The 72089-nt window shown below is 43.0% G+C and overlaps 1 protein-coding gene across 1 annotated transcript; it reads left to right on the forward strand.

Moving 5' to 3' along the window:
• The first annotated feature begins 17146 nt into the window (after positions 1-17146).
• Positions 17147-43832, forward strand: LOC132394821 (uncharacterized). Its single transcript, XM_059971226.1, has 5 exons — positions 17147-17228; positions 23104-23157; positions 27195-27536; positions 37744-37900; positions 43667-43832. Exons 1-5 carry the CDS (start codon positions 17147-17149, stop codon positions 43830-43832), a joined length of 801 nt encoding a protein of 266 aa, XP_059827209.1.
• The last annotated feature ends 28257 nt before the right edge of the window (positions 43833-72089 follow it).

The following is a 72089-nucleotide window of genomic DNA, read 5'->3' on the forward strand; positions in this document are numbered from 1 at the left end:
AGAGAGAAAGAAAAAGTAGCAAACGAGAGACAATGAAAGAATGTCTAAATCGTGTAAGGTATTTCCACAAACTACCCTGAAACTAGAGTGGTACTGGAAGTGTGAACCCTGCAGAATTTTCTCTATTTCTGCATAAATATGACCTAAATATGCTGACCATCCTTCTGCATAAATATGGCCTCATCACGGCAGTATAGGAGGTAATTACTCGACATGAGTGAATGGGAAAGGGAAATGGAATTAAAATGGTGGTCAGATCTTCACAGAAGTCCTAAAGCTAGACGCCTCTGCCACCGCATCTTAGAGTTCGATCCACGCACTTATCACTCTGTAAAAAACGTACCCCTGACATTTCCCCAATGTTTTCCTCCAATCACCTTAAAGTTATGCCTCAAGTTGCAGCAATATAGAACCCTGGTCAGACTCCACTTGCAGTTCTGTGCTCAGTTCTGGTTTCCTCACTACAGGAAGGATGTGGAAACCATAGAAAGGGTGCAAAGGAGTTTTACAAGATGTTGCCTGGATTCGGCAGCGTGCCTTATGAATACAGGTTGAGTAAACTTGTTCTTTTCTTCTTGGAACGACGGAAGATGAGAGGTGACCTGATAGAGGTATATAAGATGATGACAGGCGTTGGTTGTATGGATAGTCAGAGGCTTTTTGCCAGGGCTGAAATGGTTGCCACAAGAGGACACAGGCTTAAAGTGCTGGGGAGTAGGTACAGAAGAGATGTCAGGGGTACTCAGAGAGTGGGGTCTGACCAGGGTCCTATAGAACTGCAACATTACCTCTCGCCTCCTAAATTCAATTTCACAATTGATGAAGACCAATACGCCATTCGACTTCTTAACCACCGAGTCAACCTGCGCAGCTGCTTTGAGCGTCCTATGGACTCGAACCCCAAGATCCTTCTAATTCTCCACACTGCCAAGAGTCTTACCATTAATACTGTATTCTGCCATCACATTTGACCTACCAAAATATGTGGCACTAGCCAGGAGGGCTGAAGGGCTAAGGGGAATCTTGCCATTAGTACTATATTCTGACATCATATTTGACCTATCAGAATGAACCATCTCACACTTATGCCAATGTTTTTTTTGAAATATCATTATTAATGCCTACACAATCTCTACTAGTACCTCTTTCAGAAAGTTACGGTGCAATTCATCTGGTCTGGGTGACTTACGTACGTTTAGGTCTTTCAGCATTTTGAGCACCTTCTCCCTTGTAATAGTGACTGCAGTCAATTCTCTTCCCCCAGACCTTTCAACATCTGGCACACTGCTTTTACCTTCCACAATGAAGACTGATGGAAAATAAACAGTTAGTTCATCAGCCATCTCCTGTTCCACCGTTATAATTTCTCCGGCCTCATTTTCTATAAGTCCCATATCCATTCTCATTTCTCTTCTGTTCTTATATACTTGAGAAAACATTTTCTATCTACCTTGAAACTATTTGTTGCTTGCTTTCGTGTTTCGTCGTTTCTCTCCTAATGATTCTTTTAGTTGCTTTATGTAAACGCTTCCCAAAATTATATCTTCCCGTTAATTTTGAATTGTTGATTTTTTGTATGTTCTCTCTTTTGCTTTTACATTAGCTTTGACTTCCCTCGTGAGCCACGGTTGTACTATTTTGCTATTTCAATATTTCTTTGTTTTTGGTATACATATAGTTCACAACTTCCTCATTCCTCCCAGAAACTCAAGCCATCGATGTTCTGCGTCTTCTCTGCCAGCATCTCCATCCTATTTACTTTGGCCAAATCCCCCCTCATATCACTGTAATTTACTTTACTTCACTGAAATACTGTACTGCTATGTCAGACTTTACTTTCTCCCTATGAAACTTTAAGTGGCAGTCAATCATAATGTGATCCCAGCCTTCTCAGGGTTGCTCCTAAGCCTGTGGAAAGAGGCCAGTGAGTGAGTTGGCCAGTGAAGGAGTGGAAATTTGAGGCTTTGACTCGAGAGGCTTCGAAGGGAAGAGGCTGAGGACGAGCTTCACTCCAAGTGAGGTAAGGCCGTGTAAGTTCCTTTCAAAGGAGAAAGTTTCAAAAGTGAGGCAAGTATTAGGTAGGTCATGGCAGCTGAGATCGGCTCCGTGGTTTGTTCATCCTGCAGCATATGGGAAATCAGGGATAATTCCAGTGTCCCTGACGACGATGTGTGCAGGAAGAGTGTCGAACTGCAGCTTCTGGCAGACCGTATTCAGCGTCTGGAGCTGTGACTGGATTCATACTGAAGCATCCGCGATGCTGAGAAAGTCGTGACTAGCACGTTCAGTGAGTTGGCCACAACGCAGGTAAAGGCTACACAGGCAGAAAGGGAAGGGGTGGCCACCAGACAGCATCGCAGTAGGCAGGTAGTGCAGGAGTCCCCTGAGGTCATCTCTCTCCTAAACAGATATACTGTTTTGGATACCGTTGGGGGGAGATGTCTCATCAGGGGAAGGCAGCAGCAGCCGAGTTCATTACACCATGGGTGGCTCTGCGGCACAGGAGGGAAGGAAAAGGAGTGGGAGAGCTATAGTGATAGGGGATTCGATTGTAAGGGGAATAGATAGGCGTTTCTGCGGCCACAAACGATACTCCAGGATGGTATGTTGCCTCCCTGGTGCAAGGGTCAAGGATGTCTTTGATCGGCTGCAGGACATTCTGGAATGGGAGAGTGAACAGCCAGTGGTCGTGGTGCACATAGGTGCCAACGATATAGGTAAAAAACGGGATGAGGTCCTGCAAGGTGAATTTAAGGAGTTAGGAGATAAACTAAAAAGTAAGACCACAAAGGTAATAATCTCTGGATTACTACCAGTGACACGTGCTAGTCAGAGTAGAAATAGGAGGATATTTCAAATGAATACGTGGCTTGAAAATGGTGCAAGGGGGAGGGATTCAAATTTCTGTGGCATTGGAACCAGTTTTGGGGGAGGTGGGACCGGTATAAATAGGACGGAAGCGTTTGCTGCTGCTGTTCAGGAAGCTTTAAACTAATGTGGCAGGGGGATGGGAACAAGTGCAGAGAGACAGAGGGGTGTAAAATGAGGGTAGAAGCAAAAAGTAGTAAGGTGAAAAGTAAAAGTGGCAGGCAGGCAAATCCAGGGCAAAAAGTAAAAAGAGCCACTTTTCAACATAATTGTATAAGGGCTAAGAGTGATGTAAAAACAAGCCTGAAGGCTTTGTGTGTCAATGCGAGGAGCATTCGTAACAAGGTGGATGAATTGAATGTGCAGATAGTTATTAATGAATATGGTATAGTTGGGATCACAGAGACATGGCTCCAGGGTGAAGAAGGATGGGAGCTCAACATACAGGGATATTCAATATTCAGGAGGGATAAACAGGAAAGAAAAGGAGGTGGGGTAGCTTTGCTGGTTGGAGAGGAGATTAATGCAATAGAAAGGAAGGACATTAGCCTGGAGGATGTGGAATCGATATGGGTAGAGCTGCATAACACAAAGGGGCAGAAAACGCTGGTGGGTGTTGTGTACAGGCCACCTAACAGTAGTAGTGAGGTTGGGGATGGCATTAAACAGGAAATTAGAAATGTGTGCAATTAAGGAACAGTAGTTTTAATGGGTGACTTCAATCTACATATAGATTGGGTGAACCAAATTGGTAAGGGTGCTGAAGAAGAGGATTTCTTGGAATGGATGCGGGATGGTTTTCTGAACCAACATGTCGAGGAACCAACTAGAGAGCAGGCCATTCTAGATTGGGTATTGAGCAATCAGGAAGGGTTAGTTAGCAATCTTGTCGTGCGAGGTCCCTTGGGTAAGAGTGACCATAATACGGTGGAATTCTTCATTAAAATGGAGAGTGACATAGTTAGTTCAGAAACAAAGGTTCTGACCTTAAAGAAGGGTAACTTTGAAGGTATGAGACGTGAATTAGGTAAGATAGACTGGCAAATGACACTTAAAGGGTTGACGATGGATATGCAATGGCAAGCATGTAAAGATCCCATGGATGAACTACAACAATTGTTCATCCCAGTTTGGCAAAAGAATAAACCAGGGAAGGTAGTACACCCGTGGCCGACAAGGGAAATCAGGGATAGTATCAATTCCAAAGAAGAAACGTATAAATTAGCAAAAAAAAAAAAAGCGGCGCACCTGAGGACTGGGAGAAATTAAGAGACCAGCAGAGGAGGACAAAGGGCTTAATTAGGAAAGGGAAAAAAGATTATGAGAGAAAGCTGGCAGGGAACATAAAAACTGACTGTAAAAGATTTTATAGATACGTGAAAAGAAAAAAGATTGGTCAAGACAAATGTAGGTCCTTTACAGTCAGAAACAGGTGAATTGATCATAGGGGACAAAGAAATGGCAGACCAATTGAATAACTACTTTGGTTCTGTCTTCACTAAGGAGGACATGAATAATCTTTCGGAAATAGTAAGGGACCGAAGATCCAGTGAGATGGAGGAACTGAGGGAAATACATGTTAGTAGGGAAGTGGTGTTAGATAAATTGAAGGGATTAAAGGCAGATAAATCCCCAGGGCCAGATGGTCTGCATCCCAGAGTGCTTAAGGAAGTAGCCCAAGAAATAGTGGATGCATTAGTGATAATTTTTCAAAACTCCTTAGATTCTGGATTAGTTCCTGAGGAATGGAGGGTGGCAAATGTAACCCCACTTTTTAAAAAAGGGGGTAGAGAGAAAGCAGGGAATTATAGACCGGTTAGTCTGACATCGGTGGTGGGGAAAATGCTAGAGTCAGTTATCAAAGATGTGGTAACAACACATTTGAAAAGAGGTGAAATCATAGGACAAAGTCAGCATGGATTTGTGAAAGGAAAATCATGTCTGACAAACCTGATAGAATTTTTTGAAGATGTAACTAGTAGGGTGGATAGGGGAGAACCAGTGGATGTGATATATTTAGATTTTCAAAAGGCTTTTGACAAGGTCCCACACTGGTGATTAGTGTGCAAACGTAAAGTACCCGGTGTTGGGGGTATGGTATTGATGTGGGTAGAGAATTGGTTTGGAGACAGAAAGCAAAGAATGGGAGTAAACGGGACCTTTTCAGAATGGCAGGCAGTGACTAGTGGGGAACCGTAAGGCTCAGTGCTGGGACCCCGGTTGTTTACAATATATATTAATGACGAGGGAATTAAATGCAGCATCTCCAAGTTTGTGGATGACACGAAGCTGGGCAGTGGTAATAGCTGTGATGAGGATGTGCAGAGGATGCAGGGTGACTATCTGAACGGTGTCCGATTAGGAAAAGGGGAGGTGCAACGAGACCAGGGTGTCATTGTACACCAGTCATTGAAGGTGGGCGTGCAGGTACAGCAGGCGGTGAAAAAGGCAATTGGTATGTTGGCATTCGTAACAAAAGGATTTGAGTACAGGAGCAGGAAAGTTCTACTGCAGTTGTACAAGGCCTTAGTGAGAACGCACCTAGAATATTGTGTGCAGTTTTGGTCCCCTAATCTGAGGAAAGACATCCTTGCCATAGAGGGAGTACAAAGAAGGTTCACCAATTTGATTCCCGGGATGGCAGGACTTTCATATGGAGAAAGACTGAATCGACTAGGCTTATTCTCGCTGGAATTTAGAAGATTGAGGGGGGATCTTATTGAAACGTATAAAATTCTAAGGGATTGGACAGGCCGCTAGATGCAGGAAGATTGTTTCCGATGTCGGGAAAGTCCAGAACGAGGAGTCACAGTTTAAGGATAAAGGGGAAGCCGTTTAGGACCGAGATGAGGAAAAACTTCTTCACACAGAGAGTGCTGAATCTGTGGAATTCTCTGCCACAGGAAACAGTTGAGGCCGGTTCATTGGCTATATTTAAGAGGAAGTTAGATATGGCCCTTGTGGCTAAAGGGATCAGGGGGTATGGAGAGAAAGCAGGTACAGAGTTCTGAGTTGGATGATCAGCCATGATCATACTGAATGACGGTGCAGGCTCGAAGGGCCGAATAGCCTAATCCTGCACCTATTTTCTATGTTTCTATGCTTTATATTAAACTCCTTAATGGCATCCTGTTCATTATATAACACCCAATCCATTATACCTGATCCCCTAGTAGACTCCAGGACAATTTGCTCTAAACATTCAACAAGTCGACTCCCTTGAGATCTATTACCAACCTAATTTTCCCAATCTACTTGCATGTTAAAATCTCCCATGACTATTATAACATTTCCCTTTTGGCACGCCTTTTGTATTTCCCTTTTCAAATCTGCAGTCCACATCCAGCTACTGTTTGCAGGTCTGTATATGATTGGCATCCTGGTCCTTGCATTTTCTTAACTCTGCCCACAAGGATGCAATATCTTCCAATCCTATGTCACATCTTTCTACTAATTGGATGCAATTTCTTACGAGCAGAGCTATGCCACCCCTCCATCTACCTTCCTATCTGTCTGATAAACGTGTCACCAATTATACCCATCAGCTCCCAACATTCAGCTCCCAATTATACCCATCCTTCAGCCCGATTCTGTGATGGCCACAACATCATACCTGACAATCTGTAATAGTGCAACAAGATTATCCACCTTGTGTCTTATAATCAATGCATCCAGTTATAACACTTTGAATACTGTACTTGCTACCCTTTTTGATTCTGCATCCCTAATGCACCGATACTCACCCTGGTGGCTGCAATTGTGTCCTATCATCTGCCTGCACTTCCTGACAATCTGACTGCATGATGTCTTTGCTGTTTTACCATCCCGAGTCCTTTCTCTCGTGCTGCCACCACCCCACCCCCGACAAATTAGATTAAACTTCTTTCCTACACCTTGCAAGATGCTCCCAAAAATTCCAGCCATTGCTGCCCTGCCGTCATCCCTGCTGGTGTTTCCTTCCAATCAATTTCGGCCAGCTTCTCTGCCGTGCCTCGGTAAATGCTTTCAACAACCGTAATAGTGAAACAGCTGACGTTCGCTTCTCCTTTTCGAACTTCAGGGAGAAAACTATCTTTTATTGACCACTGGCACCAAAGGTTTCCTTTATGTTCAGCTCTCTGATCATTTCGGATTCACTGCATAAACCCCAATCCAGGATAACGAATCCTCTAGTGGAATTAACCACAAGATGTCCTAAATAGACAACTCATAGGCATTATACAAGCTACACCGCTTAGGATGCGGCACCAAACATTTTCCCATGTAACTGCATATTGAAGTCTCCCAGGACTATCGTAACATTGCCATATTGACATGCATTTTGTATCTCCCATTGCAATTTGTAGACCACACGTTTACTGCTGTCTGGCTGACTCTATATAACTTCTATCTTAATCTTTTAACCCTTGCATTTTATTAGCTCTACCGAATGCGATTCTAAACATTTCGATCCTCTGTCAGATCTTGTGTTAAGTATCCCGATCACGTGTGTTCTATGTAAAACACACACGCACGCACACCGTGCTGGAGGAACTGGGCAGGTCAGTCAGCATTCATGGAAATGAATAAAGCGCAGATGGGTCGGGACGAAGCCCTTCATTTGGACTGGAAATGATTGGTGAGGAGGTAAAAACTACCACAAGAAGGTAGGGTGGTGAAGGTAAACAAGCTAATGAAGAGTAGGGGAGCAGCAGTGATCACGGAGTGGGTGTACTGAGAGAATGGATCACTCCTGTCGTTCTAATGGCCTTCTACGCGTCTGGTTTCAGTGAAGCGTGTGGACTTTTTCCCCAGCTCCACTGAAGGAGATGCAAGACCAAGTAAGACCATCAGGCATATGAGCAGAAACAGGCCATTTGGCCCATCGAGTCTTCTCCGCCACTCAATCATGGCTGATCCATCCCCACCCCCCACCTTCATAACCCCACTCCCCGGCCTTCTGCCCGAAATCTTTATGCCGTATCCAATGAACAAACTATCAATCTCTGCCTTATATAAACAGCAGCTTGTGGTAATAAATTCCACAAATTCCCCACCCTTTTTCTAAAGAAGTGTCTACGCATCCCTTTTTTAAAAGGACGCCCCTCTATCCTGAGGCTCTGGCCTCTTGTCTTAGACTCCCCCACCATGTGAAACATAATTTCCACATCTACGCTGTCCAGGCTTTTCAGCATTCGCAAGGTTTCAATGGAATCAGCCCTCATCCAATAATTAGTTTTTCTGTCACAGGAGTCGGTATTGGGACTCTAGCTATTGGTGGTTTATATAAATCATTTGGATGCGAATGCACAATACTTCAAAGTCCAAAGTAAAATTTATTACCATAGTATATACTGTATATGTCATCATTTAAACCCTGACATTCTTTTATTTTGCAGACTTAGCATATTTGTTTTATAAGCTTGGGGATGATACTAAATTAAGCGGTGTTGTTGATAATAAACAACATTATCATAGATTAAATGGGAATCGTAATCAGTGGGAGAAATGGACCGAAAGTGGATCCCATTGAAGCGTCGCTCCAAGTGGAAACAGGGACGATTACCAGCACGACGTGGGAAGCAGTATGCGAGCGAGAACGGAAAGTTGCAGTCGGCAAATGGAATCAGGTGGAAGAGAGTGTGGAAGATAGCTAGGCAGATGATAGGTATGACAAGTTGGGATGGAATCATGGGCCGAGAGATTCAAAGGGGTAGAGATGTGGGCGCCGGGGCGATAAACCATAGAACCATAGAACGCTAGAGCACTGTACAGACCCTTCGGCTCTCCATGTTGTGCTGACCCATATAATCCTTTAAAAAAGTATTAAATCCTCACTACCCCATAACCCTTAATTTTCCTTTCATCCATGTGCCTGTCCAAGAGGCTCTTAAATACCGCTAATGTTTTAGCCTCCACCACCATCCCTGGCAAGACATTCCAGGCACTCACAACCCTCTGTGTAAAAAACCTCCCTCCCTTAATTTTGTACATATGCCCTCTGGTGTTTGCTGTTGGTGCCCTGGAAAACAGGTACTGATTATCCACCCTATCTATGCCTCTCATAATTTGTAGACCGCTATCAAGTCCCCTCTCATTCTTCTACGCTCCAAAGAGAAAAGTCCCAGCTCTGCTAACCTTGCTTCATATGACTTGTTCTCTCTTGGCAACATCCTGGTAAAACTCCTCTGCACCCTCTCCACAGCTTCCACATCCTTCCTATAATGAGGTGACCAGAACTGAACACAATACTCTAAGTGCGGTCTCACCAGAAATTTGTAGAGTTCAACATGACCACTCTACTCTTGAACTCAATCCCCCTGTTAATAAAGCCTAGCATCCCCTAGGCCTTCTTAACTACGCTATCAACCTGTGCATAAATAATAAATCATAAATTTATAAAAGGAACATCTGTGTACACATCAACCTCCCTAAAAGTAGGGAGAAAAGAAGTAGACGGGGAGGAGAGCAACAGGGTATGGGTCAAATAAAATTATAGATGTCAGTGTTCATATAGTGCAAACTATCAACCAGTTGGCAGATAAAATAGTTTACTTCCAATTCCTCTTTGGAATGTACAAGCAATTGATAAGGAGGGGGTAGAAAGGTCGGTGTGTGAGTGAAAAGGAGAGTTAAGGTGACATTAACAGTCTGCCACTATTTAGGAAATTTTATGAAAATATGCGGTTTTAATAATTTTGTTCCTCGTCTAGAATTATTCTTTGAAATGATCGGTGCCGCACTGAAATAGTTGAACCAATGTCATCCACTTTTCGGGCAAGCTAGAGGTGTGCGGAAAGTCGCAGGCTTTTTCCCAGGGGCTGAAATGGCTGACACATGTATTGAGCCTCTTCTCTACGAAAGGACGTGCTGGTCTTGGCCAGGAACGTTTGATTGTTCTGGGACTTTACTCGCTTGTGTTTAGAAATATGAAGGAGAATCTCAGAGAAACCTATCGAACATTGAATGGCTCAGATAAAATGGCAGTGGTGAGGATGTTTCTTATAATAGATGAGTCCAGGACTAGACGATACTGTCTCAGTATAGAAGGACTTCCTTTCTAAACCGATATGGGAGAATTTATTTAGCCAGTAGATGGCGAATCTGTAAAATTCATTCGCAAAGATGTCTGTGGAGGCCATGTCATATCGTATACTTAAAGCGGACGTTGCTGGTGTCTTGATTAGTAAGGACTGGAAAGGGTTTGAGAAAAAAACAGGAGAAGGAGGTTGTCAGGCACAATATATTTGTGGAGAAGGAGAGGACTGAACCCACGGTTGAGATTTTTGATTGGAGAAAGGCTAACTTTGAGGAGATGCGAAAGGATTTAGAGGGAGCGGATTGGGACAATTTGTTTTATGAGAAGGATGTAATAGAGAAATGGAGGTCATTTAAAGGTGTAATTTTGAGCATACAGAATCTTTATGTTCCTGTTAGGTTGAAAGGAAGGGTTAAACGTTTGAGAGAGCCATGGTTTTCAAGGGATATTGGAAACTTGGTTAGGAAAAAGAGAGATATCTATAATAAATATAGGCAGCATGGAGTAAATGAGATGCTCGAGGAATATAAAGAATGTAAGAAGAATCTTAAGAAAGAAATTAGAAAAGCTAAAAGAAGATACGAGGTTGCTTTGGCAAGTAAGTTGAAAATAAATCCGAAGAGTTTCTACAGTTATATTAATAGCAAAAGGATAGTGAGGGATAAAATTGGAGCCTTAGAGAATCAGAAGTGGACAGCTATGTGTGGAGCCGAAAGAGAAGGTGTTAGATTTTGAACAATTTCTTTTCTTCAGTATTCTCTAAGAAGAAGGGTATTGAATCGTGTAAGGTAAGGGAAACAAGTAGGGAAGTTATGGAAACTATGACTATTAAAGAGGAGGAAGTACTGACGCTTTTAAGGAATATAAAAGTGGATAAATCTCCGGGTCCTGACAGGATATTCCCTAAGATCTTGAGCGAAGTTAGTGTAGAAATAGCAGGGGCTCTGACAGAAATATTTCAAATGTCATTAGAAACAGGGATGGTGCCAGAGGCTTGGCGTATTTCTCATGTGGTTCCATTGTTTAAAAAGGGTTCTAAGAGTAAACCTAGCAATTATAGGCCTGTAAGTTTGACGTCAGTGGTGGGTAAATTAATGGAAAGTATTCTTAGAGATGGTATATATAATTATCTGGATAGACAGTGTCTGATTAGGAACAATCAGCATGGATTTAGTGTGGAAGGTCATGTTTGACAAATCATATTGAACTTTTTGAAGTGCTTACGAGGAAAGTTGACGAGGATAAAGCAGTGAATGTTGTCTATGTTCATTTCAGTAAGGCCTTTGACATGGTTCCGCACGTTAGTTAGGAAGGTTCAATCGTTAGGTATTAATATTGAAGTAGTAAAATGGATTCAACAGTGTCTGGATGGGAGATGCCAGAGAGTAGTGGTGGATAAGTGTTTGTCAGGTTGGAGGCCGGTGACTAGTGGTGTGCCTCAGGGGTATGTACTGGGTCCAATGTTGTTTGTCATATACATTAAATATCTGAATGATGGGGTGGTAAATTGGATTAGTAGGTATGCAGATGATACTAAGATAGGTGGCGGTATGGATAATGAAGTAGGTTTTCAAAGCTTGCAGACATTTAGGCCAGTTAGAAGAGTGGGCTGAACGATGGCAGATGGAGAATAATGCTGATAAGTATGAGGTGCTACATTTTAGTAGGAATAATCCAAATAGGACATACATGGTAAATGGTAGGGCATTGGAGAATGCAGTAGAACAAAGTGATCTAGGAATAATGGTGCATAGTTCCCTGAAGGTGGTATCTTATGTGGATAGGGTGGTGAAGAAAGCTTTTGGGTTGCTGCCCTTTATAAATCAGAGCATTGAGTATAGGAGTTGGGATGTAATGTAAAACTTGTACAAGGCATTGGTAAGGCCGAATTTAGGGTATTGTGTACAGTTCTGGTCACCGAATTATAGGAAAGATGTCAACAAAATAGAGAGAGTACAGAGATGGTTTAGTATAATGTCACCTGGGCTTCAGCACCTTAGTTACAGGGAAAGGTTAAACAAGTTAGGAATTTATTCTTAGGAGCGCAGCAGGTTGAGGGGGGACCTGATAGAGGTATTTAAAATTATGAGGGGGATGGATAGAGTTGACGTGGACAGGATTTTTCCATTGAGAGTAGGGGAGATTCGAACAAGAGGACATGAGTTGAGAGTTAAGGGGCAGAAGTTTAAGGGTAACACGAGCGGGAACTTTGCTCAGAGAGTGGTAGCTGTGTGGAACGAGCTTCCAGTAGATGTGGTAGAGGCAGGTTCGGTATTGTCATTTAAAGTAAAATTGGATAGGTATATGGACAGGAAAGGAATGGAGGTTTATAGACTGAGTGCGGGTCAGTGGGACTAGGTGAGAGTAAGCGTCGGCACGGACTAGAAGGGCCGAGATGGCCTGTTTCCTTGCTGTAATTGTTATATGGTTATATATATATATAATAAGCTAGAATTGCGCAATACTGATGATTTACAGGAGTATGTTTGCGAAATCAGCAGGCAGCGTTGCAGATGCTGAACTCTCATTTCCCTTCTAGTGAGTTTATATTTAAGGAACCCAAACAGAGCGAGAGATAGAAATTAATATATAAATGGTCTCACTTCTGAGCAAAATACTAATTTCGCAAATATACTTCTGTAAATCATCAGTATTGCACAATTCTAGCTTTTTTCTTAATATCAAACTGCAGCGTCAATAGGACTGACTCCTAAGATCGCACGAGTGCTTACAGGGAAGTAAAGCTGGACAAGAGGAACTTTTCATAGAATAAAATGAATCATGTTGAGCTGATTTTCCTTCACAAAATTGCTTTACTCTCCAGTTACTGAAAACTGGGACATGTACTGATTTCTTAGGGAGATGCTTGCTTACTAAGATTACTACTAAACAATTGGGATTATGATGGGAATAAGGAAACGAGAAAAGTGGAGACCTTAAGTTGCATGGAAGATGCGAAGAAAATAATGTTCCATGCTACATTCCACAAGCGGGAATTTCAGTTTCAATTCCCCCTTTTGGTTCCGACAAGACAATAACTGACGTGTTAGATTTGTTTCTGGATTTCCTTCATTTCCGTTTGGAATTTCTCTTTGTGTGCGTGATTGTATTGTCGAAGAGAGGTCACAAACATCTGATTGTTAAAGTAAGTGGTCTTCTGTTTTCCACATTTACTTAAAGCACAGCAGCGAACGAATTCTCTGTAATATACTATACCTATACGTTATTATTTTCCTCTGGTATATACTTGGCTTCTACCATCGTCCTTTCCAGTCCTGATGAATGGTCTTGGCCCGAAAGGTCCTGACCTGCTGAATTCCTCTAGCATTCTGTGTGCGCAGCTGCAAAACTTAGTCGAAAAAGTATTGAAGGGAACATTTTTGAAAAGCAGAGATCAAATTCATTAAAACATAAAAAGAGGAAAATATTAACGAAATTATTGCAGCCAGTTATGTTGTTGGACTCAGCTCCGAACCATAGCTAGAAAGGATTAACGTACTTAGTGTCACGTGCCCCACGACGGGATTAAAGAACCAGCAGAAATTGAAAACACCGTGGAGTCTGGTATTGCTATAAAGTAATGCTCTTTATTAGTAACTACGCAATACAGTAACATAAATGCAGATATATCAAACAGGTTAGCAATGATTTTATGTGTGTCTGTGAGCGTGTGTGTGTGGAAATAGGAAAACCAAGCTTCTTCAAGCCTAGGGGTAAATGGATACCGTCTTACGACGATGAGTGAAGTGAAGTTCAGTTCGTGCATATTGAGTCATCGAGTCGAGTAGTTATGGAGAGAGAGAGAGAGAGAGAGAGAAAGAGAGAAAGAGAGAGAGAGAGTTTTGAGTGTTCAGGTAGGCTGACGCCGTCGGTCGCCCCGTTGTCCTCCGAAATCCTTTGGAAGTCACGGACTGTGACCATAACTAAGGCAACCGTTCTTCTGTGGTGGAATTACTAATCCAGGCGAGGGTTGGACACACAAATAACTCTCCACCGGTCACACCCTCTTCACATTGCGAGAGCCACTGATCGATCCTTCAACACCCACCTTTGCTGTGGGCACAACAAAGCTCATTCAGTGTCCGAAACCATGTGTCTGTAGGTCTATCAGCTGACCCACTATTTATCTCAGCATGCTGAACACCAGCCGTCCATCAAATAACGCCGCCCTCGGTAACCATGGCGGCCCGTGAGCTGCTCCTTCTCCGCAAAAACTCACAAGCAGGCAGTGTCCTTGTATATTCGAAACTAGCTTGCAGAGAAACCATAATACCATCTCCGAACAGTCTCTCTCTCTCTCTCTCTCTCTCTCTCTCTCTCTCTCTCTCTCTCTCTCTCTCTCTCTCTCTCTCTCTCTCTCTCTCTCTCTCTCTCTCCTCTCTCTCTCTCTCTCTCTCTCTCTCTCTCTCTCTCTCTCTCTCTCTCTCTCTCTCTCTCTCTCTCTCTCTCTCTCTCTCTCTCTCTCTCTCTCTCTCTCTCTCTCTCTCTCTCAATAACAAAGATTCCGGGGTCGAAAAACAACTCCCTCTCTCTTTTCAAAAAGACATTTCATAGGGGTAATTCAGGAACCCCGTCACATTAGGTAGTGGCAGATGGTACTTGTTGAGCCAAGATCTTAATTGCTAAAGTTGTTTTTTTTTGTGATGATGCAAGAATATTGAAGTGCAGTATATTTGATGTCGTACACACGATCTTAACAAGGCTCTTCACGAGCTTCCTAATGAAGGCCTAATAAAGATCAAAGTTAAAAGTGCAAATTTTTTTCTTATTAATGCGCATATATGTCACCATATACAACATTACGATTCATTTGCTTGGGACAAATTCAATAAATCCACAATAGAATAGTAATCAAAATAGAATCAATGAAAGACTTGGTCGTTTAAACCAGTGAGCAAAAGGCAACAAGCTGTTGTCAAAACAAACGCAACAAGGAAGAAGTAATAGTAACGCATAAGTAAGCAATAAATATGGAGAACATTTTATGAAGAGTCCTTGAAAGTGAGTCCATAAATTATGGGAATATTTCAGCGATGGGGCAGGTAAAGTAAAGTGAAGTGAAGTTATTCGTAGTGCGTGTGTTTGGGGGGGGGGGATGAGGAGGTTTCCTTGATGATGCATGCTTTCCTGTGGCAATGCATCATATAGTTCTGCTCAATTCTGGGGAGGTCTTTACCCATGGTGGACAGGGTCGTGTCCTCCACTTCTTGCAGGATTTTCTGTTCAAGGGCATTGGTGTTTCAAGCCAGGTTGTGTGTTACAGACAGTCAATATTCTCTCCAATACACATCTATTGATGCCAGTCAAAATTTTAGATGGTATGCCGAATCGTTGAAAACTCATCAGGAAGTAAAGGTGCTTTTCGTAATTGCATTTAAGTGATGGGCGCAGGACAGCTCCTCTGAAATAACAAAACCGAGGATATTTAAAGTTGCTGACCGTCTCCACCTCTCATCCTCCAATGAGGAATTAATCATTGACCTCTGTTATTCTCCTTCGGAAGTCAGTAATCAGTTCTTTGGTCTTCCTGTCAGAGATATTTTTAAGGCAATTTGTCAAGCAACTTTTTCAATCCGGTCAAGATGACGCCAGCGAACGGGATTCTTCGGGCGACATCTTGCAGAACCCAGTCAATCTCTTCATTATTTCGGGTACTCTACATCTTCTGCTTGTTTTTTTGTGCCTTGAATGTGCTTCGAAACTGCTGGTACCTGTGACGTGCAGTCAGAGCCCTGTCGAATGCTCTGACAGAGTGCTGGCTCGGAGAACACGGTGAGTTCGCGCTGCCTCGTGCCGAAGACCAGAGACGGTTGCTGGCGTCCATGAACGATTCCATTTTGAAGCGACGAGGATGATGTGGCGGAGTCGGCGGTCACTCACCACGAAGGCGTTCATGGCGGTCGGTAGACGGGTCAGCGGCGTTTCGAAGGATTGAGTACATGCGGGCACTGTCCTCGAGGCTGAAAGGATGTTGTTTTCGAAATTCTGAGACATGTAATTATTGGGCGGTATCTTATATCGGTCTCCTTCGGTTTTCTGTGGTTTCTTTCTTGTCGACGATTGCTGGGTGGATGATATGTTGCTTTTTCTGCAAGGGAGGTGTTGGAGATTATTGTTGGTGTTCATGTTGGTGATCTGTTAGTTATTTAGTGCGAAGGAGGGGGTGGGGTTAGGGATTTGCGAGTAGTTTTCTTTTTTTGTTTTCATGCGGGAGGCGGGTGTTATGTCTTTTAATTGAACAACCCTATGGGTTTTCTATATTTCATAGCTGTGTAGAGAAGGCGAATGTCAGGGTTGTAGTGTACAGGCATAGTTTGACAATAAATTGAACTTTCAACCTTTGAACCGTTTTTCCGTCTCCTTCCTTTATGCTCATTCTTCACCGCCTATGCTTAGGCCTACGACAATGATGTCAGCAAAATTGACTAAGGCATTAGAGCTGTGCTTAGCTACACAGTCATAAATGTAAGGTGGGTAGAGCTGGAGCCTAAGCAGACAAACTTGTGGTGCATCTGGTCTGATGGAGATCGTGGAGGAGATGTTGTTGCCAATCGAACTGACTCATCAAAGGAAGGTTGACAAAGTGGTTAAATTGGCGAATAAATATCAGTAAGCAAAGCGTAAATGTTGACGAGATACTTGCTAATTGTTGGCTATTATAATCGTGGTTATAGGAGTGACTACACGTATTATCTTTATTTGAAAGGTATGCGTTATTGATTTAGACATTGATGGCGAGGACACCTTGGAACAATTTGCAGATTGCCAGGGCACAAATGGCTAATATAATGGGACATGTTATTAAGATGTTAGGAGCAAAGTATAATGGGAGATATCAGAAGCATGATTTTGTACACGAAGAGCATTAGGTGTGTGGAACGCGCTGCCAGAATTGGTGGTAGAAACAGATATACTGGGGATTCTTGGACAGTTACACGATTAAGAGAAAATTAATGGTTATGTGGGAGAAGATTGTTCTATTGTTCTTGGAGTACGTGTCATACGGTGGGCGCTGGGAGCGGACCCAAATGCAAGACACAGACACTGAATTACTAGGAAATGGACTGGACTACAGTTAGGGACGGGACAGGACACAGACTAGGAGCTGGGACAGGAACACAGACTTAGGCTAGAACCTTGGCTAGTAAAAAGGGACCAGGACAAGGAACTGGGAACGAGGAGCCTGGGCTTGGACTCCGAGCCAGAGACTGGACAAGGACCCAAAACCTGGGTTATAACTCGGGCTTGGATCCCGGAATCATGAAAGATATGACCGTGGCTACAGAACTGGACGAGGCTTGGATTCTTCGAGGCTTTCTTGGGCAGGACGAGGTATTCCTGGGTTGGGCGAGGCAGAAGGACAGGACGAGACCCCGAAGCCTTGACTTGGTCTTGGGAGAACAGGAACACAGGGATATGGAGCACAGAGCCGGGACCCGTCCTTAGGAACAGGACTTGGGGCCGGGGTTGTACACAGTCAGGACCCCTCCTGGGGAGCAGGATGTAGAGCCGGGACTCGTACACAGAACACAGAGAGACGGCGGTGGGGGGGGGGGGGGGGTCATTCAATAGGAGACAACCCAGGATGGCGAGAGTAACACGACAGTGTCTGTGTCGCTGGGTTTATACTTGGCTGGACTGGTCTGTCATAGGGTGGGCGCTGTGAGTCGTGCACAGAACACAGAGGGATTGTTCTGAACACAAGGCAGCGGCAGACGTAGCGAAGGCTTGGAAACAGAGACAGTTCCAAACAACGATAGACGGTTCATTATCTAGACACAGCAAGGCTCCGGTCTTACATTTGACAGTGTAGAACTTGGCGGTAGAACTTGACAGCGATACAGGCGAGGTTTCAGGCAATGGCTTCAGGAGGAAGGTGAAAGGAAGGGTAGGGTAGGGAACAGTCCAGCTAATGAAGCGCTCTCTCTCTCTCTCTCTCTCTCTCTCTCTCTCTCTCTCTCTCTCTCTCTCTCTCTCTCTCTCTCTCTCTCTCTCTCTCTCTCTCTCTCTCTCCGTCTTGTTTTACGGCGGTTGCTACCCAGCTTAATGGTGCATTACCGCCACCTTCTGCTCCGGAGTATGCGATGGACACACATTCTAAATCCCTTCACCTAATCGCACACATACACATACCCTAACCTACACTTTATCCTCCCCATCCTAGTACCCCATTTCTGTTTATCCATCATATCCTATAAAAAATCCTTGTACCCCTTAAGAAAGCTAAAAATACCCTGACCTGTACTCTCTCAGCCATGCCCAGCAACCCTTTTAATGTGAATTCTTGCACCCCCACTTCCCTTAGATTAATTCTCATCATCTCTCTCTGTATCCCATACTTCCTGCAACTCAGAATTACATGCTCTACTGAATCCTCTTCCTGACATTCCTCACACAATCCTGTCTGGAGTTTCCCTATCAATTTCAATGTTTGGTTTAGTGCACAGATCCCCAGCCTTAACCTAGTCCACACAATTTCCTCCCTTCTGTATCTACTTCCTACCCTAGTACCTGCAACACTTTTTTGTATTTGATATAAATGCCTCCCTTTCCCCTCCTAGCCAATGAAGCTGAACCCAGGAGCTACTTATGTCGCCAGCCCAAAATGAGAGTCAGGTGCCTCAAATAGTGTACCCAACAGAACATGGGAAAATCAGAAAACCTGGAATAAGGAACGTTGAAGCGGACCGTGAATCAGAATGCGGACTTCACGGACCGGACCATCAAATCAAGTCAAGTCAAGTCAAGTCACTTTTATTGTCATTTCGACCATAACTGCTGGTACAGTACACAGTAAAACTGAGACAACATTTTTCAGGACCATGATATTACATGACACAGTACAAAAACTAGACTGAACTACGTAAAAAAAAACACAAAGAAAGCTACACTAGACTACAGACCTACACAGGACTGCATGAAGTGCACAAAACAGTGCAGGCATTACAATAGATAATAAACAGGGTAATAGGTCAAGGTGTCAGTCCAGGCTCTGGGTATTGAGGAGTCTGATAGCTTGTGGAAAGAAACTGTTACATAGTCTGGTCGTGAGAGCCGGAATGCTTCGGAGCCTTTTCCCAGCCGGCAGGAGGGAGAAGAGATTGTATGAGGGGTGCACAGGGTCCTTCATAATGCTGTTTCCTTTGCGGATGCAGCGTGTAGTGTAAATGTCCGTGATGGCGGGAAGAGAGACCCGATGATCTTCTCAGCTGACCTCACTATCCGCTGCAGGGTCTTGTGATCCGAGATGGTGCAATTTCCGAACCAGGCAGTGATGCAGCTGCTCAGGATGCTCTCAATACAACTCTTGTAGAATGTGATGAAGATGGAGGGTGGAAATGGACTTTCCTCAGCCTTCGCAGAAAGTAGAGATGCTGTTGGGGTTTCTTTGTTATGGAGCTGGTGTTGAAGGACCAGGTGAAATTCTCCGTCAGGTGAACTCCAAGAAATTTGATGCTCTTTACGATTTCTACCGAGGAGCCGTATATGTTCAACAGGGAGTGGTCGCTCTGTGCGCTCCTGAAGTCAACAACCATCTCTTTTGTTTGCTCACATTAAGAGACAGGTTGTTGGCTCTGCACCAGTCCATTAGCGGCTGCACCTCCTCTCTGTAAGCTGACTCGTCGTTCTTGCTGATGAGACGTACCACGGTCCTGTCATCGGCTAACTTGATGATATGGTTCGAGCTGTGTGTTGCAGCACAGTCATGGGTCAGCAGAGTGAACAGCAGTGGACTCAGCACGCAGCCCTGGGTAGCCCTCGTGTTCAGTGTGATGGTGTTGGAGTTGGTGACAGTACATTAACAGGTTGGCACATAATCGTGGGACGAAGGTTTTGTACTGTGCTGTATTGTTCTTTGTTACTATAGAGGGAAAAAGTTTTGCGCTGTTGGCGAGAATATGGCTCGAAAGAAGTTTTGGTAATTTTTAATAGACATCTGAAGTGACATAGAATGCAATTTTAAAATTTAGGCATATAGCGCAGAGTAAACCCTTTCAGTCTTTCAAGCATCGTAGCCCATCAACCACCGATTAAACTTAGCTTAATCATGGGACAATTTATAAAGACAAATTAATCCTCCAATCGGTACTGTATGGACCGTGGGAGGAAACGGGAGCACACGGAGAAATGTAACACATTCCACGGGGAGGACGTACAGACGCCTTATAGGGGACTTCGGAATTGAACTCCGAACTCTGAACCCCGAACTGTAATAGCACAATGGTTCTGTCGCCCATGGTATTCGGGGTTGTCTGTAAGTCATGGATAGGCCAACGCCACATTTTCTTAATAAGTCAAATAGTGTGTCTATCGCAAATATATTTAGAAGAAAGCAGTGAAAGCAAATTCAAACACAAGGAAATCTGCAGATGCTGGAAATTCAAACAACAACACATACAAAATGCTGGTGGAACACAGCAGGCCAGGCAGCATCTATAGGGAGAAGCGCTGTCGACGTTTCGGGCTGAGACCCTTCGACAGGACTAACTGAAAGGAAAGATAGTAAGAGATTTGAAAGTAGTGGGGGGAGGGGGAAATGCGAAATGATAGGAGAAGACCGGAGGGGGTGGGATGAAGCTAAGAGCTGGAAAAGTGATTGGTGAAAGTGATACCGAGCTGGAAAAGGGAAAGGATCACGGGACGGGAGGCCTCGGGAGAAAGAAAGGGGGGTGGGGGGTGGGGAAGCACCAGAGGGAGATGGAGAACAGGAAAACAACTAAATATGTCAAGGATGGGGTAAGAAGGGGAGGAGGGGCATTAACGGAAGTTAGAGAAGTCAATGTTCATGCCATCAGGTTGGAGGCTACCCAGCCGGTATATAAGGTGTTGTTCCTCCAACCTGAGTTTGGATTCATTTTGACAGTAGAGGAGGCCATGGATAGACATATCAGAATGGGAACGGGACGTGGAATTAAAATGTGCGGCCACTGGGAGATCCTGCTTTCTCTGGCGGACCGAGCGTAGGTGTTCAGAGAAACCGTCTTCCAGTGTGCGTCGAGTCTCACCAATATATACAAGGCCACACCGCGAGCACCGGATGCAGTACAGCACACCAGTCGACTCACAGGTGAAGTGTCACCTCACCTGGAAGGAATGTCTGGGCTCTGAATGGTGTTAAGGGAGGAAGTGTAAGGGCAGGTGTAACACCTGTTCCGCTTAAAAGGGTAAGTGCCAGAAGGGAGATCGGTGGGAAGGGATGGGCGGAGGGAGGGGGGAAGAGTTGACAAGGGAGTCGCGTAGGGAGCGATCCCTGCGGAAAGCAGAAAGAGGTGGAGACGGAAAGATGTGTTTGGTAGTGGGTTCCCGTTGGAGGTGGCGGAAGTTACGGAGAATTATACGTTGGACCTGGAGGACGGTGTGGACAAGGGGAACCCTATCCCGAGTGGGGTGGCGGGCGGATGGGGTGAGGGCAGATGTGCGGGAAATGGGAGAGATGCGTTTGAGAGCAGAGTTGATGGTGGAAGAAGGGAAGCCCCTTTGTTTAAAAAATGAAGACATCTCCTTCGTCCTGGAATGAAAAGTCTCATCCTGAGAGCAGATGCAGCGGAGAGGGAGGAATTGTGACAAGGGGATAGCATTTATTCAAGAGACAGGGTGGGAAGAGGAATAGTCCAGGTAGCTGTGAGAGTCTGTAGGCTGAAAGCAGATAAGCCGATGGAGACAGAAAGATCAAGAAAGGGGAGGGAGGTGTCGGAAATGGACCAGGTAAATTTGAGGGCAGGGTGAAAGTTGGAGGCAAAGTTAACGAAGTCGACGAGCTCAGCATGCGTGGAGAAGGCAGCGCCAATTCAGTCGTCGATGTAGCGAAGGAAAAGAGGGGGATGGATACTCGTATAGACTTGGAACATGGACTGTTCCACAAAGCCAACAAAAAGGCAGACATAACTGGGACCCATACGGGTGCCCATGGCTACACCCTTGGTTTGGAGGAAATGGCAGGAGCCAAAGGAGAAATTATTGAGAGTAAGAACTAATTCCACTAGACGGAGGAGAGTGGTGGTAGAGGGGAATTGGTTAAGACTGGAATCCAAAAAGAAGAGAAAAGCTTCGAGACCTTCTCGGTGGGGGCTGGAGGTATATAGGGACTGGCAAATTCAAGGAAATTCATGTCCTTTTGTTTGGTTGGCTGCTTTTATAGATATCAACTGCTAGAGAGTTGAATTTGAGTCTTCATAATGAATGCATGGATGATAACGTTTCTGATAAACAAAGCAGGACTTTCCTATTTTTACCATATCTGATGCGTAAGTTCAGACACGATTGTCCTAATGCACGCCCTCGGGCAACACATTGTGGGAATGCAAAGTTGGTGCCGGAATGCCTGGCAGTACTTGCGGGCTGTCTCCAGCACGCCACTGTGTGTGTTGTTAACACGAACGACGAATATCGCCGTTTGTTTTGATATACATGTAATGAATAAATATTAACCTGAATCTCATTGTATATGACATCTTGTCAGTTTGTTTTTGTCAGTTGAATGTCCCCAGTGCAATTAGCCACGGAAGAGCACAACAACCAAAAGTAAGTACTCATTGTGCAATGATAGTGCTAAGCAAACGGATTTGTATGAAAAGCTGAGCAGTTTGTGTACAGCGATAGACACTATAGACCGATAGACCATAAGCAGTATCCTAGACACTAGGGAGACTGCAAATTCTGGAAATATTGAACAACACACACACACACACACACACACACACACACACACACACACACACACACACACACACACACACACACACACACACACACACACACATCTACCTTGTGACTGCAGTCTATCACTTCACTGGGCCTGAATGGTCAAACAAATGATCTGCCTCAGTGCGCGCCGAGGGCATGGAATCCGCGAAAGCCTCAGATAAATGAGGCTTTTCTGGATTATGTCTCTTTTTTGGAAAGGGGCTTGTCGGACTGAGACAAAAGGACATTAGCCCAAGTTCAAGTGATTGAAAACATTATTTACCAACACAATAACAGCATTCATTACTAAGTGAACCATTGAAAATAATGAATCGATAGAACATTTATTATTTTGGTATAGATGACATTCGCCATTACGTCTTTTTACGAATGATGACGAAGTGGCCCTTGATTGCACTGGAGGCAATGGTGTTTGACAACATTTCCAGAGAAATGATCTGAGCTGGCTTGTCCCAAAAACGGAATCAATTAATCTGTATTAGCAAAGTATTATTTTCTGTCTTCACTTGCAGGCTGTCTCCGAAACATGGTGTGGAATATGGTCGTTTGGTCAGCAATGTTCCTTGGTAAGCAATGCACACTTAGAGACTCATATACCAGCTTAAGAACATGCAAGCACACGCACACCCAGCCAGTAAAGGATAATTTACCGAGAATATGGGGTGGACGCCTTGAAAGTGAGTACATAGGTTATGGGAACGTTTCAATGACGGCACAAGTGTAGTTGAGTGGTTGAAGAGCCTGATGGTTGAGGGGTAAGAACTGGTCGTGAAACTGGTGATATGTGTATTGAGGCTCATTTACCTTCTTCCCGCTGGCAGCGTGTTGGAGGGTGTCGATGACGATGGAAGCTGCTTTCCTGCGACAGAAAATCGTATACATGTGCTCAATAGTCGGGAATGTTTTACCCGTGATTCACTGGGCATATTGATTACTTTTTGTAGGACTGTCCATTCAAGGGCATTGGTGGTTCCATACCAGCCTATGATTAACCAAGTCAACGTGCGTTCCACCATGTTACTACACAGGTTTATCAAAGATTAAGATGTTTTGCAGAATCTTAGCAAACTCCTAAGGAAGCAGAGGCTCTGCCATGCTTTCTTTATAATGACACCTACATACTAGCCCTAGGACAGAACCCCTAAAGTTATTACACCGGGAAAGTTAAAGTTGCTAATCCTCACTGCCACAGATCCTCCGATGAGGACAAGCACATGGACATCTAGTTTCCTTCTACTGAAATCAACAATAAGGTCATTGTTCTTGCTGTCATTGAGTGCGACATTGTTGTTAGCAAAGTTGAATCTGACATTGGTGCTGTGCTTCGCTTTATAGTCATCAATCTAAAGTCATTAGTGCAGGAGCTAATCACACAGACTTGTGGCACACCTGTGTCGATAGAAATGGTGGAAATGCTGTTTCCAATCCGAAATGGCTGGGTTCTGCAAGTGAGGAAATTGAAGTCCCAATTGCACTAATGAGGTATTGAGGCCAATTTCATGAAGATTATTCTCTAGTTTTGAAGGGAGCTTAGTATTGAATGCCGAACTGCAGTCGATAAAGTACATTTTTGCTGCATGCATTTTGCCGTCCATATTTTCCAGGGTTGAGCGAACAGAGAATGAAATGGCATCTGCTGTGGATCTGTTATGCAGGAAGGCAGAATGGAGCGGTTCCTAGTCACTCCTGAGGTCGGAGTTGATATGTTTCCTCACAAGCCTCTCATGTAGGTGCTATTGGACGACAGTTATGGAGGCAGGCTACAAAGCTCTTCTTAGTCATCAGTATAACTGTATGCTGCTCGAAGCAGACGGGTACCTTGGACTGCAGAAGTGAGTGCTTGATTATCTGAGTTAATATTCCACCTAGTGGATTAGCACAGGTTTTCAGTACCCAGACATGTATCCCACAGGCGTCCGATGCTTTCCGTGAGTTCACCGTCCTGTAGAATGCTTTGCGGACGGTCCCAGAGACTAAAATTGCAGGGTCCCATCGGGAGAGCTGAAAACTCAAGAAGGTTCATCCATGCTTTGACGGTGAAAGGCATTGCGCTCATCTGGCAGCGAAGACCTGTAGTCACCTATGACACCTGGTAGGAGAAGTTCGAATTCAAGCCACAGCTGTCGAGGAAACTGCAACGAGTCAAGTGTAGTTTGGAATGTCCACTTCGTACGTACGATGGCTTTCCAAGATCGTACCTAGATCTCTTGTGTCTCGCTTGGCCGCCGGACCTGAATGCCACTGATCTGGCTTTCGGCAGATTGTGGATTTTATGTTTCATCCAGGGCATCTGGTTAGGGAAGACACTGAGGGACATTGAGGGGACATCTCTTCTACAAACAAGCTATAGTCATTCAGATCACAGATGATTCATTCAACACTGTCCAGTCCTTCGACTCGTAGCAGATAACCATTTGATAGCCTCCCACGACTATGTCAACGATTTATGTCAACGATTTAGATGAGGGCATTGAAAACTATATCAGCAAGTTTGCTGACGATGCTAAACTGGGTGGCAGTGTGACATGCGAAGAGGACGTTAGGAGAATACAGGGAGACTTGGATAGGCTGGGTGAGTGGGCAGATACTTGGCAGATGTCATTCAATGTGAATAAATGTGAAGTTATCCACTTTGGAAGCAGGAACAAGAGGGCAGAGTATTGTCTGAACAGTGTAGAATTAGGTAAGGGAGAAATGCAAAGAGACCTGGGAGTCCTAGTTCATCAGTCAATGAAGGTGAATGAGCAAGTGCAACAGGCAGTGAAGAGGGCAAATGGAATGTTGGCCTTTATTACAAGGGGAATTGAGTACAAGAGCAAGGATGTCCTTTTGCATTTGTACAGGGCCCTGGTGAGACCACACCTGGAATATTGTGTACAGTTTTGGTCTCCAGGTTTAAGGAAGGACATTCTGGCAATTGAGGAAGTGCAGCATAGATTCACTAGGTTGATTCCTGGGATGGCAGGGCTGTCTTACGCAGAGAGATTGGAGAGATTGGGCTTGTACACGCTGGAATTGAGGAGATTGAGAGGGGATCTGATTGTAACGTCTAAGATAATTTAAAGGATTTGATAGGATTGAGGCAGGAAATATGTTCCAGATGTTGGGAGAGTCCAGTACCAGAGGGCATGGATTGAGAATAAGAGGTCAGTTATTTAAAACAGAGTTGAGGAAAAACTTCTTCTCCCAGAGAGTTGTAGCGGTGTGGAATGCACTGCCTCGGAAGACGGTGGAGGCCAATTCTCTGGATGCTTTCAAGAAGGAGCTAGATAGATATCTGATGGATAGGGGAATCAAGGGATATGGGGACAAGGCACGGACTGGGTATTGATAGTGAATGATCAGCCATGATCTCAGAATGGCGGTGCAGACTCAAGGGGCCGAATGGTCTACTTCTGCACCTATTGTCTATTGACCATTGGCAATGGCAAATTGCACTGCGGGAAGCAAACAAAGGTAGGATGTGCCCATATTTGGTAGGAACATACGGCGTGTTGCAGAGCTGAGGGTCCTTAGGACATAAGTGGTTAGAATCCTGAAAATGGCAGCGTCCGATTATAGGGTGGAATTTGGGATGCCTGCCCTCATTATTGTGCCTTTCATTGTAACAGTTGTGTTGTCAGGTTGCAGCTATTTAAAACATTGTTAGCGGTTTTAGTCCCCAATTATAGGAAGAATGTGATTGAGTTGATAAAATGCAGACAAAGCTGATTCAATTAGGAGGGAAAGAATGGTACATGGCGACAATCTTTATTACATGGATGGTGTGTCTGAGTGAAGTCAAGTCGTTTACCTGTGTACACGTATACCGTCAAACGAGACAACTTTTCTCCGAACCAGGGTTGAAAGCACTGCAGTATACTTAACACACATACACACAATATCTTATGGAAGCACAGACGGCATCTACAGGTGGATCACACATAAATAAACAAACTAAAGTGCAAAAATTAATTATTGTAAGGCATAGAGTAGATTAACCAGTGACATTTTGAATGCGATGCGGCCGAGAGTTCTGAAGCCTAATGGCCTGAGGGAAGAAAATGTTTCTGATCCTGACCTGTCTTTTTTTTATGCATCGGAGTCTCCTACCTAATGGTAGAAAGTCAAAGAGGATGCTGGATGAATGGATGGAATACTTAATAATAAGGAGAGCTGTCTACGCAGGCTCCTATCTCTAAGGACTCTGCATACGCAGCGCTCTTGATACATTTCCTCTTTGGATGATAGGGAGATCCTGATGATCCTCTCAGCAGTTCCCACAGTCGTTTATGGAGATTTCCTGTCCGATGATCGGCCGCTCCAATACGAGATGGAGATACAACTAATCAGTAAGGGAAACGATATACTTTTATGTTAAGATTTAGGCAGTATCTAAAGGGATTTTTTTTCAGCAGAAGACGGTTAGAAACTAGAGAGTACTGCCTGAAGAGGTGGTGGAGACAGGTACTTTAAGAAGCATCCAATACTTTAATCCCCACAGCATAGAAGCCTTAGGACCAAATGTGGTTAAATGAGATCAGTGTAGCTATGTGCAACTGGCGGCACTGGCATGTTGGACCGAAAGGGAAATGCGAGACAATGAGTTTCTTTCTGGTTACAGGAACTGCAGGAACTAACGGAATAATCAAACAATCGCCAGAACAACTCACGGTTACCGAAGGAGGCACGGCGCAGCTGAGTTGTAGTTACATCAATAAAATAAACGATGCAAAGAAGCTGGTCGGAGCCATTACCTGGTACAAAGACGAGGAATACCGTATTGTTTCCAACAAGTCCAGCGGGTTTCATGGTCGGGTGAGGACCAGCAGTGCAGCGCGCATTCTAAGCCAATCTATACAAATTGTCAACGTCAGAATGAACGATACAGGAAAGTATTACTGCAGAGTAGTCCTTTTTGGGCAGGAAGATCATTTTGGAAAAGGGGCACAAGTTACAGTCACACGTAAGTTCGGCTTATATTACATTTATATTCGACGTTTGATTCGCATTTCTCCCTTCTGCAATATAGTGTACCTCAGTGCAAATTTAGAGAAATAAATTCGGAATATCATTGACATACTGAAAGTGAATTAAATGATGACAAAATAATGAAAGGTAAATTAACATTGCTATCGACTTAATCAAGTTAATTTTTATCGGAGAGTGTTAATCCAATCTGTTCGCAGGAAAACTGCACCAGCAGAAAGAAATCAAATAAGCATCCGGGTAAAAATGCTGGGGTTGTTCAGCATCATCTCGGAAACGGCAGTAGTCAGTCCTAAGTGAGCCTACATTATTTTACTTGCACGTTCAGTGTTTTACCACCCTCATCAATATCCGCAAAGGGAAAAACATGAATTCGTATTTAAGCCTCAGAGCTTTGGAATATATGACTTTAAGACCACAGGATGTAAGAACAGAATTAGGCCATCTGGCTGATCCATTATCCCTCTGTGCCCCAATCTCCTGCCTTTTCCCTTATTCCTCTATGCCCCGATTAATCGAGAACTATGAACGTCTGCCTTAAATATACATAAAGGCTTGGCCTACACATAATTTCACAGATGCTCTACTCCGTGGCTAAAGAAATTCCTCCTCATCAGCGTTTTGAAAGGACGATCCTCTGTTCTGAGAGCGTGTCCTCTGGTCTTGTGCACTCCCACCATAGCACTTATCTTCTTCACACCATTGAGGGTTTTCATCATTCGATAGGTTTCAATTAGGTTTCACTCTCAGTCTTCTGAGTTCTAGTAAATGCAGGCTCAAATACAACAAACAGTCTTCACGTGTCAAGCCACCCAATCCTGGAATCATTTCCGTCTCCCGTCTTTAAACCATCTCTGATATCAGCACATACTTTCTCAGATAAAGGGCCCAAATCTGATCACAATACGCCAAGTGAGGCCGGACCAATGGTTTGTAAAGTTTCAGCATTACCGTCAGCCTTGATTTTATATTGTCCTTTTCAAATGAAAACTAACATTGTGTTTGCCTTGTTAACCACAAATTAACCGCTAGGGTATCCTGCACAATAACTAACAAGTCCCTTTGCCCCTCGCTTTTTTTGCATATTCTATCCATTTTGAAAATAGTCAATCCTTTTATCTCTTCTACCAAAGTGCATGACCACGTACTTCCCGACCTTGGATTCCATCTACCGCTCCTTTGCTCATTCTCCTAATCTCTCTGTTCTTTTGGGGCCTCCCTACATACTCCATCCTACTTGCCCCTCCATTTGTCTCATAGCTCCGCAAACTTTGCAATCCCATCATTAAAATCATTGACCGACAACATAACAAGAGTCGTTCCCATCACAGACCCCTGTGAAACACCAGTGATCACCAGCAGCTAAACCAGAAAAGGCCCCTTATTCCAGCTCATTGCCTCCAGCCAATCAGCCACTGCTCTATCCATGCTGGAATATTTCCCTTTACTACCTTGTGCTCGTAGCTTCTTAAGCATCCTCATTTGTGGCACCTTGTAAAAGGCCTTCTGAGAATCCAACTGTACAACATTAACTGATTCTTCTTTGTCTATCCTGCTCATTATGTCTTCAAAGAATTCAAACCGATTTATCAGGCAGGATTTTCTTATTGCGTGCCTCCAAGTACCCTGAGAGCTCATCCTTATATTTGACACAAGCATCTTCCTAATCACTGAGGTCAGACTAACTGGCTTATAATTTCCTTTCTCCTGTCTCCCTCCCTTCTTGAACAGTAGAGTGACATTTGCAATTTCGATTCCTGTGGAACCATCTAATGATCTATGAATGATCATTACTAATGCCTCCAGAATCTCATCAACCACCTCTTTCAGAACCCTGGTGTGTACTCCATTTGGTCCAGGTAACCTTTCTACCTACGGACCTTTCAATTTCACAGGAACCTTTTCACTAGTATTAATAACTTCATATACATTATGACCCCTGACACTTGGAATGTCCACAGTGAAGACTGATGCAAAATACTTATTGAGTTCGGCCACGATTTCCTTGTGCCCCATTACCACCTCTCCAGCATAGTGTTCCAGCGGTCTGAAATTCACCCTCAACTTTCTTTAACACTTTATGTATCGGAGGAAACTTTTGATATCCTCTGCAATTTCATGGGCTACCTTACTTTCGTATTGCATGTTTACCTTCTTAGTGACTCTATTCATTGCCTTCTGCTGGTTTTTAAAAGCTTTCCAATCCTCTAACTTCCCAATAATTTTTGTACCTCCGTTGGATTATATGCTGGCTTTGACTTCTCTGGTTGTGTCACCTTGCCTTCAGAATACGTTTTCCTTTTTGAGATGTATATATCTTGTGCCTTTTGAATTGCTTCCAGACTTTCCAGGGCTCGCTGCTTTGCCGTCATCCCTGCCTGTTTTCGTTTCTTATCAATTCTAATACCTCTCTTATGCCTTGTAGTTCCCCCTCTTCCACTGTAATACCGATACACCTGACATTAGCTTCACCGACTCATATTTCAGGATTAATTCTATCATATTATGATCATTTTCTCCTAATAGTTCTTTAACATTAAGCTCCCTAATCAATTCTGGCTCTTTGCCCATCACCCAATCCAGAAAACCTGATCCCCTACTGCGCTCAACCATGAGCTGCTCTAAAAAGCCATCTCGTAGGCATTCCAGACATTCCTCCTCTTGGATATCAGCAACAACCTGATTTTACCAATCTACCTGCATATTGAAGTTCCCTATCACTATGTAAAACTGCGCTTTTATTATGTATTTTCTATCTTCCGTTGTAATTTGTAGACCACATCCTTACTATTGTTTGGGAGTCTGTATACAACTCCCATCAGGGACCTCTTACCATTGCAGTTCCTTGAAGGATTCAAAATCTTCCGACCTCATGTCACTTCTTTCTAATGATTTTATTTCATTTTTAACAACAGACCAATGTAGCTCCTCTACCTTTCAGCCTGTCCATTCTATACAATTTCTATTCTGAACATTAAGCTCCCAGCTACAATCTTCTCTCAGCCATGATGCAGTGATGCCCACAGTATCATACATGCCAATCTTCAACTGTGCTACAAGTTTAAAAATCTTATTCTGTATACCACGCGCAATTGAATATTACACCTTCAGTTCTGTATTCACCCTTCTTGATTTTATCTGCCTTTTACGTTGGAACTCATCTGGTTGGCTGCAATTTTGCCCTATCAAAAGTCTCTCCTGACTGCACATTGGCTCTGTTTGTAAACCAGCTACATCATCTTCGTCCGCCTTTTCGATGATGCTTCTTGCATTCAAATACACGCAGAACAGGTCACTAGTGACATCATACTCAACCTTTTGTTTCTTAACTTTGTCTGAGGCATTACCAATATCCGCCTCACCAACCTTTATACTGACTGCTCTGGCTCTCTGATTCACATCACAGCCGATTTAACCCCCATCGATCAGCATTCATAAACCTTCCCAATAGAATAATAGTCTTCCACCTGTTCAGGTGTAAACCAGCCCTTCTGTACAGGTCCCACCTTCCCTGGGTCCAAAAATCTTATGCCCCCCCTCCTACACCAAATCTTTACCCAGCTATTAAAATGTATATTATTACTATTTCTGGCCTCATTAGCAGGTGGCACGGGTAGTAATCCTACGATCGCAGTCCTAAAGTCCTGCCCTTTTACTTAGCACCCAACTCTCCCTCCTCCCTCGTCACTCCTCCTACCATATCATTGATACCTTCATGGACCAACACCTCTGACTGTTCACCATCCCAGATAAGACGATCGAGGACTCGATCCGAGGTAACAAAAGAAATTGATGAGGGTAGGGCAGTGGATGTGGTCTACATGGATCTTAGCAAAGCATTTGACAAGGTCCCTCATGAGAGACTCATCCAGAAAGTCATGAGACATGGGATATGTGGATCCTTGGCTGTTTGGTTAAAAAACTGGCTTAAAGGAAGAAAGCAGAGGGTAGTCGTGGAAGGAAATTATTCTGTCTGGAGGTCGGTGACTAGTGGAGTGCCGCAGGGGTCTGTCCTGGGACCCTGCTATTTGTGATTTTTATAAATGACCTGGATGTAGAGGTGGAAGGATGGGTGAGCAAGATGACACGAACATTGGAGGAGTTGTGGATGGAGCTGTAGGTGGTCGACGGTTACAAGAGGATATAGACAGGCTGCACAGTTGGGCAGAAAAATGGCAGATGGAGTTCATTCCGGACAAGTAGGAGATGATGCATTTTGGAAAGACAAACCAGAAGACTGAGTACAGGATTAATGATCAGTTACTTAAGAGTGTGGATAAAACAAAGGGACCTCGGGGTTCAAATCCATACATCCCTCAAGGTCACTGCAGAGGTTCATAGGGTAGTTAAGAAGACCTATGGGATGATAGGCTTCATTAACAGGGGGGATTGAGTTGAATAGTAGAGAGGTCATGTTGCAACTCTACAAATCTCTGGTGAGACCGCATTTAGAGTATTGTGTTCAATTCCGGTCACCTCATTATAAGAAGGATGTGGAAGCTATGGGGAGGGTGCAGAGGAGTTTTATCAGGATGTTGCCTGGATTGGAGAACAAGTCATATGAAGCAAGGTTAGCAGAGCTGGGACTTTTCTCTTTAGAGCGTAGAACAATGAGAGGGGACTTGATAGGTCTACAAGATTACGAGAGGCATAGATAGGGTGGCTAGTCAGTACCTGCTTCCCAGGACACCAGTAGCAAACACCAGAGGGCATAGGTACAAAATTAAGGGAGGGAAGTTTAGGGGAGACATCAGGGATAAGGTTTTTACACAGAGGGTTGTGAGTGCCTGTAATGACTTGCCAGGGACTTCGAGGCTAAAACATTAGGGGTATTTAAGAACCTATTGCACAGGCACATGGATGAAAGAAAAATGGAGGGTTATGGAGTAGTGTGGGTTTAGTACTTTTTGAAAGGATTATATAGGTGGCACAGCATGGAGGGCTGAAGGACCTGTACTGTGCCGTAGTGTTCTATGGTTCTATGTCCCTGGCACCCAGGAGGCAGCATGCCATCCGGCAATCCCTTTCTCGTTAATAGAACCTCCTGTCCGTTCCTGCAGTAACGAATCCTTTTCTCCCGTCTTCCCTTCTGAATCACAGAACCGGACTCAGATCTCACCTCTGTGACTTTCCTCCGTTAGGCCAACACCTGCCCCCCACCGCCCATCAAAATATCGGAAGTGATATGCCCGGTGAGGGAGATTGCCACAGGGGTATGCACTAGCTCGTTGAACCCCTTTCCACATCTTTAATATTGAAAGTAATTTTTGTTGCTTAAAACATGAAAGCGGGCGAGCTGACGAATGGGTGGAGCTTATAATTTTGCCAACGACAAGAAGCCGAGATAGAGATTCTTATTTCCTTAACGGGAAGATTTCTTACGAGCGATTTCTTGTCTGGCTGCTACAGGTAACTGACGAAACCACCTAGCACGCGATCCAATTTTACTCTCTGTGAGAACTAATGATCAGTAATATTGGACGGAATGTCAATCAGCTCCGGGTCAGTTGGTTTTCTGCCAGGCTTTACATCAATACAGTACACACATAATAGTACGGCAACGGAGACCCAGTCCTGATGAAGGGTCTCGGCCCGAAACGTCGACTGTATTCTTTTCCTTAGATGCTGCCTGGCCTTCAGAGTTCATGCAGCATTTTCTTTGTGTTAGTTCTGGTTCGTGCCAAACGATTTAAACAGCCTACTCCCATCGATCTGCACCAGGACAGGAGCTCTCCCTCCCACGTATCTGTCGAAACGTCTGCTGAATGTTGAAATTGAGCTCGCATGCTCCACTTGCCCTGCAGCTCGTTCCCCACTCTTACGTCTCTGAGTGAAGAAGTTTCCCATCATGTTCCCATTAAACGAATCATATGTTACCCTTAACCAATGGCCTGGAGTTGTAGACCCACCCAACCTCAGTGGGAAAACCCAATTTGCATTTACTCTCTCTGTACTCTTCTTAGTTTGCATCCCTCTATGAAATCACCCCTCAATCTCCTAGATTGAAGAATATGACCAAGTCACTGCTTGCTAGGGAGACCACAACCTCATTGTAGCCATTATTACATATCTAAGTGCTACTGTCAACATAGGTGGCCAATGGTACGGGCTATCAAAACAGAAATGCCTGTACAGCTCCATGTTAAATTGATTCTGGTTTCTGAATGTTATAGCCCCCTTTCCAGAATGTTAGAACATAAAACATAGAGCATAGTACAACACAGGAACAGGTCCATCAGCCCAGAAGGTTGTGCCGAGAATATAAAATTAGTAATCAAATGTCTCACAAAACTACTCTCTTCTGCCGACACAATAACTTCATCCTTCTATTTTCCTCACATTCATGTGCTCATCTAAACGTCTCTTAAAAGTCTCTAGTGTATCTGCCTCCTCCACCACCACAGGTAGTGCTTCCAGGCACTCACTGCTCCCTGTGTAAAATATATCTGCTCCTCACCTCTCATGTGACATTACTCCTCTCACCTCTCCTCTGGTATTCGGCATTTCAACCTTGGGAAAATGATACTATCTGTCTGTTCTACTTATGTCATGAGCCCTGCAGGCCTTTGTGACGAGTTATAGAGTGTAGGGCTCTGAGGGCTCTATAGAGTACTTGTTAATTGTCATCATAACAAGACTCGTTGAATCCTTGTGATCCCCATGAAATCTTGTCAAGTTTAATTTGAGTGGTTCAGTTTTGTGCGTACAGTGATTATTTATAACAGACTCCCGACTAGCCTTCTTACGTGGTCCTAGTTTTGAGAATGTTCTGCCTCGCAGTGTCGCACGGTCGAGCCACTGATGTTCTGTTGCATTTTTTCTAAATAAACTGTGTTACATACTCCGTAACTGGGTGTGAGACCAGCAGAGAGAGAAGAATCTGTTGGAGTATGGTGGTACTATATTCAAAGGAGCTTATTAGTAAAATAAGCAAAACAGTACCAATAAGGCAAATATACATATAAAACAAGTTAGCAGTAATAAACCTAAAAGTGTGGGAATAATAATAAGCAATAATAAACAAGCTCTATCGATGTCTAGGGGTGAAAAAATTGTCATAAGTTCAATTCATGCGTGCTGAGGTAGTTATGGTTGTGGTTTTGTAATCGTTGGAGAGAGAGAGAAAGAGAGAGCAAGAGATTGAACCAGCAACCCTTCCTGGTGCCTTCTGATTCCGTTGTTCCGTTGTGGTCATTCGGATATGACCCCTCCGTTCTTCAGCTAGACCGTTCTTCTGTGGTGGACTCGTCACTCTGGCATGAGTAGATACACACACAAGTCCCCACCGACCCTGCCGTCACACTTGTGAGCTTTACTGACCGATCTCCTGATTCGGTCCTCGATGCCCCCACCTTCTCGTGTAACCTTCTCAAAACTCAGTCAGTGTCCACTGGTGTGTCTGAGGGTTGTCTTTCCAGACCTGTCTTTTATCCCTATAGACGGGGTTTCAGCTATCCATCAACTTTAAATGACTGTGTCCATCATAGCAGGCCACTCCTGCGGTCTCCTGAGGAATATTAACTAGCAAAAATAATGTCCTTGTAGTGGAAGGTAAATAATCCAAAAAGAGTCAAAATATAATAAATCAACAATCCCCTCTCTCTCTTATCTGTAGCAGATGGACTGCCTTTGTTCTTCATCTCTCACATCCCTCATTAGCAGTATAGCAACAGCAATAGTTCATAGTTCTCGGGGGGGGGGGTGGATGGTTAACTCTGCACCACAATTCCATCAGGTCGGTTCGGCACTCATAACAACTGATGTTTCTGACTCGACCTCGGAGACTGTCGTTCCGCTGTGCCTGGGTTCAGTCGTTGCCAGCATCCACTACGATAATCAAGCCTTTTATAAAGCTGTATCAGATCTCGCTTAAGCCTTCACCGCTCCAGAAAACAGTTCAGATTTTACAGCCTCTCGTTATTCCAGATGTCCTCTAAGCCAAGCAACATCCATATTTAGTTTGAAGTGGCGTCGCAAATAGTGTAAACAGGGTAAATAGCGTAAAGGCAAGCATGGTGGAAGTTGAAATATTTAAGGGGAATATGAGGGGGAACATGAGGACCAGGAAAGTGTAGAACGAGTTACCAGCACGTGGTGCATGTAAGCTCGATTTCAACGTTTAGGTGAAGTTCGGATGCAGGATTATGGAGGGAAATAGACTGGCGCAGGTTGATGGAAATATTAAATATTTCGACACAGACCAAATGGCCTGCTTCTGTGCTGCAGTTTTCTATGACTTCATACCGGAATTCCAGGACACCTCTCCTACAGCATTTCCAAAGCCTCAACGTCCTTACTATAATCGGGCAAACAGACCTGCTTGGAATACTCCAGATGCGGACGAACTAGAGTTTTACGAAGTTACAGCACAACTTACTGAGTTTGGACCTCAGTGCCTCGACTAGTAAAGACAATGCCTTCTCAACCACTATTCGGAAAGCATTTGAAAGCAACCGATCAAAATCACAAACATGAGACAATGAATTGGTGGCGAAGATGCTGACTAAAGAGGAAAGGCACCAGGGAATCATAAAACCATCATGATAGTTGTTATTTGTGGGCTAGATTTTCAAGGCGACTAAAGTAGATTCAGTGGATTGAATTTCACCCAGGTAGTTGAACATTTTACTTTCGGACAGTTTAATGTGCCAGGAATTAAATTGCTACATGACGAAAAATTTGAGATGCTCATGTCAGGTTAACTTTGCTTTATTGTTGTTTTCAGGCCTGCTGTGCAGAAAACAGAATTGAACCTGAAAGTCAATAAGGCATAAAAAGAGAATCAATGCTTCACCATTGCATTGATTATCCCTCTCAAACCCATTCTTCTGCGGAAAGACAAACCCTTTTTATGATCCGGAGTGAATAGCTGCTGCCCAAATGGAACAAAATTGCAAAGAAAACGTTACAATAAAGTGTTACATTCACTTAATTTGCAAGTGTATATCTAATATCTTAATAGTTCAAATTCGTTAAGGTGGTAATGTGCGAAAAGTATCCTTTAACAAAAACAATATACTTTAAGAGTAAGTGGTAGGCCATTTAGAACTGAGTTGAGGAAAAACTATTTCACCTAGAGACTGGAGGAAGTTACAGCAATAGGCAGCATATGTGTGGAGATAGAGATAGTGGATGGTTTGATTGAAACCGTGTTTTAGGACTCTAAACGTTTCTATATTTGGTATAGATACATCCTACAATAATTCATGGCACTCTCCACCAGCCATAACTCCTATCTGTGAAAGACACGTCGCCTACAAATTCCACCAAACGATCTAGCAGAATTCGGGGATGCAGTTGTCGATTGACCTTTCGCTGAGATATCTGTAAATCAGGAAAATTATTAACAGTTAATCCTCACAGACCAGAAAGAGGCACAAATCGAAAAATGGAAGGTAGCTTGATAAGAGATGGGCAAATCAATGGTGGAATGTGGTTCCCTCACGATATTTGATGGCACGCGACCACGTAACGATAGAACCAAATCAGCGAAGGCCTTCATGACTGTTGTCTTTATTTCACTGTGTACAATTTGCCTCCACGGTGTTGAACATTTGAATGGTAAATTAACTAAAAGTAACATTCAATCATCATGCTTAATCGTCCACTTATTCAGTCAAATATCAGTAGGACTCGATATTAAAGAATACAGTTACAATACAATCGTATCAATTTGGGAAAATAACTTATTCCGCTTTGCAAGGGATTAGCAGATTGTAAAGGAAAACAAGGCAAATCATACTTTTACATAGAGAACGAAGAAATTTGATGTAAGTCTAAGCCTTTTAAAAGAGCAACCCATTTCTATACCAATTTCTCTTTGCAACCTACTTTCTTTACATTTCCATCAACTCCACTACAGAGGAGGAGTGATTCATAGATGTCATTTGTCAAGGTCAGGGTGGAAAATTAAGCACCCGGAGCAAACCCAGGCAGTAACAAACAGAACGTGCGAACTCCGCACTGACGTAACCAAAGCCAGGATTGAACACACGGTGCTGGAACTCTGATACAGCATCTCCTTTAGATGCACCGCTCGGCCGCCATAATAGTTAGCGATGGTCGTACCTGTCTATTGAACCCGAAACAAGCAACATTTCCATGCACAAAACCGTGATGAAATTGATAGGACTTAGATTTGTTGTGATTTGTTGGTGAATGTGATTTCCTTTTATTCTCAACAGCTAGGAACCCAACGGGATTTGGAAGGAGCTTGCGTTGGCAGTTAATTGAAATGGGAGTGAAACTTGCAGTGTTTGCTTTGATCAACACTGTAACAGTTTTCGGCATCCGCACCTGGGGGACATATAGAGCTCTCATTGCAACAAATCGAGCTAACAGGCAAGTATTCATGGGAACACAGTAAAAAAAAAATAACGACATGAACAGAGGAGCGCTTTTGGCGCAGAATTTAAAAGTTATAGTGGTACACAACATTTAATGCTTCAATACAGTCGTCAAATCTGGTCAATTAATACAATAACACCAAAATGCATATCTGTTATGTCCGGTCTGGAGCCCGCATTCCGGGTCATGATCTGCTCCGCGGACTCCGGACTCCGGGTCTTGTAGTCGTCCCTCCTTTCACCCTTGAGCTAATTAGTCACACCTGTGGATTATTGTGGCTTGTTTGGACTCAAGGAGGCACACCTGATGCTCATTGGCTGGTAGGTGGAGATAAGGGGCTCTGGGGGCTTCCGATGATTAAAGGGGAACAGCCAACCAGAACCATGACAGCGGTCATGGCTGTGTGAAGGCTTGGGAGGGAGTGCTCAGTTGGTGCATGTGTGAAAGTGGTTTGGAACTTGTTGAGGGAAATAGAGTGGGGAAGGCGTGGGAATTGCTGGGAGGGGGTTGCCTGGGTCTGGTAATGGCAGTCAAGGCGAGAGGAGGGGCTGAGGGAAAGAGAGTGGAGAAGGAGCGGGATAGGGATTTGGGATCAGAGGTAGGCAGCTGAGGAGAAACGGATTATTGTGAAGGGAGAAATAAAGGGAATAAGGAGATAGTGAGGGGATGGATGAATGAAAACCGAGACAAGGGAATAAAAGAATAAGAAATGACAGTGGAGAGAGTTCTGAAAGTGAGGAAGATGAACAAGTTCAGAGAGGAGGTGTTGTCATAATTAGGTTTAATGAGAAGGCGCAAGGACACATGAAGAAAATTAACCCGTTTGTGCTAACAATAACTCTGGCAAATAAGATAGGGGAAATAGTATTTGCAGAAGTCCTTAATGATGGCAATCTATTGGTAAGATGTGCGAATGAGGAACAACTTGAGAAAGCACTCAAGCTAAAAGAGATAGGAAAATGCCAGGTGGAATATACAGGGAGGGTGGGAGCACGAAATGGTGGTTGTAAAGGAGTGATCACGGGTGTACCAATGAGTATAAACATGGAGGAGTTGAAGAGGAATATCAAAGGGGGGAAAGTAATTAATGTTCTAAGACTGAAAACAACAAAGGAGGGGATGAAAAAGGAAAGTGAAATAGTATTGATTGAATTTGAAGAAGAAAGAGTTCCAAGGAAAGTGTTCCTGGGTTTCATGAGTTACCCAGTAAGGGTATATGTGCCAAAGCCATTGAGGTGCTATAATTGTCAAAGGTTTGGACATATAGCTAAAAACTGTAAAAGGCAGAGGAGATGTGCTAGATGTGGGGATGATCATGAATATGGAAAGTGCGGAATAGGAGTGCAACCAAAATGCTGTAATTGTGGAGGAGCTCATAATGTGGCGTATAGTGGGTGAGGTTATGAGATGGGAGAATAAAATTGAAGAAATGAGAGTGAAAAGAAAGATCACTTATGCAGAAGCTGTAAGAATGTCAAGAGAGCAGAATAATGCTCCTAATGACCAGAGAGCAAAAGGGATGCAAGAGTTGCAGCGAACAGTAAATGACAGGATTTATGTGGGAAAAAAAAGCTCTAGTTAGATTCATTGCAGGAGTCATTAATAGTACGGCAGAGATAAGGTCAAAAAGTGACAGAATTCAGCTGGTGGTCAAAGCAGCAGTAAACCATTTGGGGTTAGTAGGACTGACATGGGAAGAAGTGAGGGAAAACCTCACTAATCAGTCAAGACAGGAAGTGTCATAGGTTGGTTAGTACTCATTATGGTGATTCTTTTGCAATGGAATGCAAGGAGTTTACTGGCCAATGGCCAGGAATTTAAGGACTTTATTAAGGAAATGGTTGTAAAACCGGATTTAGTGTGTATGCAGGAAACTTGGTTGAAACCAACTTTAGACTTTGTGGTACATGGGTATACAATGATAAGGAAAGATAGAAATCTAGGGGGAGGAGGAGGTTGTACTATGTTAATCAAGCAAGGTATACCGTATAGAGTACTGGAAAAAGGAGACGATCAGGAATACATCGTGGTGGAAATATGGGAGAGAGGGGAGGGAGTGGTTATAATTAACTACTACAATCCATGCAAAAGGTTGGATTTGGACAGCTGACTAAGGATACAAGGACAAAATAGACATAAAGTAGTGTAGTGTGCAGATTTCAATGCTCACAGCACAATATGGGGGATCCGATTACAGATTCAAATGGAACGGTAATTGAAGATTTGATGGAAGAAAGGGATTTGGTATGTATGAATGATGGTAGAGGAACAAGGATAAACATAACAACAGGAACTGAGTCGGTATTAGATATTACGTTAGTGTCTCATGTCTTGGCTGGCATTAGTAACTGGGGATTTTGGACTGATTCAATAGTAGGCAGTGATCACTACCCAGTTTTATGTTTAGTGGGTGAAAGAGTTGAAATTAAGACCAGGTGGGGGAGTCCCAAAGTGGGTATTTGGAAAAGCAGATTGAGGTAAGTTCCAGAAGTTAAGTGAAGAAGCATTGACAAAGATTGTCATTTCTGGAGATTTAGATGAATTAAACAGTCAGGTGACTTCAGCAATTATTATGGCAGCAGAAGGATTTTTATCCAGCAGTAAAAATAGGATGAATAGAAAACTAGTGCCATGGTGGACAGAGGAATGTTGTCAGGCTGTAAAAAACAGAAGTAGAGCATTCAGGCTAGTTAAAAGAACCCATAATATACAACATTTTATTCCATATAAGAAGGCACAGGCAGTGGTGAGAAGAACTATACGTCAAGCTATAAGGGCAAGTTGGAGGAGTTTTTGCAACAAAATAGGAAGAACAACGCCTGTGGGAGAGGTATGGGGAATGATTAAGAGGATGGGGGGAGATAGAAGGGATTGGGAGTATCCAGTAATGATCTCTGAGGAGGAAACAGCAGTCTCCAGCAGGGATAAGGCTGAGATCATGGCCAAGTCATTTGTAAAGATACATAGTTCAGAAAATTTGTCTGAAGAAGGGAGAAGGAGAAGGGAAAGAACAATGAGTCAATACCCAGGTGTGTTAAACAGGAGGAAAAAACAGTTGATATAATTGATGATCCATTTACTTTGGCGGAAATGGTGAGAGCAATAAAGAGATCGAGACCAACCTCCCCAGGGAAAGATCTAATATGCTATGTTATGCTAAAAAATCTAGGAGAAGGAGTGCTCTTGAAGTTACTGCTTTTTTATAACAGAGTGTGGGAGGAGGGAAGATACCAAATGAATGGAAAGAAGCAGTAGTAATTCCAATAAGGAAACCTGGCAAGGATCCGTCAAAACCCACTAGCTACAGGCCAATAGCACTAACATCAAATATATGTAAGGTAATGGAAAGGATGATAACTGAAAGGTTATCATATGATCTTGAAAAGAGGAATGCTGGCAAGTTATCAGTGGTTTTAGGAAGGGAAGGAATTCCATGGACTCAGTGATAAGGTTAGAAACTGAAATAAGAAAGGCCCAGGCAAATAAAGAATCAGTAGCTGCAGTGTTTTTTGGCATTGAAAAAGCCTATGATATGATGTGGAAGGAAGGATTATTAATTAAACTGCACAAGATGGGGTTTGGGGGAGAATTTGTAATTGGATTAAAGATTCTTTTTGTTTGGTAGAAGAATTCAAGTTCGGATTGGATCAGAATTATCAAAACAGTACATAGTGGGAAATGGCACACCTCAGGGTAGTGTGATTAGTCCGTTACTTTTCAACATTCAATGATGTCTTCACAAAGGTACCGGTGGATATAGGTAGATCACTGTTTGCGGATGATGGGGCCTTGTGGAAAAGAGGCAGGAACACGGAGCATATAATCAGGAAACTACAAGGAGCAATTGATGAAGTGGTAGAGTGGAGTTATGATTGGGGATGTAGATTTTCAGTGGAAAAAACTCAAACTGTATTTTTCACTAGGAAAAGAATTGAAGTAGGGAAGAAGTTAAGGATGTATGGGATTGAATTAGAAAGGGTTGGATCATTTAAATTTCTGGGAGTTATATTTGATTCACGATTAACATGGGCAGACCATATCAGGAAAGTTGAGGAGAAATGTGAAAAAGTAATAAACGTGATGAGATGTTTGACTGGTAGGGAATGGGGAGCAAGTTGTTCAACATTAAAGAGAATGTATGTGGCTTTAGTAAAATCTGTGTTGGATTATGGAAGTGTAGCATATGGATCAGCAGCTAGGTCTCTTATAAGGAAACTGGATGTGATTCACGCTCAGGTTTTGAGAGTGTGCAGTGGGGCTTTTAAAACATCATCAGTATCAGCTCTGCAGGTGGAAATAGGAATAATGACTTGGGAATTAAGAAGGATGCAATTGATGGCAAATTATTGGGTTAATTTGCAGGGACACAATGATTCTCACCCTGCTAAAGGAGTGTTGCAGGAGTCTTGGGAAAATGGGAGGTTTCAGAGAGAAAACTTTAGTCGGGTAGGGAATGATATTGCTAGATCATGTGGAGTGTTTGATATAAGGATAAGTCCTTCAGTAGTTTATCCGGTTGTAGCTCCATGGAAGCAGGTATGGCCTGACGTCGACTGGCATTTGTTGGAGGTAAAAAGGAAAGGTAAGTATAAAACTGATTTGGTAAGTGCATTTAACTGTCATGTGATTGAAAAGTATAGTAATTATACTCAGGTCTATACAGATGGTGCTAAGGAACCTGAGACAGGAGTGACAGGGTTTGGGGTGGCTATAACCAGCAAAAACAATTGCAATCAGCAGAAGAACTTCTGATAAGTTAGCGGTGTATACAGTTGAGCTGATGGCAGTTTTGGTTGCGTTGCGTTGGGTGGAGAAAACTAAACTAGTCAAAGCATTGATATGCTCAGATTCATCTTCAGTACTAGCAAGTTTAAGGTCTTCTCACTCAAACAGCCGGCAAGATGTACTTCATGAAGTCCTTCAGTCAGTCACAAGAGTTGCAAATCAGGGAGGTCAGGTTAAATTTCTATGGGTTCCAGCTCATGTAGGGGTGAAGGGCAATGAAAGGATGGATGAGTTGGCAAAGAGGGCAATAAAGAAAGAAAATGTAGAAATGCACATTAGTATCAGTAAAGCAGAGGTTAAGTTTGTAATCTGGGAAAAAATTGACCAAATGTGGCAAGAAAGATGGGACAGGGAGGGGAAAGGGAGGCATTAATATCAAATACAAAAAAGTGTTGCAGGTACTAGGGTAGGAAGTAGATACAGAAGAGAGGAAATTATGTGGACTAGGTTAAGGCTGGGGCACTGTGCACTAAACCAAACATTGAAACTGATAGGGAAACACCACACAGGATTATGTGCGGAATGTCAGGAAGAGGAGTCAGTAGAACATGTAGTTCTGAGTTGCAGGAAGTAATGGGATACAGATAGAGACGATGAGAATTAATCTAAGGGAATTGGGGGTGCAGGAATTCACATTAAAAGGGTTGCTGTGCATGGGTGAGAGAACACAGGTCAGGGTATTTTTTAGCTTTCTTAAGGGGTACAGGGTTTTTTTTATAGGATATGATGGATAAACTGAAATGGGGTACTAGGATGGGGAGGATAAAGAGTAGGTTAGGGTATGTGCATGTGTGTGATTGGGGGAAGGGATTTAGAATGTGAGTCCATCGCATACTCTGGAACAGAAAGAGGCGGTAATGCACCATTAAGATGTGTGCCAACCGCCGTAAAACAAGACGGAGAAAGACAGAGAGAGTCTAGTTGGGAGGGGAGGTCGTCCTGCTTTGAATCTGTTTTGTCTTGTTTTCCTGGTAGGCGCTGGTCCCGCGGTTCGGTCCGGTTTGCCTTGCTCGCGCTGTCCGACTGTCTATCCCGTTTTGACCTCGTCGTCCTGTGTTGCGCTGGTCGCCCTGTCTTCCCTGTCATGTTTGTTCTGCTGGCGCCGTTCGCCCGGTCTTCGTTTCCGTTCGCCCCGGCTTGAAGTACCCGCCTCTAATCAACGAATTCTGTGAGTCAGTCTCGGAGTCACCCTGGTCCTAGTCCCTTTTCCTACACCTCGCCCCCGTCGGACAGGTCAGGCCAGATTGACTTTTCCTATCCCTCGCTTCTGACGGGTGGTACCCCACAACTGCCAAGGCTTTCCGCGTCTTGCCCAGGCCTCTGTGTTCACGCCTGGGAGGTGGCCCTGCCATGGAGTCATGTGGCCCGCCCGAAGGACCCTCATTCCTGCTTCTCGCTCTCGACGGGTGGTACCCCGCACCAGCCCAGGTTCCCGCGTCTCGCCCAGGCCTCTGTGTCCATGCCTGGGAGGCGGACCTGCCAAGGAGTTATGCGATCCGCCCTGAGGACCCTGCCTCGCCATGAACCCCGCGACCCAGCCTCGCCATGGACCCCCTGAGGATCCTCCTGCTTTGCCTGAGCTATCTCTGAACCCCAGGATCACCTTTGAATGCCGCGTCCCTCACGTCACGGTCACCCCACCTTGTTCTATCCTTTAGTTGTCCCTGCCCTGCCCCTAGTACTTCAGTGCCTGCGTCCTGCATTAGGGTCCATTCCATGTCCCCGTATGGCAATATCAGTGGAAATAGGCCAATCGGCCCTTGGAGTCTGCTCCGCTATTCGAACATGGCTGATTTATTATCCCTCTCAACACCAAACTCTTGTCTGCTCTCCGTATACTTTGACGCCCCTGCTAATCAAGATCCTATCAACCTCTGTTTTAAATGGGCCGCCAGAAGCATCTGTGCCAATAAACTCCAGTGATTCACAGGTTCTGGCTAAAGATGGTAAGATCTACTCTGCTCTTCATTTTCGTGTGTTATAGACAATTTTTTGCAAAACATATCTTTGGAGTGCTTTGCAGTTAATGGGTTTATGTCTTGGTAATAATTTAACCATTTTATTGAAATTTGAAAATCCTTCTTTGCCTGTTTTATCTATTATGGCTATTAGTAGTTGTTCAGCCAATTATAGTCAAATCAAACTCTTCCTTTACTTGTGGAAGCAATGCTTCCACGGACGGTGACAAACAAAATCCATGACAGATAATCGGAAAACAAACAGAAAAAGGCATTGATTAGCCTTTCCCCGAAAACTCTAATTCAATCTACAGACTTCGCATGAATTAATATGTAAAACTGAAACTTAAATGGATATTCAGGATATAAACGTATTGAGGATGTCTGCTTACTTAACAAATTTCGCTTTAAAGAGAAATATTCTCCTAAATTCCAATCTAATGTAATCGCTGATCATATAACAGTTATTTTAACAATCAAATGATGTCTATGAAGGTGGCAACTGGTCAACTATCACGGACTAATTATGAAGTACTATATGACCTTTTGCTACGTTACAATCTTCTGCGCTTGGGTTTTTCAGGAGGATTGAGGGAAATATTCCACTTGTTTAGATATCGGTCATCGCAGAAATAGGAAGATGGAGTTCACTGTGCTTTACTTTGCTCCATCTGGAATTATAAAACCAGGGAAATTCAGCACTTCTTTTAGATCAACCAATTTGAATGAAAATGGCACAGATGCTGGAAATGAAATAATAAAGAAAAAGAAATGCTGACCACATTCAGTAGGGCAGGCGGCGTCAGTGCTTAGAACACATATCCCTCATAGCGACCGATATGCTTTGATTATATTTAAACCGGAATCGGAGGTGTTGAAAACGTCTGGTCTTCTGGCACATATTGTCCTGTTATGAAATCAAATGTCATAATTGCTCAACTTTCATGAATAAAATATAGGCATTCTGTAAGTGCGGCGGAGAATAACAAAATTGCAGAAGTAAAATACAACATAATTGTGAAAAGTAGCATATTACTCACATTTGTAATAGGATATGAGACTGAAACTTAAGGCAACATCAGAAATTAATTAATATATTATGTGACAGATGATTTTTCATACATTGTCACTATGTTAATTCATCAGCCATACCTGCCTATGCTGCCTATTCCTTATGCTGAGTTCCGATTCCAGCTCACAGAATCTAATAAAACATTCAGTGCAGGGTAACGTAATTTCACTCGTTATAAAAATGTTGGGAGGAAAGGTGATTTTGAGATGAGTATTGCAATCTAGTCTGAATACTGAGAGGTTACTCCTGTGCAAGTGTCTACTAACTGCTTCATAAATAGAATGGTGGTATTTGATTCTATTATCCTTTCTGTCAGCGAATTTTCCATCAGCATACCCCCGAGTATTTGGCTTAATAATATCAGCAACCTCACTGTAGCTTCTGTGCCCATGACCCTGTTCAATTCGGGCAATTACTTATCCAATTGCGAAGTCTTCATCAGCACACCCTCCCAACACCCCCGAGTATTTGGCTTAATAATATCAGAAACCTCACTGTACTTTTCGTACCCATGACACTATTCAATTCTGGCAGTTACTTATCCAGTTGATTAGGAAATACAGGTTTTCAGTCTATCTCTTTCGGCCATCTCATAGTTGCATACATATCAGTAAAATTTCTCAGCTGTACCTAAAATGAGAGCATACACCGGCAAACTGGAATTTCCCCTCATAATTAACACTTGACAGCGTTGCCACCATATTTGGTAGGTAGCAGATATGGAATGGAAAAAAGTGTCGACATTTTGAGCCGAGACCCTTGATTAGGACTGGAAGCAAGAGGAAAGATCAGAATAATAAGGTATGTAATGAGGTGGAGAATAAGCTATAAATTGATAGGTGAAGCCAGCTGAGAGGGATGATAAGTGGGTGGGGGAGTGGGGACCTGAAGTAAGAAGTGCAAGATGAAAGATGGAAGCGGTGAAGTCCGAGGGACACGGAACCTCTCAGAGGAGGCTGGTGAACCATCGAAGAATGGGAATCAGGAGGTGCACCAGAGGTGGGCAGAGTATGTTAGGGCAGTTGAGTGGGCTATGGAAGGATGGGAATGAAGACGGGCAGAAGAGGGAGATGCTAGGCAGGCGAGGAATTGTAATTGTAATCAATTTTGTTCCATGCTTCTTCCATTTGTTGCTGAATTAATTTACGTATTTTATTTTGTCAGCTAATAATACTGAAACTTTCTTGTGTGTTTGAACAAACACATCGAACAACTGGAAACTAGGAAGAACTAATACTTTGCTGAAGCTGTATTAGCAAGACATCAATACATTGCATATGCTTACAAAATCGATTTGCGATGCCTGTTGATAATAGAGGAATTCGTTAAAGGGTGAAATAATTAAAAATCAACACCGTGTTTAGAGTTTAGTAATTCCTGGTCTCATCAGAATGTACTTGTATTATATAAGTTTCAGTAGCCTTGAAAGTGACTTTGAATGGAATGGTTACTATTACTTTCTTCTCGAGCTGTTTCCACATACTGCTGAAAGGCTTAAACTGGTAAATACAAGCAGAACATACTGGAAACACCAGACAGAATCAATGATCTGAGAAAATTTCAATCTTTGGTCTCCGGAAGTCTTCAGAGCATCTCCCACTTAAACAGTTTCTAGGGTTTTTTTTAATATACAGTTTAACTCACGCTTTGCTGTTGTTATCGACATTTGCAACACCTGCATTTATTTTACTTTTGTTCTGGAAATGTGAACTCGCCCTCTACTGATGCTGCCTGACCAGCTGGGTCTTTGCAGCTTTTATGTTTTTCTGCTTCTGAGGCACATCACTCCAACTGAAGCATAGGCTCTGACAGCAGCTCACCAGAGTCCTCTGTTCTGACAATTCTTTCAAATTTGTCCACAGGTTTAGCCCACCGAAGATCTTTGCTTTCCTGGAATGAGGTCTTTGGAGTTTCTGTTGGCATAGAACTGCGTTTCGGCAACATTCTCAACACTTCTCCTTTCGCTGCAGGGCTTGGGCCCGTCCATGAAGGAGTTACGCTTTTTTCTTTAAATTACATAGCATATTGTGGGCTATTACTGTGATCTCTGAAATATTAGAACTGTAGATTATGGGGCTTAGCTTAAAGGTGAACACATTAAATATTTCCATTACATGCACCGGGCTTTTAAGTTGCTAGCAATGGCATTAAGTGAAATATTGTTCATTCTTGATTGAAGTAAAGGTTTATAAGAAATACAACTTCTATACAAAGCTGACGCCCACAAAATGCTGGAGGAAATTATCAGGTCAAGCAGCATAAATGGCGAAGAATACAATGACGTCTTTCGGTCTGATATTCTTCATTGGGCAGTCATCTTTATTCCTCTCCATAGATGATGCCTGCACTGCTGACTTCCTCCCGCATTTTCTTTGTGTTACTCTGGATGTCCAGCAGCTGCAGAATTTCTCACCGTCTAGTAAAACGAACTCCGATTGACAATTATCCTCATTTATTACTTGGATTAGAAAATGGACCATTAGTCATTTAAAGTGCGCGTTAGTCACAACATCAATGTTACGACATCAGAAGAGACATTATATTTCATAGTTCCTTCATAGCATTTTAGTTTTTGTGGGTGGCATACAAGATTTAGTTTATCTTCGACACTTCAATAAATTCAGAACACGTTTTGCGGGGGCCCTGATTAAAGTGTTATCTGATATCCATACCGCACAATACATAGAAGCACAGAAAACCTACAGCAGAATACATGCCTTTTGGCCCACAATGCTGTGCCAAACATGTGCTTACTTTAGAAATTACCTCTGGTTATTCTTAAAAGACCTTATTGTATCCTTATCATTATCGTCGGCAGCTCATTCCACACACTCACCATTTTCTGCATAAAAAAACGCACCTCTGACATCTCCTCTGTACCTTAAAACTCTGCCTTTTCGTGCTAGCCATTTCAGACCTGGGAAAAGCCTCTCACTATCCACACGGTCAATGCCTCTCATCATCTTATACACCTCAATCCAGGTCACGTCTCCAATTCCGTCGCTCCAAGGAGAAAAGACCGAATTCGCTCAACTTATTCTCATAAGGCTTGCGCCCCAATCCAGGTAACATCCTTGTAAATCTCCTCTGCACCCTTTCTATGGTTTCCACATCCTTCCTGTAGTTGAGGCGACCAGAACTGAACACAGTACTCCAAGTGGGGCGTGACCAGGGTCCCATATAACTGCAATATTACCTCTCGGCTCTTAAACTCAATCGCCCAGTTGATGAAGGCAAATGCACCATATGCCTTCTTAACGACAGAATCCACCTGCGTAGCAGCTTTGCGTGTCCTATGGACTCGGACCCCAAGATCCGTCTGATCCTCCACACTGCCAAACGTCTTATCAGTAATGCCATATTATGCCATTATATTTGGCCAAGCAAAATGAACCACCTCAGACGTACCTGGGATGAACTCCATCTGCCACTTCTCAGCCCAGTTTTGCAACCCATCGATGTCCTGCTGTAAACTCTGACAGTCCTCCACACTATCCACAACACCCCTAACTTTTGTGTCATCAGCAAATTTGCTAACCTATCCCGCCACTTCCTACTCTAGGTCATTTATAAAAATCACGAAGTCTACAGGTCCCAGAACAGATCTCTGAGGCACACCATTGGTCACCGACCTCAATGCATAATATGACCCGTCTACAGCCACTCTTTTCCTTTTGTGGGCAAGCCAGGTCTGGATCCACAAAGCAAGGACCCCTTGGATCCTATGCTTCCTTAATTTCTCAACAAGCATTGCATGAATTCCCTTATCAAATGACTAGCTGAAATCCATATACACTACATCTACTTCTCTATCTTCATCAAAGTGTTTCACACAATGAGCTTGAAAAGTTTTTTTTATTAAATCTCACACTGTTAAAATCTCCGAAAGTGGGTTTGGAACTGTAAGGCAGGAGTGCAGAATTCCGTCCCAACTTGTGCATCTGCAGAATACTTTTTAATTCTTAATATTGTTGTGCTAATACCATTTATGCGTTATATGATATATGTACTGTGTGGTTTTTTTTTTTACCATGGTTCCAGAGGAACGTTGCTTTGTTTAGAAGTATACATGTACAAAATTGGTTAACAATAAATTTGAATTTGAACTTGAAAAACGGCACCATGGAAATATAAGCGAGACCTATAAAATACTAGTTGGTTCATGACTCGAAAATTATGAATCAGCACCCAAGACAACGCTACATGCAACAGCTTACAAAACCACCAGATGACCAGGCAAACCCAAAGAACAAATACCTGCACCAACAACCTTTAATATAATCTTGTTTCCCGAATTGAGAATCATATTTGCGACTGGAATAATCTTGGAGATACATTTGCTGAAACTGATGACTATGATATGAGACTGGAGATAAAATGATAACAGCTTAAATGTAGTTTTACACAGCAAAGTAACTGAGAGCTGGAAAGTATGGAACCAGGGGTTCAGATATGCCGTTTAAAATGGTAAATACGACATATTTTACTCAGAGATACAAATGGTATTAGGCCCTTAGGGCTCAATGATTTGCCCAACTACAGGAATCCTTCCATAAAGTTCGTTTCCTTCCTGATTCCCCAATGTTCATATCCTGCCGGTTCAACAAACTTATGGGCAGCATGGTTGCATAGCGGTTAGCATAATGCTATTGCAGCATCAGCGACACGGATGTGATTCCAGTGTTTCATTCCCCGTGCGTATCTTGTGATTGTCTGATGACCATGATGCAATTGACTGTGTTGTGAGCATGATGTAATTGTCTTGTAATGGTGGGGTGATGTAATTTTCCGGCCAGTGTGAGGTCACGTGATGACATGTTGCAGCAGTTATATAAGGGGAAACCCTATTGTCACGCGGTTAATTTGGTAGTTAGTTCGTTAGTTTTGCAGCGTATTCGCCTCATGACGCAGTTTCGTTTTAAAGTGGAGTTTTACTTTCTATTGTAAGGTGCAAAACCGTCGCTGCCAGTTTTAGTTTGTTGGACCTTTGTTTTATCTCTACCGTCTAGTATTGGAGAGTGAAGACCTTACCAAAGTACTTGAACCCGAAAGATTGAGTGAAGTTGGTGTCGTTCGGCGGTTTCATAAAGGATCGACCTTATTGAATCTTCGTTCAGGAATAGTGGCCTGCATATGAGATAATCACTTCAAGATCAGGAAAGCTTGTGCAGCGTTCCCCCTCCAACAAAAAAGTTAGTTCCTTTAAGCCACTTTATTTCCTTTGTCGTTAATCCTTTGGACAAGGCATCTCTCGGCTCGGATCAGCAGTAACGTCACGTCTTCGAAGAAATCAGTTTTCAAGGAAGCTCTCCTTACTGACTATATAAATGACTTGGAAATTAGAACTTACCACTTTAAGGCTGTGTTCAAATTTACCACTTTAAGATGATTCATCTGAAACTCATTTTAAACCCAACATTTTTTTCTGCCAGGTTAACAAACGCAACAATTCTGGAAAATATGGATGAGAAATTAGCTCATTTACAGCCGGAACAGAGGCAGCAGATGAAGTCGTTACTTTTCAAATATAGGCATTTATTTCCAGACGTTCCTAAAAGAACCACAGTTGTTTCAGATGATGTAGGTGTTAGAGAAGCGAAACCAATAAAGCAACATCCATGTCGGATGACCATGGAAAAATGTGAACGTGCTGAACAAGAAATTAAATATATATTAGACAATAATATTAATAGACCTTCTAATTCGCATTATGATACCTAAGCCAGACGGTAGTATTCGGTTTTGTTCTGATTACGGGAAGGTGAATGCTGTAACAAGAACAGATGTGTATCCAATCCCTAGCATGGATGATTGTGTGGACAAAGTTGTAAAAGCAAAGTTCCTTCCAAAAATTGATTCGGTAAAAAGGTTTTGACGGACAGAGGTAGAGAGATTTCTGCATTTGTAACCCTACCTTGGTTATATGAATACAATGTTCTTCCCTTTGGGATAAAATGCACCAGTACTATCCGGTGGATGATTAATTCTGTGATTCATGTGTTAAAAGATACAGATGCCTATATTCTGGATTTAGTTACAGGAAATGATACTGTGGAATCACATATTACGGTGGTGGAGAAACTATTTGAAAGGCTTTCAAAAGGTAAATTAACCATTAACTTGACGAAAAATGAATTTGGTCATGCCACTCTGACCTACCTTGGTTATATAGTGGGTCAAGGTAAATTAGCTCCTGTTCAGGCAAAGGTTCAGGAAATTTTAGAGGCACCCATTCCAACTGGTAAAAAGACTCTCAGAAGATTCCTGGGAAAGGTAGGATATTATCAAAAATGTTGTAAGAACTTTGCTGACATTGCCCTTCCATTAAATAACCGCTTGAAGAAGGGCGAAAAGTTTATGTGGACAGTGCTTTGTTGGGAGGCATTTGATAATTTGAAAACGATGCTATGTCCTCAACATGCGCTCAGGTCACCTGACTTTGAAAAACCATTTTCATTAGCTTTAGATGCTAATGATGAGGTTGCTGGTTCAAAGGGATGAGGGTGATGAGGTTGATCATCCAGTAGCTTACTTTTCTAAGAAATTTTATGAGCTTCAAATAAACTATTCAACTATAGAAAAGGAATTATTATCCCTGGTCTTGGCTTTACAACATTTTGATGTGTATGTTGGTACAACTCAGAAACCACTCGTAGTTTACACAGATCATAATCCGTTTGTGTTTTTGAGTAAGATGAAAAACAGAAATAGAACATTAATGAATTGGAGTTTGATGTTACAGGAGTATAGTAACTCGATAACTCATATTAAAGGCAAAGGTAATGTGATTGATGACTGTCTATCTAGATGTTTAATGGACAATGTAATTTTTTTCCATCGGAGTGGTATTTTAACATTTGTAACATTCCAACTGTCTATTAGTTTGTAAGGTGCTGTATGATAATACTGTGTATATTGCGAATGTTGTAGATTTTATCCATTTTGTATCTTTTTTTGTAAATAGTTAGTTGTTAAAATTTTGCTCATAACATACCAAAATTTTCCCTTTTTCGCGGGAGTTGTTACATACCCCGTGGGTACCTTCTAACTGTCTTATGACCATGATGTAATTGAGTATCTTGTGTGAATGATGTAATTGTCTTGTGATGGTGGGGTGATGTAATTTTCCGGCCATTGTGAGGTCACGTGATGGCATGTTCCAACAGTGATATAGTGACTGTATAAATTACTTGGACTTCAGAATTTACCACTTTAAGACTATGTTCGAATTTACTATTTTAAAACTATTCCAGAGTTTGGCTGTTTGTTAAATTGCTGTATAGCAGTTAAGTTCCGGTTAAGTTAGTCGTTTGTTTACTTTTCATTTTTGTTGAGCAGAGTTTAATAAATGATTATGTTTGATTATAAAACCTGACTCAATTCTATATTCATTTTTGCCCACCACGTAACAGAAATTGGGGGCTCGTCTGCGATTTGTTCTTAATTTGAGTTTAAGTGCATGCTTTATTATCAATCTGATTTGGAAAAGGGAAATACTCGATTCTTTTGTTTGATTGGTCTGTGAGTGGTATTCGGCAGCAATGAATTTTGACAACTTTATGGTATCGCCAGACCTGGCAGTATTACTGAAGGCGAGAAAGGGTGATGTATCCGAGATTGCTGGAAGGTTAGACCTTAATGGAATTTGGAAGGTTACAACATAGCCAGTAATTCAGAGAAAAATCGCGGCACATTATATAACCGGGTGATTTTGATGAAGAAGTGTTAGATTCGTTTCAAATAAGTAAACTGGGAATGCAGTTTCAAATACAACAAATAAACTTAGAGCAATTTAAAGCGGAAGTGGCGGCAAGAGACGCAAATAAACAGAGGGAGTTTGAGCTAGAGATGTAGAAATTAAAGTCCGAGAGTAGGGCGCCTGGTTCTAGGAAACCGTTTGTTGTTAGTCAGTAAATTAAATTGGTTCCTCAATTTAATGAGGCAGAAGTAAATAAATATTTTCAGAATTTTGAAACATTGCTCTGATTTCAGTGTGGCGAGCGCTGTTATCAAGTGTGATTAAAGATAAAACACAACCAGTTTATACAACTTTAACTGCTGAGCAAGCACTTGATTATGATATTGTGAAGCAGCAGATACTGAAAACGTATGAACTGGTTCCGAAAGCTTATAGAGAAAGATACAGAAATTTGAAGAAATCCGTGGACAAAACTTACGTGGAATTTGCCTACGATAAATCTGTGTGTTTTGAGCGATGTGTTTCCTCTAAAAATGTGAATGGGGAGTATGATAACTTAAAAGACTTGATTATAATGGAGGAATATAAAAGGTAAGATTTTACATTTTATATTATAAAAGGTAAGATGTTGATGTAAGAAAGTGCTTAAATGAGAGGGAAACTGCTACATTGAAGGAGTCTGCTAAGTTAGCAGATGAGTATGCTTTAATCCATAAGAGGAAATTTCCTCCGGGTAGAACTTCTAAAAGGAAAAATAGCACAGACAGTCAAGGTAAACCAGAAATTAAATCAGAAGTTTGTGAGAAAGATAAGTATGAAGGGAAACAAGTGAAGGAAAGACACTTAAGTCTTAATTGCAATTATTGTAAGAAACCTGGTCACGTAATAGCTAACTGTTTCCGTCTGAGGAAGAAGAAGAAGGAGGCAGTTTGTTTATGTGTAACATATTGAAAAACCTGTAAATCCACACAGTTCGAGAAATACAAATGAAACTTGTCAGAGTCTGACCAAGTAAAGACAGGATAATTTTATAAACGATGGATTTGTATCCTTGAAAGAGGGATCCACTCTGGTGCCAATAAAAATACTTAGGGGTACTGGATCTTCTCAGTCACGTATATTAGACATTGTTCTAAAGTTTAGTAATGAGTCTGACACTAGTGAGGTAAACTATATACGAGGTGTTGGGAGTGCCCTTATGCTTGTATATTTGCAGAGAGTAAATGTAAGTTCAAGGTTAGTTACAGAACCTGTAAAAGTAGGACTACAACCCAGTTTACCCGTGAATTATGTTTATCTATTGTTGGGAATGACTTAGCAGATGAACAAGTTTTTCCTGAAGTACATTTGACGATTAAGCCCATCTCTGATGAACCAAAGATAGATTCTAACAAGTATTCCTCTTATGTTGTAACCCGAGCTATGGCCAAAATGATTGCTGCGGTGAATGGGTCTGTGCAGGATGAGGCTGCTACCTATAGCCGTTCAACTCGCAATGCAAATTTTGAGGATGTGCCAGAAACTTTCTTACCTTCAATGTTTGATCAAAACTCTTGCAGTAAGCCTGACCATGAAGATTTGTCTCTGACTCCGAAGGAGATGATAGCAGAGCAGAGTAGAGATTATTAAATTAAAAGAACAAGCTCTTACAGATAGTGAAATTGAGAAGGTGCCAGTAGGATATTATTTTAAGTGCGGAGTGTTAATGAGGAAGTGGAGATCACCTACAATTCCTGCAAGTGAGGAATGGGAAGCTGTTCACCAGGGTGTAGTTCCTAAAGTTTATCGGAAAAAGATTTTACCTTTGGCTCATAGTATGCCCTTGGATGGACATCAGTGTGTGAAGAAAACTGTGAACAAGGTTTTTAAACATTTTTACAGGCCTGGTTTAAGAAAAGATGTGGCGACATTTTGCCGAAATTGTCATACTTGTCATATTGTGGGTAAACCTAATCAAGTTACTCCAGTGGCCCCATTGCAACCTATTCATGCAATTGGTGAACCTTTTTCCAAAATTACTGTAGATTGTGTGGGCCCATTGCCAGAAATTAAAACTGGCCATCAATACTTGTTGACCATCATGTGCACTGCGTCTAGGTTTCCAGAGGCAAAACCACTCAGGAATATAACACATAAAACTGTTATAAAGGCTCTGATCAAATTCTTTACTTAGTTTGGGTTGCCTAAGGAAATGCAATCTGATCAAGGTAGTAATTTAATGTCTGGATTGTTCCAGCAGATAGTTTATAAACTGCGAGCCAAGCAGATCAGCTCTTCCGCATACCATCCAGAATCGAAAGGTACCTTGGGGAGGTTTCATTCTACCCTCAAAACCATGATTAGGAGCTATTGTGCGGAAAATGAACAGGATTGGGATGAGAATGTATATTTACTTTTATTTGCAATACGGGAGTCAGTACAGGATTCCATAGGTTTTAACCCTTTTGCACTGGGAGCTTAATGGATGATTCATCCGAAACTCATTTGAAACCCAACATTATTTCTGCCAGATTACCAAACTCAAGAATTCTGGAAAATATTGATAAGAAATTAGCTCATTTACAGCCAGAGCAGAGGCAGCAGATGCAACAGTTACTTTTGAAATATAGGGATTTATTTCCAGACGTTCCTAAATTAACGACAATTGTCATGGTCCTTTCTGGCACCTGGCTATCTTCATCGGCAATTGCCTCTAACACCTCGTTTCGTTCCCAATCATTCCAAGGTTCCACTACTACAAACAGCTGCTTTCCATCAGCAAATACAGTATAAAATCCCGTGACCACAACAAGGAGCCGCCAGTTCGTTGGTCGACTCGTGTACGAGTAACCTTGTTCCATGGTTCTTAGGACGATCAGTTTTAAGTCTAGCATCGTTCTTGAATTCTCTACTAAAACCAAGACTCTGGGTAAAGATTCCCTTGGCACCCATTCCACGCTCGCGATGACCGTAACGCCTCCCGATTCGGCCTCCGCGCCCGTGTTCAGCACTTGGGTTCCTTCCACTGCCACGTCCTTGTAACAGAACGAATTGGCCACGATGAACCTGGTCGACACGGATCCCGTACAACAGATCCTGCCTAACCAGGGTCATCTATTGGGCGCCAACTACTTCGGGAGATCACGGAAACCTCCGGACACGAACCACGGATGTGCACAACGTCAGTGAACAAGCGGACCGGGTCTCCACTTCCTTTTATCCATCTGCTCCAAGAACCCCGGTTACCCAAACCGCACCGCTCGGGATGGCTTCGCCACCGGAATCAGCAACCCCATCTCCTCGAGAGCCGTATGTACCCGAGCCTGAACCTGGGCCGTGGACCTAGGTAGGTGCCAGGCCTTCCTTTTACAATGCTCCCTATTCTTTGAGCTGCAGCCGCGTACCTACACTTCCAATAAATCAAAGATTGCGTGCATCATGGGGCTGCTACGAGGGGAATGCCTTGGCCTGGGCAACTGCGATATGGGGTAACTGACCAGAGGTTTGTTCCTCCCACACCTCCTTTGTCGCTGAAATGAGGAAGATCTTCGAACAATCCATTCGCGGTAAGGACGCCGCAAGACGGCTGCTTACTCTTCGCCAGGTATTCCATTGAGTTCCGGACCTAGCTGTTCGATTAGATTATCGACTTCAGGAGCTTCAGAGAGAGAGAAAACCAGTCACCGCACTCCTCGGGGAAGCCCACAGTCTCGCCAGCCTCCCTTCCCCAGCCGCTCCCTTTTTAACTTCAGTTCAGCTCAGTTCCAGATATTAAGGAAGTTGAAGCTAATAAAACACTACTCATACATGGAATGGTAGCATTACATTTGCTTGTGCATTTGGCAAATTAGTTGATCTGCGGGACGTATAGATGATTATGATTAATCGAATTTTTAATAATTTTAGCTCAACTGATTTTCTCTCTGTAATGTACAGTTGGTTTTGTCATTTTTAATAGGCTCTTGTCACTTACAATATCCCCATGCCACTGTTCTGACAATAACTGACTGCTCCAAGTAAATGAAACAACTTAGGTTTTCTTATCAGCTCCTGTGTCCTTTCTAAGTACTTGAATTGTTCCAGAAATGTTGTGCTGAGAAGCAATATATGGGAATAACTAAAAATTAATATTTTAAAAATTATAATAATAAAACAAATTCAAAATTAATATAACATGAACCTACATGTTTTGATTCAGTTGCCGTTGTACCGCGAATTGACCTGAGACTAAAGCTACAAAATGATATCGTGGAAGACCTGATTGAGAGTTTCTGCCAGATAACAAGACAGGTATACAAGGTGATAGGAAACATCGATTGAGAGGACAGTCAGAGACTTTGCCCCAGAGGGAAATGGTGAATACGAGGGGGATATATTTAAGATGATTGGAGTAACGTTGAGGGGAAATGTTCGAATTAGCTTTTCTACACAGAGTGATTCGTGAGTGAAACGCACTTCCTGGTGCGGTTGTTGAGGCAGAAACATTAGGGGAATTTAAAAGACTCCTAGACACACTGATGATAGCAAATTGGAGGGTTAAGTGGGAGGGAATCATTAGATAGATCTTAGAGTAGGTTAAATTTGGCACAGCTCGTGCGCTGACAGACCTATACTATGCTGAGGTTTTCAATGTACTATGCAATTATTCGTCAGAAAATACACGATGAAGCTGGAAGTACTTTATGATTGGATTGCTCGATACTTCATAAGCTACCATAAGCTGACGTATTAAAAGTAAAAAAAAAATATACACTCAGTGTCTACTGTTATCAGGAACACATTTACACATCGTTATTGAAATATCTAATCCTGAGGCAGCATATTAATGCCGAAAAGAATGCGGACGTGACCAAATAGTACAATTGTTGTTTAGACCGGACATCAGAATGGGGACTAAATGTGGTATAAGCGACTTTTTGGTTAATTCCAATAACTAAAGAAAAAAATATGCAGCACAACCACAAAAACCACAACCATAGCAAAATCAAATTAAATATTGAGCAGTAAAAGAGAGAAAAATATTAAGGTAAAAAGTAAACATACACAGCAGAGGTGCACGACACAAATAAACCTCTGTCCTCACCCTGTAAGAAAGTCCAATACAGGGCCCCATATCCGTTCAAAGATGTCCCCTCAGTCCCCATTACATAGTCTCCGTCTCTCCAAATGTAAAGTGTTTGCCAGTTCTCTCAGCCACAGATCATACCTAGGCACTGAGTCCATTTTCCACATAAGCAGGGTTAACTTCTTAGCAATCACTATCCCAAACAATACAGCCACTTTTTCATACATATTGGTTGAGGATAAGGAGATCATCCTAGGATGGCTATGAGCGGGTCTGGTTCCTATCGTTTCCCAAAAGCCTCAACGAAACAGTGAAAACTACTTTTCCAGTATGCACAAAGCTTACTATGTGACCAGAACGAATACGACAAGTTACTGTTCACAGATTTACATCTTTTACAAACTGGCGGAAAAAAACCCAGATGAACTTTTGCAAGTGATTGGGAGAAACAAAGTTGAGCAGGTTAAACGCAATATTGAGTTTTGGAAAACACTTCAAATTACTTTGGTGGGAGGATTAACGCAATCAAGATGATTGTACTGCCGGGATTTCTTCATCTTTTCCAGTCAATTCCATGTTTTCGTTGCAATTACAAGGCTGAGTATGAACACAAGTGCAGAACACGGGTGCAGAGGCAGAGTCGGGAGGCTTTCTTGACGTAGCGAGCGTGGAATCGGTATCCAGGAGCGATGCTAGACTTAGAACTGGCAGTCCTAAGAACCATAAAACAGGGTTACTCACTCCGGAGTCGATCAACGAATGTGCAGGGGTGAAGCTTTTCCAAGCCTCTCGTCCTACCCCGGAGTGAGAGGCGTCCACCGCAACGATGAATTGACGGGATGGGTCCAGATGGACAAGGTGAAACGCCTCTTCAGGTCGGTGAATGCTGAGTCCGCTTCGGAGTCCCAGCAAAACTGTGTGGTAGGCGAAGTACGCCGGGTGAGGGGGGCCGCCACTCGACTGTAGTCTCTGATGAATCTGTGGTAGAAATTTGCAAACCCCAGGAATCGTTGAAGTTGTTTGCGTGTCGTGGGTCTAGGCCATTTCTCCACTGCCCAGATCTTTTCCGGGTCTGCTTTACCTGCCCGCTTTCAATGATATAGCCTAGAAAGTTGACCGAAGGGACGTAGAACTGGCATTTGTCCGCCTTTGCAAATAACTGGTTTTCCCCACAATCTCGGGAGGACGACGGACATGGTGTACGTGTTCTTGGGGGCAGCTAGAAAATATCAGGATATCGTCAAGGTAAACAAATACGAACCGATTGATAAAGTCCCTCAGTATGTCATTGAACAGGGTTTGGAAAACGGCAGAGGCATTGTTAAGGCAAGACTGGCTCCAATTGGCTATCCTCCCGGTAGTCTAGTCGATGTGGGGATTGTGTTGGGTCAGCCATGGGTACGCTGGAACTACCGGGGCTTGAGGTGAACGAATGAGACTGAACCGTACCTCCTCCCGATGGTTGCCGGAGAGGATTAAGGTCAGGAGAAGCGTACAGTGGGTCACTCGAGCCAGCAGTCTTCCGTCCATGGCCCGGGCCTCCAGGGGTGTAGTTAGCGGCTCGCGAGGTATTTCAGCCTGGGAGGCTACGTTCTCGTCTAGCAGATAGCCCTTGGCACCGAAATACACCAAAGCGGATCGGGACAGAGACTGTCGTTGGTAATTCACAGTAGCCGGGATCTGCATACGAGTCTGGGGTGCAGAAGGGATATTGTCCGACTCAACAGGAGCCCTCCTTTTTTCACTATGCCCTCCCTTTTGGCGGCTGAGGGCAGGTATCCTGGAAATGTCCTGTTTGTCACAATATAAACAATCCCCAGCTCTCCACCTCTAAAGTCGTTCGGCCGTGGAGAGCTGGTTCCGTCCCAGCTGAATCGGTTCCTCCCCCAGGGTGCAGGGGACGGTCGGAACAGGAGCTACAGTTGGAGCGGCTGGTGACGGAAGGCTGGCTGGGACTGATAAAGTGGACAGTGGGCTTCCCCGAGGCACTGGGCGACTGGTTCTTGCTCTCAGTCGCTCTTGAAGGCGATTATATAATCTCGTGGCTAGCGAGATCAGAGAGTCCAGACAGTCCATGTCGTCCCTCGCTGCCAGTTTATCCTTTATCTTGTCCGAGAGGCCCTGTCGAAACACCTCCTGCAGGGCCTCATCATTCCACTCTGAGATTGTGGCTAAGGTTCAGAACTCAGTGGAATACCTTGCTACGTTTCGCGAACCCTGACAAAGAGTCAACAAGCATTTGGCGCCTCCTTACCGCGAATGGATTGTTCGAAGACCTTCCTCATTTCAGCATCAAAAGTGGGGAAAGAGGAACAAACCTCTGGTCGGTTATCGCATATCGCGGTTGCCCAGGCCAAGGCATCCCCTCATAAGAGTCCCAGGATGTACGCAATTATCGATTTATCTGAAGTGTAGGTACGTGGCTGTAGCTCAAAGACCAGAGAACATTGTAACACGAAGGCCCGGCACGTATAGGTCCTCAGCGTAGGGTTCGGGGTCGGGGACGTATGGCTCTCGAGGGGACTGTGTTGCTGATTCCGGGGGTGTCTCCATCCCGAGCGGTGCTGTTTGGGTAGTCGGGATTCTTGGAGAAGACAGAGGAAGGGAAGCCGAAACTCTATCCGCCTGCTCACTGACCTTCCGTACATTCATGGACAGCGAACGAAAGTTTTCCGTGACTTCGCTAAGTAGTTGGTAGTGGGAGCCCAGTAGGTAGCCCTGACTGGCGAGGACCTGTTGTACGGGATCCATGCCTGCTAGGTTCATTTAGGCAAGTTCGTTCTGTCGTAAGGACAAGGCTGAGGATGAACTCAAGTGCAGAACATGGGCCCGGAGGTAGAGTCGGGAGGCGTTCTTGACGTAGTGAGCGTGGAATCGGAATCCAGCAGCGATGCTAGACTTAGAACTGGCAGTCCTAAGAACCATGAAACAAGGTTACTCACACCGGAGTCGACCAACGAACTGGCAGTTCCTTGTTGTGCTCACAGGATTTCTATACTGCATTTGCTGATGGAAAACAGGTCATTGTTGTTAGTGGAACCTGGGAACGATTGGAACTAAACGAGATCCAATTGCAGTGGTAAGTAGCCAACTGGGGGATTGCCAGAAGGGACCAGGACAGTTTTATTCCTCAGTCATATTTTAAGCAATTAGATTCAATTATTATACCCTTCATTTGGATTTATAAAGCTATTATAATTACTAAAACAAAAGCACTTGTCAAAGCCTGAGGAAGCAGGTGGTTTTGCTAAACCGAACGTTAAAATGTATTATTGGGCCGGCCACGTATCCATTCTTGTGTGGCGGAAAAAGGCCCATTCTCTACCACAGACTCGTGCCCAGCATGATTTCTCATAGAGCGAATGCTTTGTAAGAAGACTTTCTTAACAGCTCTCCTTAATAGCCCCACTGCAGTTAATAAGTAACATTCTAGTAACACCTTCGTGGTGAGCAGCACTATAAGAACTTGGAAGCAGATTCAACTACACATTAAGGCCCCAAAAACTTATATTGACACTCCAATCTGTGACAATCATTCCTTTTTGCCTGGCCTGAATGAGACTGTTTATTCCACCTGGAAACAGAGAGGCGACCTACATATAGTATAGGTGTAACATATAGTAAACAGTATAGGTATAGGTGACCTACATAGTAATGGAAACTTTGCCTCATTTGCACAGTTACAAGCAGTTTACAATATCCCTGCATTTAGTTGTTTTAGATATTTACAAATTCGAGATTATGTTAGGAAATACATACTTAACTTTGAGGTTTTAGACAAACATGAGTCCCTGAAGGCAATAAATAAACTTGATACTGTTACTCGTAGTGTGGTATCCTATTTTTCTCAGATCCTACATAAGTGAGCTCGGGTGAATACTGCAGGTCTTAAACAGGCATGGGTGGGTGAATTGGGCATAGAACTGACCGAAGAGGTCTGGGATGTATGTTTGAAATGTATACGTGATTGTTCGGTCAACGTTAGACACAGACTCAGACAGTTTAAAACATTACATAGACTCCATTATTCTAAAGAAAAGTTGCATAGCTTCTACCCAGATGTTTCACCAGTTTGTAATGGAGGTATAAGCGACTTTGACCTTGGACTGATTGATGTTGTCAGAATTGGTGATTTGAGTATATCAGCCATTGGTGATCTCCTGGGACTTCGTGGGACTTTTACCCACAATGGTATGTCGAGTTTACAGACAGAGTCCTCTCTCTCTCTCTCTCTCTCTCTCTCTCTCCAGGGAGTACAAACCCAGAGCCGTCAAACGTTTCTCGTATGATAACCCTTTCATCCCTGGAATCATTCTTGTGAACCACCTCTGGACCTCTCCAATGTCAACGCATCTTTTCTTAAAAGCAGAGACCAAAGTCTTTCAGAACAGACAAAGAGCGGTCTTACCAGTGCCTCATAAAACCTCAGCATCACATTCCCGATATTCCCTTTTCTATTCACCCTTCCCTACTAGTCTGCGGGCAAAGTGCTACATGTGTCCATTCAGATCTCCGTTCATATTCATTCGGCACCAAAGCAGTCCTTCCAGAGGAGGCAATACTTTTTCCACAAATCTGCTGGGGTCGTTTATTGTGTCCGGTGCTCCCAATGTGACCTCTTCTGCATTGATGAGACTCGTGGTAAACTGGGAGAGCACTTCATTGTGCACCTTCGTTCCATCTGCCAAAAGTGGAACTTCCCGCTGGGCAAACATTTTAATTCTGATTCCCATTCCCGTAACCAAATATTGGACGATGGCCTCCTCTAGGTGGAGGAGCAATACATCACATTCATTCGCGGTAGCCTCCAGTTGATGGCATGAATACCGATTTCTCCTTCCAGTATGAAAAATCCTTCCCTCTCCCTCTTCTTCTTTTCGCTGTTCTGGCCTCTTACTTCTCATCAGCTGCCTGTCACCTCGCTGAGTCCTTTCCTCCTTTTTCTCCTATGGTCCACACTCCTCTCCTATCAGATTCTTTCCTTTCCAGCTCTTCACCTTTCCAGCCCACCGAGCGTCACCTGCCACCTTTCAACCTTCCAGATGTCCACCATCCCAGCCCCTACTTTTTATTCTGGCCTTACCCCCCCCCCCCCACTTTACAATTCTGAAGAAGGGTGTCGGTGCGAATCGTCGATGGATGCTGGCATGGATGGTGCCTGACCAGGTAATTTGCTCCAGCGTTTTCTGTGTGTTGTTTCAGAGCCTGTCATTCCCAATTTGTAATCGGGAATACTCGGCATCGAAGGATTCAGAGGATTGAGACCATGGAGTAATGGAGACTTACATTGTGTTTGTTTTCTAACACGTCGAAGTTGGTGTGCAAATTTCTGAATAGATCCTTCCCAACTTTTTCGTCAAAGCTTTCAGATATAAAAATAGCAGGGCTGTGTTAATGAGAGATCTTAAATTTTGCGATATTGACACAGACACAGTGGAACTTGCGATTTGTGTCCAGGAACGTTTCCCAAGTCAATGTATTATTCGGTAGATTGAAAACTGGACCTCCTCCTCGGGAACTAAATAACTGAAGTGGCAGTCTTTGAGCAAATTGGTTCTAGGACCAACACTCTGTTCTCTTAAACTGGAGTACGTCTAATTGTAGGTCGATTGGGTGAGCCCATTTGAAAAGAATGACACATGGAAGGCTTTTAAGAGTGTAATAACAAAACAGTACGTCTTGTTAGGATAAATAAACGGTAAACCTGTCAAAACAAGGTAGATAAGGGTAGGGCAGTGGATGCTGTGTATTTGAAGTTCAAAGCTTTCGATAAGGTCCTGCTGGGCAGTCTATTCTAGAAGTTTGGGTCCCATGTAATCGAGGAAGACCTGGTTGGGTGGGTTCAGAATTGGCTTGGAGATAGAACTCAGAAGGCATTTGTCAGAATGGGGACTGATAATTAGATGTCTGCTACAGGAGTCGGTATTGGGACTTTTGTGGTTTATATAAATCGTTTGGATGCGAATGCACAATGCTTCAAAGTTCAAAGTAAAGTTTATTACCAGAGTACGTACTGTACATGTCATCACATCAACCCTGACATTCTTTTATTTTGCAGACTTAACATATTTGTTTTATAAGCTTGGGGACGATACTAAATTAAGCAGTGTTGTTGATAATAAACAACATTATCATAGATTAAAGGGGAATCGTAACCAGTGGGAGAGATGGACTGAAAGTAGATCCTATTGAAGGGTCGCTCCAAGTGGAAACAGAGACGATTACCAGCACGAGGTGGGAAGCAATATAAGAGCAAGAACGGAAAGTTGCAATGGGCAAAAGGAACCAGGTGGAAGAGAGTGTGGAACATTGCAAGGCAGATGATAGGTATGACAAGTTGGGATGGAATCATGGGCCTGAGATCCAAAGGGATGGGGGAGCCGGGGCAGTAAACTGAGAGAGAAAAGACGTAGACAGGGTAGGAGAGCAACGCGGTATGGGTTAAATAAAATTATAAATGTCTGTGTTCATATAGTGCAAACTATCAACCAGTTGGCAGATAAAATACTTTACTTCCAATTCCTCTTTGGAATGTGCAAGCAATAGATAAGGCGGGGGTAGAAAGGTCGGTGTGTGAATGGAAAGGATAGTTAAAGTGACATTAACAGACTACGAGTAATTAAGAAATTTTATGAAAATTTGCAGTTTTAATAATTTTGTGAAGCCTTGTTCCTCGTCTAGAATTATTTTTGGAAATGATCGGTGCCGCACTGAAATAGTTGAACCAATGTCATCCACTTTTCGGGCAAGCTAGAGGTGTGTGGAAAGTCGCAGACTTTTCCCAGGGCTGAAATGGCTGACACAAGAGGGCACATGTTTACCGTGCTGGAGAGCAGGAACAGAGGAGATGTCAGGGGTAAATTTTTTATGCAGAGATTGCTGAGTGCTTGGAAAGGGCTGCTGGCAACTGTGGTGGAGGCGGATACGATAGGGTCTTTTGAGAGAATTTTATATAGGTACATGGAGCTTAGAAATAAAGAGGGCTATGGGTAACCCTAGTAATTTCTAAAGTAGGGACAAATTCGGCACAACTTTGTAGGTCAAAGGGCCTGTATTGTACTCTAGGTTTTCTCTGTTTTTATGCTTTTTAAGTCATCAGCTTTTGACACTTGGTCCATTGAAAACACTCCAGAATGGGTAGTCATGAATTATTTGTATGATTTATATTTGAAGCTCAAGCTGCAAATATTTATAGATGTTTATGCACAATTCTGCAGTTCAAATTGCAGTTAGTGTAGATGGCTTGATTGAGATTTCAATTTAATGAAATCTCTTCATCGCATATTCCAATTAATTAAGGATTCTAATTATTTTCCACTTGATATATTTTACTTTAACAAGGCTCGATATTCGCTGCAAAATGCAAGATGAATATTCAATTGCATATTCTTTGTTCATATTTTTTTTAATGTTCGTTAAACGAACCTAGTATAATCAGCCAGATTACTGCTTAAAATCAACTCTCATTCCATATCTGGAATGTAAACCAGCTGCTCCTGTGTGATTGATGCATAGCCAATGAAAAACAATAGGCACTATGTATACGTACTGAACAATGGACTTTAACAGCCCATACTCGGGAATTAGTCCACACTATGGTCAAATTGGTGTGCATTTTGTAATAACGTTTGTTAGGCTATCAGTCCTTAGTTATAACATGGGCTCGGAGACGAAATTAAGATATGATTGAAAATGAGACCCGTCATTTCAGTTGTCGACACGGGGATGTTGAACACTTTTGTTCCAGAACATTGCTGTTGTTTTATTGATCTATTTTTATAACCTGTTTTGAATCTCCCCTGAATATCTCCGGTTCTGATAAATGAAACATCAGCATCCTAGCGAATCGCAGCTGATGGCTAACTTCATGGGGTCCTGGGTCCGGGTGTTCCTGTGACAGGGTGATCCTGGGGCCTGGCAGTACCGGGACACAAGTGTTTTAAGGACGTTTGCGAAACGGAACACTGGAGGGTCTAGCAGCTTGAGCACTCTCGCGACCCCCCCCCCCCCCCCGCACCGTCGACAGATATTGCTGACATATTTTCAGACAATTTCGGAGAGCACTAGAGGAATTGTTAGCCGTTTTAGACCATAATCAGAATCAGGGAAGCAGGTTTAATACCACCAGCATATGCCGTGAAATTTGTTGTCTTTTTAGCAGCAGTACATCGTAATTCATAATAATAGACATACGCGATTTATAATAAATAAATAGTTAAATAAGATAAGTAGGGAAAAATTAGAAATTAAAACGTAGGGAGGTGGTGTTCATGGGTCCAATGCCCATTCAGAAATCGGATAGCAAAGGGGAAGAAGTTGTTCCTGAATCGTTGAGTGTGTCCTTTAGGCTTCTGTACCTCCTTCCTGATGGGGGCACTGAGATCAGGCATGACCGGAGTTACGGGGTTCCTTAATGATGGATACTGCCTTTTTGAGTCATCGCTCCTTGAAGATGTCCTGGATACTATGGAGACTAGTGTCCGTGATGGAGCATAAAACCACAAGGAATATGAGCAGAATTAGGCCATATGGCCCATGGAGACTTCTTCGCCATTTGATCCTGGTTGATCAATGTCCCTGTCAACTACATTCTTCTACATTCCCCATAACCATTCACGCCCGAACGTATCGAGAATCTACCAAACTCCGTCTTAAATACACTCAGTGACCTGGCCTCCATAGCTCACTGTGGCAACGAATTACACCAATTCACTGCCCTCTGGCTAACAAGAATCCGTTGTAATTTCCCTTGAACTGTACGTCCATCAATTCTAATATTGTGCTCTGTGGTCCCACTTCCGCACATTCTCCCCACATCTACTCTATCTTGGACATCCTACATTCGATAGGTTTCAATGAGCTTCCCAATTATTCTTCTAAATTCCGGCGCGTACATTCCTAGAGCCATCGAAACTCATCATATAATAAGCCTTTCAATCCTGAAATCATTTTCAGGAACTTCCCTTGAACCCTCGGCAACATCAACACATCCTGTTGGAGACAAGGGGCCCCAAACTGTTCACGGTTCCTCGTAAGGCCCCATCAGTGCCTTAAAAATCCTCATTATTACATCCTTGTTTTCATATTCTGGTCCTCTCAAATGAAAGCTAACATTTCATATGCCTTCCTCACCACCGGCATTGGAAAGTGTATGGTCATGCACTTTGGTGGAAGAAATAAACGGGAAGACTATTATTTAGATGGGGAGAGAATTCAAAATGCAAAGATGCAAAGAGACTTGGCAGTCCTTCTGCAAGATACCCTAAAGGTTAACCTACAGGTTGAGTCGGTGGTGAAGAAGGCGAATAATATGTTGGCATTCATTTCTAGAGGTATAGAATAAAAGAGAAAGGATGTGATGTTGAGGCTCTATAAGTCACTCTTGAGATCACACGGAGTACTGTGTGCAGTTTTGGGCTCCTTTTTTATACTTATATTGGAGAGGGTTCAGAGAAGATTCACGAGAATGATTCCAAGAATGAGGGGGTTACCGTATGAGGAACATCTGGCAGCTCTTGTGCTGTATTCCCTGGAGTTCAGCAGAATGCGGGGGGGGGGGAAATCTCATAGAAACATTCCAAATGTTAAAAGGCAGAACAGGTTAGATATGGCAAGGTTATTTCCCATGATAGGGGATTCTAAGACAAGAGGGCACGACTTCAGGTTTGAAGGACGTCCTTTTAGAACTGAGACGTGGAAAAATTATTTTAGACAGAAGGTGGTAAAGCTGTGGAATTTGTTGCCACATGCGGCTGTGGAGGCCAAGTCATTAGCTGTATTTTAGGCAGAGATAAATAGGCCCTTGATTAGCCAGGGAATAAAAGGGTATGGCGTGAAAACAGGGGAGGGGGGATGACAGGTTGAAGTGGATCAGCCCATGATTGAATGGCGAAGCAGACTCGATGGGCCGAATGGCCTGTTTTTTTCTCCCATATCATATGGTTACGGTATTATGGACTCAACTTGCCATTTAGCCTTCAGGAAATCCTATTCGACTCAACTTGCCATTTAGCCTTCAGGAAATCCTAGTCGAGGACCCCCAAGTCCATTTGCAGCTTGGATTTTTGAAGGTTCTTACCGTTTGGAAAGTACTGTATGCCTTTATTCTTTCTACCAAAAATAATGACCACACACTTCCGGAGACATTCTACAGCCACTTCTTCGCCCATTCTCTTACTCTGTCTAAGCCATTCTGCAGATCCCTGCTTCGTCACCACTATCTTCCCCTCTACCTATCATCGTATCGTGAGGTAATGCGGCCACAACGGTATCAATTCCATGATCCAAATTATTGACAGCGTAAATACAAGCTGTCGGAGCACCGACCCCCGTGGAGCACTGGCAGGCAATCAGAGAAGGCTCTATTTATTACCAAATCTTACCCCCTGCCAATGAGCCATTGCTCTGTCCATTCTGGTATCTTTCCTGTAATACCATGGCCCCTTACATTGCTAAGCAGTTTCATGTGCGGCACCTTGTCAAGGGTGTTCTGCAAATCCACGTGCACAGTACCCACCATTTCTCGTTAGTCTATCCTGCTTGCTAGTTCCTCAAAGAATCCGGCAATATTTCCCTTTAGCGAAACCATGCTGACTTCACCTGTTTTGCCATGCGCTTTCAAGTACCTCGAAACCTCATCCTTAAAATTCGACTCTAACATCTTCTGAATCACTACGATCAGGCCAACTGGCCTATAGTCTCTTTTTGTCTGCCTTCCTCCGTTCCTGAACAGTGGAGTGATATTCCCTTACTGTATTGAGCCTCTTCTCTACGAAAGGACGTGCTGGCATTGGCCAGGAACGTTTGATTGTTCTGGGACTGTACTCACTGGTATTTAGAAATATGAAGGAAACCTTCTCATGGAAACCTATTGAACATTAAACTGCCCAGATAAAATGGCCGTGGAGAGGATGTTTCTTATAATAGCTGAGTCTAGGACCAGACGGTACAGTCTCAGAATAGAAGGACTTCCCTTTTGAACAAATATGGGAGGATTTCTTTAGCCAGAAGATGGCGAATCTGTAAAATTCATTAGCAAAGATGTCTGTGGAGGCCATGTCATTTCGTATGCTTAAAGCGGATGTTGCTAGTTTCTTGATTAGTAAGGTCTGGTAAGGTTTTGAGAAAAACAAACAGGAGAAGGAGGTTGTGAGGAACAATGTATTAGTCATCACACAATACGGTGCGTTATGGTCAAATTCTGCTTCTTTTTCTCATGATATTCTACACAGACCCAGGCCTTTACCCGGTAAACACAAAACACAAAACACAAAACACAACTGACCATTGATACGGCGATTGTGGTGTCAGACTCTGCTGCACCTGCTCCCCAACAGCAGAATGTTAAATGTAAAATAACAACGGTTTCAGAATACATACTTATCTCTATAATGCCTCTAGTGAGTATATATTTAAGGAAACCCAAAAGACCGAGAGATAAAAATTAATATATAAATGGTCTCACTTCTGAACAAAAAGCAGGGAAGTGAGAATTCAGCATCTGCAACGCTAACTAGACAAGTGTCTGCTAATTTTGCAAACATACTTGTTTAAATCATCAGTATTGCTCAATTCTAGCTTTTTTTCTATCAAACTGCAGCGTCAATTGGACTGCCTCCAAAGATCGCACGACTGCAGGGAAGTAAAGCTGAATAGGAAGAACTTTTCATGGAATAAAATGAATCACGTTGAGGCGATTTTCCTTCACAGAATTGCTTTACTCTCTAGTTACTGAGAACTGGGACAAGTGCTGATTTCTTAGGGAGATGTTTGCTTACTGAGATCCCTACTAATCAATTGGGATTATGATGGGACTAAGAAAACGAAAAAAGTGGAGACCTTAAGTGGCACGCAGGATGCGAAGAAAATAATGTTCCATGCTGCATGCCACAAGCGGGAATTTCAGTTTCAAATCCCCCTTTTGGTTCTGACAAGACAGTGCTGACGTGATAAATTTTATTCTGGATTTCCTTCTTTTACGTTTGGAATGTCTTTGCGTGTGTGTGATTGCACAGTCGACGAGAGGTCAGAAACGTCTGATTGTTAAAGTAAGTGGTCTTCTGTTTTCCACATTTACTTAAAGCGTAGCAGCGAACGAATTCCCTGTAGTATAATATACCTATACGTATTATTTTTCTTTATTATAATACTTGGCTTCTACCCTCGTCCTTTCCAGTCCTGATAAAAGGTCATGACCCGAAACGTCCTGACCAGATGAATTCCTCTGGCATTTTGTGTGCGCAGCTGCAAAACTTAGCTGAAAATGTATTGAAGGAAACATTTTTGAAAAGCAGAGATCAAGTTCACTAAAACATAAAAAGGAGAAAATATTAACGAAATTATTGCAGCCAGTTATGTTGTTGGACTCAGCTCCGAACCATAGCTAGAAAGGATTAACTTACTTAGGTAGGGGCAGAAGGTACTTGTTGAGCCAAGATATTAATTGCTAAAGATAGTTTTTTTTGGTTACGCTGTAAGAATAGATTTGATGTGCAGTATATTTGATGTCGCTCATACGATTTTAACAAAACTCTTCATAAACTTCCCAATGAAGACCATTGGCAAATAAAGATCAAAATTCAAATTTCAAAGTGCAAAATACTTTCTTATTAATGCGCATATATATCACCATATACAACATTACGATTCATTTGCTTGGGGACAAATTCAATAAATCCACAATAGAATAATAATCATAATAGAATCAGTGAAAGACTTGGTCGTTTAGCCAGTGAGCAAAAGGCAACAAGCTGTTGTCAAAACAAATGCAAAAAGGAAGAAGTAATAATAACAGATAAGTAAGCAATAAATATGGAGAACATTTAATGACGAGTTCTTGAAAGTGAGTTCATTAGTTATGGGAATATTTAAGTGATGGGGCAAGTAAAGTGAAGTGAAGTTATCCGTCTTGGTTAAACAGCTTAATGGTTAAAAGTGTAATAACTGTTCCTGAAACTGGTGGCGTGGGTCCTAAAGCTCCCAATCTTCTTCCCGATGGCAGCAACGATAAAAGCACATGTCCTGGTGTGTGTGTGTGTGTGTGTGTGTGTGTGTGTGTGTGTGTGTGTGTGTGTGTTTGTGTGTGTGTGTGTGTGTGTGTGTGTGTGTTTGTGTGTGTGTGTGTGTGTGTGTGTGTGTGTGAATGGGCGGGGATGTTGTGAGGAGGTATCCTTGATGATGTATGTTTTCCTGTGGCAATGCTTCATATAGTTATGCTCAGTGCTGGGGAGGTCTTTACCCGTGGAAGGGGATTGGTGTTTCAAACCAGGTTGTGAGACAACCAGTCAGTATTCTCCCCAATACGCGTCCATTGATGCTAGTCAAGATTTTAGATGGTATGCCGAATCGTTGAAAACTCATCAGGAAGTTGAGCTGCTAGCATGCGTTCTTCGTAATTGCACTTAAATGCTGGGCACAGGACAGATCCCCTGAAATAATAACACCAAGGAATTTAAAGTTGCTGACCCTCTCCACCTCTCATCTTCCAATGAGGGATGGATCATTGACCTCTGGTTTTCTCCTTCTGAAGTCAGGAATCAGTTCCTTGGTCTTCCTCTCATTAGGTAAGAGATATTTGTTATGGCACCAATCAGGCAATTTTTCAATCCGGTCAAAATGCCGCTTGC

The sequence above is a fragment of the Hypanus sabinus genome, chromosome 5 (genome assembly GCF_030144855.1).
Source record: "Hypanus sabinus isolate sHypSab1 chromosome 5, sHypSab1.hap1, whole genome shotgun sequence".
NCBI classification, from domain to species: domain Eukaryota; kingdom Metazoa; phylum Chordata; class Chondrichthyes; order Myliobatiformes; family Dasyatidae; genus Hypanus; species Hypanus sabinus.

Excerpts from the sequence above, each read along its gene's own strand:
- LOC132394821 (XM_059971226.1), top strand. The coding sequence starts at position 17,147 with ATGAAAGATATGACCGTGGCTACAGAACTGGACGAGGCTTGGATTCTT. Across the intron at positions 23,158-27,194 it reads TTGGTCAGCAATGTTCCTTG|GAACTGCAGGAACTAACGGA; the intron begins GTAAGCAATGCA and ends TTCTGGTTACAG. Across the intron at positions 37,901-43,666 it reads GCAACAAATCGAGCTAACAG|GCGCTGGTCCCGCGGTTCGG; the intron begins GCAAGTATTCAT and ends TTTTCCTGGTAG.